The following is a 68,002-nucleotide window of genomic DNA, read 5'->3' on the forward strand; positions in this document are numbered from 1 at the left end:
CCAGATCCAGCAGCAGTTCCAGGAAGACAAGGAGCTGGCCCAGAAGTTGCAGGAGGAGGAAGAGCAGGAGCAGACGCGCATCGTGAGTGTCCACCCCTGCCCCCATCAGGGAGCGATGCCAGGGCAAGCTTAAAAACTCAAACAGGAAGCATCGTCTTAAATTCAGGACCATCTCCTGCCAAGAGGAGCAGAAAAGGGAAGGAGAGACAGGGGTGGCCCTGGGCCCCACAACTCTCTTGGGGAGACCCCGTTCTGCTTCTTGATGGGTCATTTGCAGAAAGGGACAACTCGCCACAGCCAGCCTGCCACGGGACAACTCAGCCATGATGAGTTGGCCAAGATGAGTTGGCCATGAGTTGGCCAAGATGAGTTGGTCGAGGTGAGTTGGCCATGGTAAGCTGGCTCCACCGAGTTGTAGACCCTTCATTTGTGCTGTACCAAGACTAATTTGCTGGGGAGGGGGACGTCTCGCCGGACCCCTGGCCCAACGGTTTCTTCCTTCTGTAGAGAGCCAGGAGGAACCAGGAGCAAGACGATGACTATAGGGCAGCTCAAGTAGCCCAGGATGAGGTGAGTAGCTGTCAAGTTGATTGAAGTCTCTGTCTGAACTCATCCTGGTCATTTGCACCCTTTTAGAGAGCCATTGAGGCCACCTGGAGGTTTGTCTGTGTCCTCAGGACCACCTGAGAGGTGCAGATGGGTGTGGAGCCTTCTTGGAACTGCTGAGAGGAAGAAGGCCTCAATGGCTCTCTGAAAGGATTCAAATGATCAGCATAAATCCTTCCCTTCCCCACCATCTGGTCAGAGCCGAAGAAGCTTCTTGGAGGAGAAGCAAAACCTCTTCAACGAAAAACAAGGAAGTCCAGTTGCCTCTTGAAAAAAGCACCCTTGGGACAAGACAAACTCACCATCCTTCCCTGTATTTGAAGAGGGCTCCCACGGCTCTCTTCTCTCAAGGCTGAGGGGTCCCCAAGAGGTCATCTGGACACCCTTCCACTTTCTCTAAACCCTTCTTGAAGGAGCCGTTGGTTGCCCTTCCCTCTGCCCTGCTCACCCAAAACAAACCACCTGGGGTCATTTAGATGAGATGGGCAGTGGAGAAATTTAACAAATAATTATAAAAAATTAAATAATTTTGCCTCCCGACAGCTTTTCCCAGGGAAATGTCCCATAAATTCTTTCTCCTACTAGGAAATTGCACGCTATCTGCAAGACAAGGAACTGCAGACCCACTGGGGCTCCCCAAGCCACGAAAGGCAGCTGGCTCAGCCCCCCAGGCGTCCCGAGGGACAAGGCGACTGCAGCCCAGAGGTGAGAAGCTGCATCTCCTTGTGGGGCACACGCTCCATCAACCTCTGCTATCCTTAACAGGGACCTTGGAGGTCTTCTAGTCCAGCCCCCCTGCTCAGGCAGGAAGCCCTATACCATTTCGGACCAATGGCTGTCCAGTCCCTTTTTGAAAACCTCCCTAGTGAGCCTTTCTCTTGCCTGGTTTCCAGAAGGACGTGTGGCCTAGTGGCAGGAGTCCCCCCCTGCTGAGAATCCGGGCCCAGGAGAGTACAGACGTGATGATGACAGCGGCCTCCGTGGAGAAGAAGTCAGTGTTGCGTCCAATTGCCCAGTTTCTTTAATCGCACAGTTGTGAAATTAATGTTGAAGGTCAAGGCTCAGTGGTTAGAGCGCAGGATTGAAGGCTGACTCTGCCCACGGCCAGGAGCTCGATCCTGACTGGCTCCAGCCTTGACTCAGCCTTCCGTCCGTCCGAGGTCGGTAAAATGAGGACCCAGATTGTTGGGGGGGGGACAATATGCTGACTCTGTCAACCGCTTAAAGAGGGCTGTAAAGTGTTGCATCCAATTCTTGGAATGCAATGTCACTGAACAACTAGAGAATATTTTTTTTTTAAAAAAAGGGTCTTTATAATTCTTGGTTGTTGTTTTTTTTTACTTAGGCCACAGTTTTGCCGAAATATTGCTGAAGTTTTGGATCCAACTTTTCAAGCCACTAAAACGGGAACGCCTTCCGATGTGACGGATCTGGGCTCCAAAGGTAATAACAGAACAAGAACCATCGTTTTCATATTTTAATCTAAGAGCAGGTCCCCTTGAACTTAGTTAGATTCCCAAATAAACATAGCTAGGGATTGTCTGGAGTTCTTGCTGGTTCATAAAAAAAGTGAAAGTGTAGCTTTGGTGCATGGATGTGGCAGAGTTTTGATCTGCACGCACCCAGGAAGCAGTCTCTGATTCACACTCTGATTGCGCTTCAGATGAAAAAGGATATTCCAGAGTTAGGTTTTTGGGTGGGGTTTCCACCTCTCAGAAAATTCTGTGAAACGGTAACCCCCATCTGATTGTCATAGGGATATCTCTCACACTGAGTATTGTGTTTCTGAGTAAGGAATAGAATATAGAATATAGAATATAGAATAGAATAGGAATACAAATAGAAATAGAATGCAGAATGAAAGGGAAGAGAAGAAAAAAGGGAAGAAGAGATAAGGAGAGAAGAGAGCTGGAAGGGGACCTTGGAGGTCTTCTAGTCCAACCCCCTGCTCAAGCAGGGGACCCTCTAACAGAGGGCTTCCGTAGCAGAACCAAGATCAGGCCTATCCCTGCCTGGAAAATAACTTCCAGAAGAATAATCTTCTTTTCCATTTAGGGGAAGGAGAGATGCCCGTGCAGTTATAACCTTCCCTTTTCTTCCCTCCCTGCAGCCCCCAGCCCAGCACCCCTGGCCCAGATGGACAGTCCCTTCAACTACCCGCAGGGGGTGGCAGCCCCTGTCTTCGTCTCCCCCACCAAACGACAGCCAGACAAGGCGGGCTGCCCAAAATCCGGCAACAAAAAGGAAGGCTGCCGACAGCAGTGAGGCTCCCTTCTCCTCCATCCTCTCTCTGGCGGCCCTGCCCAGCTTTTCCTCCCAACTTTTTCCAATTTGCCAGATTTACACCTAAGCTCTCAACGGGGCTGTGTGCTGAGTTCCAATCTCCTTCCTCTTATTTCAACCTTAACTTCTCACTTTAAGTTAAAAACAAACCAATATCCGAGTCTCCGATACGAAAATGGACTTTGCAAAGAGGGAGGTTATAATCTCAGCCGCCGAAACAAACCCACGTTGGGGATTCACATCAATAGTACAGGCAGTCCTCGACTTAACGGCAGTTCATTTAGCGACCGTTCAGCGTTGACAACAGCGCTGAAACAAAAGCGACCTAGGACCATTTTTCACAGTTAATGGCCGTCGCAGCATCCCCACGGTCACGGGATCAAAATTCGGACGCTTGGAAATGGACTCCTATTTACGACGGTCACAGGGGTCACCTGGGGTCAGGCAATCCCTTTTTGTGACCGTCTGACAAGCAAAGTCAACGGGGGAAGCCAGATTCACTTAGTAATTTAACAACTTGTGGCAAGAAAGGTCGTAACGTGGGGCCAAACCCGCTTAACAACATAAATTTGAGGCTCAATTTTGGTGGTCGTAAGTTGAGGACTGCCTGTACTGGGCTTACTGGGAGAGCAGCCAGTAGTTGCATTTCACTTGGGAGGAAACGTTGCTGATTCAACGGGTTTCTATTAAGACAGCACTGAAGGAGCAGATTGTTGTGTCGTTTCTTCTTGTTGTTTCTCAATTTTAGTGATTCGGGATGGGTTCACAAGCTAAAGGGGAAAAAAACAACAGTGGCAAATTGGTATACATATTTAAAACAATGAACCAAACGCATAAAAATGTGGGAAAGTACCAACCTACAACTCATGGACTAATACAACAGTCTTTAAGAGCTGGAAGGGACCTTGGAGGTCTTCTAGTCCAGCCCCCTTGCTCAAGCAGAGTTGGAACTGGGTACTTTAGATATATTCGGGGGGGGGGCAAGGCCAGGGGGGGCCGGAGTATTTTGGATTTTAAAAATAAAAGAGTCATTATATCTGCTGACAGGTTTCAAGACCCTCCCCCGTCCTCCGTCTGCTCGGAAGCCCCCCCCTTTTCAAAAACTCCGTTAATGCATATTTTGCTTGAAATTTCAGCCTGCTTGGAATCGAGTTGCAATTACAAGATCGAATTCTGAGAAGACCAGCGTTGAAAACAAGACAGACGGAGCTGGGAAATGCCGGCAAAAAGTCATTTCTTGAAATTGTACCTCAAACCAAAATTGTCTTTGACTAAAAAAAAACCACAAAAAAACCGGACACCTTGCTAAAGGATCTTTCTTAAAAACGTGCGACGGGCAATTCAAAGAGTCAATCCAAAACTAGAGTCACAGGGCAGATCGACGCTTATTTGCCAGCCCGCTGAGCCCTATACAGGCAGTCCTCGCCTTTACGACCGCAACCAAACTCAAGATTTCTGTCAGGTTTTCACTGTGGGTTTTCTCAGAATTGGGAGTCATAACTGCAACTCGATTCCAAGCAGTCTAAAACGCCAAGAAAGAAAACGCATTAACGGTGTTTTTGCAGGGGGGGGGCTTCCAAGCAGACAGAGGAGGAGGAGGGATCTTGGAACCTGTCAGCAGATATAATGACTGTCTCTTTTATTTTTAAAATCCAAAATACTCCCCCACCCCTGGCCTTGGCCCCCTAATATATCTAAAGTCCTCGCTTCCTTTGTGTTCTCCACGATGTGTTTGTGGCTGTTTTTAATCCTGCAGAATGGGGATGCTCCCTCGGTCCCCCCCCCCTCCAGTTAAGGAACAGCCCTGTATTTTTGTATTCGTTGTGGATTCTCCTTCCAGAAGTGTTGAACTGCCCTCCAGATAAAGTGTTAAAAAAAAACAACCACAGATGGGGCTCAGCCACCTGCATCAAAGCCAAGAGAGGGTTACACAACACAAAACTGAGCGTGCCTCACCTTCGTTTTTGTCCACTGTTGTCCAGCAAAATTGTTTCTCGGAGGACAATTTAAAGCAAAAATCAAAACTTTGTGCCTGAAGGACAGTTTTGCAAACTGAATCCCAGGGTCAGTGGGAGGAAAAAATACTGGATTACGTCTCCCAGGTCCTATCAAACCACAATTGCTCTCAGCTGTTTATGAAAATAAAGGGGACTTTTTTTCAATTTTGCACTTGGGTTTATAGAAGACGCCTCCTTTTTAATCAGGGTTCACCAAACACAGCCATTTGAAAGCACCTTTTTTTTGTCCCCCCCCCCAAATCATTTTCAAAACAGTAACCTTTTTGAACTCGAGAAGTTCAAAGCACAGCTGGGCTGGGTGATGTATAAATATAGAAATGTCGTTGAAGATGCCTGTCTTTACACCACAACCGGTGGTGGGCTGCCGTACGCACAAACCACGCAGGATCAAAGCGTGGCTGGCCAAAGACGATCAAGGGTTTGGGGCGAAGACGAAAGGCAGCCAACGCAACCCAACTCAAGACGTTTCCACCCGGCGTCACCAGCAAAATTCATTCACGTAAACGAACGGCCGCAATATGAGTCATTTTAAAACTGAATCAAACGAAAAGAATCAGCAGCTGGGAGGAAGGACGTTCGTATGTGGGAAAGCGATGACTAATTATGAAAAACCGAGTTTCGTACTTAAGACTACCGATAGGCCATCGAAAAGGGGTTGGAAGCCGCAAACCGCCCCCTGGGAAGGCTGACAAAACTAGCTTTGAATGTTAAACCTTCCGGAGGTTGTTCTGGACAAACCACTTGGAAATGATGGATGTCAGTCTCCAGAAGGCCACCGTGTTCTCAAGAATTTCCAGCCTTCCTTTGCCATTTAACCTAACAATATTGCAGCACTTTCCTTCAATGCCATGATTTTATTTTCGTATGGGGATTTGGCCCCCGGGGCCCTTTTCCCATTGCCTTCCAGCCATCCACACCGCAAATCATTCTAACAGTATTGTGTTGTTTTTTTAAGTTCAAACCGAGGGCCATCAGGGCAATATTCCAGCTCCATTTAGACAAACGGATAAACCTGATTTAAAAAGGGACAATCGTGGTTCTTCAATTGCTGAAAGGACGTCTTCTGAATGTGGCAAGAATGTTTTTCAAAAGCAGAGGTGCTCGAATGCTTCGGGGCCTTTGGGGGTCTTCCTCGGATCAAGGAAGCGCCTTATATAGCTGGGGAACTGCATTTTTCCAAAAGGACCCCCTTGAGACTGGAAACCACTTCACAGCTTCCTCCTCCTCCTCCTCCTCCTTCTTCTTCCTCGGGGTACCGGTAGCTGCAGTCATCTACTTCCTGGGCCAGCTGCCCCTGTAAAGCTACGGAACAGAAGAAGTTCAGCCGTTTGCCTGAAATGGTATAGGGTTTCCTGCCTGAGCAGGGGGTTGGACTAGATGACCTCCCAGATCCCTTCCAACTTATTATTATTATAAGTGGGAGAACTGAGGCACAAAACGGATGCTCAGGCATGCCAGGCGCTTCAAAACCTGGCAATGGGGCAACTAGGCACGGTCAACTCACCATGGCCAACTCTGCACGGTCAACTCACTGCGGGACAATTCAATTGAATTCTTTAAAAGTTTTTTTAAAAAAAATCTTTTAATTTTTTGCCATTCACATTTCATTTTGTCCCTCCTCTGGCAGCCTTTAATGATTCCACTATTGCTTAGATATTAATGTAACTCTTGTCCTGTGGCGAGCTGGCCGTGGCGAGCTGGCGTAGACCCTTAAGAGGTAGTACCATATTTCCCCGAAAATAAGGCCGGGTCTTAATTTTTGCTCCAAAAGATTCCTTAGGGCTTATTTTCAGGGGAAATGTGGTACTAAATGCGTCTGTCTGGCTAACAATCTTATTTGGGGCTTATTTTGCAGGTAGGGCTTCTATTACGAGTGTCCTGGGGAAAAAATCATTTCCAGTTAGGTCTTATTTTCGGGGAAATAAGAAGTAGGACAGGAAGAATTAGCAGAGTAATGCTGGCCAAAAGGAGCGGTGAAATGGCCTTACGTTTCAAGAACTTTTTTTGGATCCAGGATCGGAGGAAGAGGTAGGCTAGCACCATGCATAGGGCGAACAGAAGGACGATGATGGCAAAAGCAGAGATGATGAGGACCAGTTGGCTGCGTTCCTCTAAAAGAAAGCAGGGGGGAAAAACACAACATCCTTCAGAAAAATCCTGAGAAAAACAACGAAAAAGTCTCAGACTAGCCAAGCCTTGCAGATCTTTCATCTGATTGCACATCATCTGTGAACGCAACCGAAATAATGTCAGCCTGTTCTCTTTTTTTGCATTTCTCAGTCAGTATAAAAATAAAATTATAGCATTCAGAAGAAAGAGGCATATTCCTACCAGAGGCCAACAACGGGCAGAGTGGAAACTGTGACATTTTCCAGAATTTATTCTGTTTATTTTTAAAAAATGTATCTATGCCTCCCATCTTGCGATGCTTTGGGTGAAGTCCAAAGGAGGCTTTGCAAGGAGAATAAAACTCAGCTGAAAAACTATCTCCTTAGAAAGATGAGCTTTCTGAACTGGTGCCTAAAAATGGGATTAAGGCCCAATGTTGCCAACTTTAAGACTTGTGGACTTCAACTCCCAAAATTCCAGGTCCAAAATTCCAGTTCCCAGAAATCCCCAGCATGGCTGACTAAGGAATTCTGGGAACTGAAGTCCATACATCTTCAAATGACCACGGTTGAGAAACATTGGATTAAACAACACAGTCCTAGGCTGCATTAAGAGAGGGACAGAATCAAGACCACGTGAATTGTTGATACCGCTTTATAAGGCTTTGGTAAGGCCACACTTGGAAAACGGCATCCAGTTTTGGTCACCACAAAATAAAAAAGTTGTTGAAACTCTAGAAAGAGCACAGAGAAGAGCAACAAAGAGGATTAGGGGGCTGGAGGTTAAAACATGTAAAGAACGATTGCAGAAATTGAGTATGTCTAGTTTAATAAAAAAAGAAGGACCAGGGGTGACACGATAGCAGTCTTCCAGTATCTCAGGGGCTGCCCCAAAGGAGAGGGAGTCAAGCTCTTCTCCAAAGCACCCAAAGGCAGGACAAGAAGCAACAGATGGAAACTAACCAAGGAGAAAATCAACCTGGAATTAAGGAGAAATTTCCTGACAGAACAATTAATCAGTGCCTCCAGAAGTACTGCCTGAGCTTGGGGGCTGGACTAGAAGACCTCCAAGGTCCCTTCCAGCTTCTATTCTGCTAAACAGTTAATGAGATACAACGAATGTTCAAACAAGATTTACCTGAAATCTTAGTGGACAAGACTAACAGGGAAGTGAAGGGCTGGGTGGTGGGTTTCGCTGACATGCAAACCACATCTCTCTGTTTGGTCCCGGCTTTCCAAATCTTATCGCCTGGACATCTGGAAGAATTGCCCAAAGGTAGTTAGCTTCATGTTTTATATTTGAGATTTTAAAAAACACACAACAGAATTATTTCAGAAGTACTTACTTTCTCCATGGACGGCATTTGCCCGTAGGTTGATCATTAAAAGTCTTGTCTTGACAGTCCTCACACCCTGGAGAAACACAGGAGGAGGTTTGAGGTCTGGACGAGTCCTTGGCTGGGCCAGGAACACCTGCCTTGGGCTCCATCCCAAATCAGCTTCACAGGTTCATAAATCACACAACCGCACACACACAATGGTTGCTTGTGGCAGGGGGAAAAAATCCCACAATTGCTGACATTCAAGAGACATTCTTGAGTTAGATAGGTTGGTTTTAATTTAATTTAATTTAATAATTTAATTTGTATACCGCCCTTCTCCCGAAGGACTCAGGGCGGTGAACAGGGCTTTCCAGAGGTCCTTGACTTACGACTAAAGTTGAGCCCAAAATTTATGTTGCAAAGCAAGACATTTGTCAAGTGAGCTTTGTCCTGTTTTAAGACCTTTCTCGCCGCAGCCGTTAAGCGAATTACTGCAATTGTGAAGTTAGTCACACGGTCGTTAAGGTCACAAAAAGGGATCACGTGACCACACACACCCCATCATAAGTCCGAGTCAGTTGCCAAGCAGGTCCTAATTTTGATCACACGACCCCGGGGGCGCTGCAGCCGTCATAAGTATGAATCAGTTGCCAAGCACCTGGATTTTGATCACGTGACCATGGGAATGCTGCGACGGTGGTAACCCTGAAAAGCGGATCCTAAGTCGCATTTTTTTCAGAGTTGTTGTAACTTGGAACAGTCCCTAAGCAAACCATCGGTACAGAAAATCATTCCACTTAGTGGCCACCTTACCTGTGGGAGTCCTTTCCTGTCCAAGGGCACACTTACACGCCTGGCACCTTTCCGCACAAGTGGAACCCTCGGCACACTTTTTCCCACACGAATAACCTTCGGCACAATCACATTTGGCATCTGCAGTTTCGGTGCATTTCTGCTTGTACACCAAAGTTCCTTAAGGGTTAAAATATATATAAAAAATATGTTATATCTGCAGAGAAAGCAGATATAGGAGGGGGTGGGTGACGTGATAGCCGTGTTTTAATATTTAAGGGGCTGCCACAAAGAAGAGGAGGGGTCCACCTGTTCTCCAAAGCACCAGAAAGCCAGACAAGGAATAACGGATGGACACTAACCAAGCAGAGAAGCAACCTGGAACTAAGGAGAAACTTCCTGACAGTGAGGACAATTAACCAGGCCAGGGGAACAGTTTGCCTCCAGAAGTTCTGGCTGCTCCATCACTGGAGGATTTTAAGAAGAGACTGGTCAACCGCTTGTCTGAATGGATGGCATATCGTTTCCTGCCTGAGCAGGGGGCTGGACTAGAAGACCTCCAGTTCTCTTATTCCATTATTCTGTCCCCACGAGGGGTCCCTCCACACAACCAAGCCACTCTGACTCAAGGGCCTGAAAGCGGAGGGAGGGAAGCCTCCCGGGTCTACCTCCCCCCTCCCCTTCCAACCCCCCCCCTTTCCCCAGGCTGACCCTCCTCCGGGGAGCTCCGGACCCCGCGTGGTCTACTTACTGTCGCAGACCCTGCATTGCTGGCAAGACTTGCCTGGCCCCGGGCTGAAGGTCCCTAAAAGCGGGGAGAAGGACGAGTCAGCGTGTCTCGCCTCCCCGTGGGAAACGGGCCGGGGCCGTTCCCACGAAGCGGGGCATATATCATCAGCGGCCCGGGAGTTGGGGGGGGGGCTCACCGTTCGGGCAGGAGACCCTGCACAAAACCTGGATGCGGAGCAGCGGCTGCAGCAACAGCAGCGCCCAGAGGAGCCGCTCCATCGGGTCCGAAGCGCGCGCGTTTGCGGGTGGGTGGGCGCTCCGTGGGGCTTTCCTCCTCGGCCTCCCGGGCTGGCTTCTGGCGCCCCTCGGGGCCAGGCGGCGACTGAACCCGCGGGGCGGGGCGTGGCCCCACCTACCCCATGCCCGGGGGGGCGGGGGGGAGGCAACGAGCTGCAAACCAGCCGTTGAATTGTGGCGTTTCGGGGCGGGGGGGAAGGGGAGGGGGGTGTGCTTTCCGTGGTTTGCAGAGGTCAGCGGAGTAACAGAGTTGGAAGGGCGCTTGGAGGTCTTCTAGTCCAGCCCCTTGCTCAAGCAGATCAATCAACCCTGGACCATTTCAGACAAAGGGCTGTCCAGTCTCTTCTCAAAAACCTCCAGTGACGGAGCACCCACAGCTTCTGCAGGCAAGCAGTTCCACTGGTTGATTGTTCCTGCTGTTAGGAAGTTTCTCCTTATTCTGACTGATTTTCCTTTATCAATTTTATAAATTACTCCAGATAGCAAAGATAGTTAACCCTCCTTCTATTTTCCCCCACAGCCCAGGCAGGTCAGCTTAGCTAATGTCAGAGAGGGGCTGACCCCAAGTTGCCCAGCCAGCTTTCATACCTACAATGAGACTAGAACTCACCGCCTCCAGGTGACTTCTCCAAAGTGATAAGGTGGGACTTGAACTCAGCGTCTCCTGGTGAGTGGCCCAAATCACGCAGCTCGCTTTTGTGCCTAAGGTGGGACTAGAACTCACAGCCACCACAAACTGGATGGTAGTTTTATCATAATAAGAAAAGGAACATTTAAAGGGGCATATTAAGAAGGTCATGACATGTATAAGAGAAGTATTATCGCTTCTGGACATCCTTATCAGCAGAGGTACAAATGGCAGATACCACAACCCACGTTGTGTATTGGAAAGCAACTCTCGCTAACCACTAACCGACTCTGCCATCAAAGCAACAACCCACAAGAGCAGCTACGCAAGAACCTTCTTCAGATTAGCACAGTTTCACCGCAGCGATCCAGAATTCCCCCAAACCAAAGGGCAATCACAATCTCTCTTGCTTGAGTTGGGGGTGGGGTGGGGGTGGACTAGATGACCTTGCCACAGTCACTTGTTTGAAATGGTCTAGTGTCTCCTGCTTGAGCAGAGGGTTGGACTAGAAGACCTCCAAGCTCCCTTCCGGATCTGTTCTGACTGATTGATGGAAATGATCCGATTCTAGGGTCTTCTGCTTGAGCGGGGGGGGGGGCTGGACCACGCCCCCGCGGAAAAGCCGGCCGCGCGAACTCCACGTGCTCCATCTCCGGCGGGGGAGTGGCCAGATCCGTGACGTTCTTCGCAGCCTCGCAAAACTCCTCCCCTTACCCCCCCCGGCATACCCCCCCTAAAGCAAAGGGGGAAGCCCCCCCCTGCGGAATACGTCATCGTCAGCCCCGGATGGCGAAGTGGTGGTGGCGGGGAAGCCCCTCTGGTTGAAGCTGCGGCAGGGAAGCCCCCGCCACGACCCTCGCCCCTCCCCGCGGCAGGACATTCAGACGCTCTTCCAAAAGTCTCTGGAGATCCTCCGTCATCCAGGTCCTGGTGGTCCCCAAGATGCCTTTTTTTCAAGCGGATTTTCTCGGTTTCCTTTGAAGACGTTTCGCTTCTCATGCAAGGAGCTTCTTCAGTTCTGACCGACTGGTGGAGGATGGAAGGCTTTGCGTTCCCTACAGACAGCTGGTCATTTGCACTCTTTTAGGGGACGCAGACCAACCTCCCAGCGGCCTCTTGTGAAATGGGGGTAAATCTCACTTAACACGTTTCTGACTTGACAACCTAAATTTTGAGCTTCACCGTAGTCGTAAAGTCGGGGACTCTTCTGCCTCTGGGATGCTTTCAGCTGCAGGATGTGCTCCGTTTGGGCCTGAAAAATGCCTACGGGATAGGATAGAGTTACCCGCAAACTTCCGAAAACTACATTTCCTACAATTCATTCCAGTTCACTTCCGGGTTCCACAACCTTGGCCACTTCTGGTTTATGAGGACTTCAAGTCCCAGAATCCTCAGCCCGGCCCAGCAATTTTGGGAAATGAAGTCCACAAACGGTGGGCTGCCGATGCGCTGATCCTGGGCACCGCGGCGCGCTCTGCCTTTCCCAAGCTGAGCAGCCCCCTCTACCTTTGGGATCCACGCCCGCTCACCCCGCCACCCCACCCCACCCCACCCCACCCCACCCTCCAGCATTGCGGGGGGGGAGGGGAGAGCCGTGCATCAACCCCCCCAATTTGCAAGTTGCATTTCCCAAGGGGTGCAATGCTCCCAGCTGAAACGCGCGAGCTCCCCTTTTACGCACGGGAGAGAACCCGCGCGCCATGCCCTGCAGGCTCTGGGGAAGGGGGGTCGCGCGCCCCTTCCCTGCCCCCCCCCAGGAAGCCACCTCCTCCTCCTCCCTTCCGGCACCGCCCCCCCCCGAGGCGCCGCCCCCACCCCCACCCCCGTGACGCAGCACCAGCCCGGCGGAGCGGAGCGCACCCCGAACGGAGCCGTAACCGTGTCTGATCGTAAGATCAGCCCTTTCCCTGGCCGGGGTCTCCCCAACGGGTCCCTCCTTCCGTCCCTCCCCCCTTTCCGGGCCGGGGTCTCCCCAACGGGTCCGCCCAACTCGCAGCCCCGGGACGAAGCCTGGCCAGCTTTGCGCGCGGACGAAGGGCGGCTGGCCGATCTCTTCTCCCGGGAGAGGGGCTTCAGCTCCCGGGCGGCATGGGACCCGGCGGGAGGGTCGTTGCCCAAAGCCCCCCCACCCCCCGCTTCTCAACGCGCTTTGCCCCTTGCAGAATCACCGCCGCTGCTTCCCCATGGGCTCCAAACGAGCGCTGGTGATTTTGGCCAAGGGGGCCGAAGAAATGGAAACGGTCATCCCGACGGATCTGATGCGGAGGGCAGGAGTAAGTCCGTGTGGAGAACTGACACCCTCCACCCCTAAAAAAGGCCTTTGTCTGCCACCACCTCCCAACCCAGCCATGGCCCCCCCTCCTCCCAAGGCAACTAAAATACATAATTCCCCTTTCTCCTCCTATTATGCCCCCACATACCATTGTTGAAAATCCGTCAATGTAGAGAACAGAGTAGTCTCTACTCCAGGGGTCTTCAAACGTGGCCCTTTTATGACTTGTGGACTTCAACTCCCAGTGTGCCTGGATGAGGAATGCTGGGAGTTGAAGTCCACAAGTCATAAAAGGGCCACGTTTGAAGACCCCCTGCTCTATTCTATTCCGATTGATTGGTCCACCCGTCTTAAAGCGTGCAAGGCTAAGAAAGCCTTTGCAGCTTTGATGCTGTCTTCATTCGGTGTATTTGTACCCACCGAAGCGCTACCGTTTTCTTGCCAGATTTCTGTCACGATAGCGGGCCTGTCTGGAAAGAACCCGGTGCAGTGTAGCCGTGACGTGGTGATTTGTCCCGATACGAGTTTGGAAGAGGCGCAGAAAAAGGTTTGTGCCCCACTTTTTGGCCTCCTCTTTTCAACTTGCCATTAAGAGTTGAGGAGGTGTTGCTTTTAAAAGCATTCAGATGGAGAAATGAAACTTTGTTGAGTCTCCTGAATGCCGTTGAGGGCCTGAGCCGCTTCCAAGGACACCAAAGCAGGTGCCGAAGAAAAGCAGCCGGTTCCCATAACAGGTTTACAGTGACTATGTGAAAGGGGGGGAGGGGCGTTGAGCAAAGAGACTATTGTTTAACTCTTTGATCTGGTGTCTGGGAACCCCGGAGTGAATTCTAGTTTGAGAGTCCTCTACTGTATTTCCTCGAAAATAAAATCTAACTGGAAAATAATCTGTAGCTTGATTCTTCAGGACGCTCGTTAATATAAGCCCTACCCGAAAAATAAGCTCTGGTTAAGACTGTCAGCTAGACAGACACATTTAGTACCTCCGTTGCAACACACAACAGACATAATGAGTTATAAAATAATATTTATATATAATTAAACATATTGAAATTATTTATTTGAATAAAGGTAGATTTGCTGTATGTGGGGGAAAAGAATAAGGCATCAGCTGAAAATAAGCCTTAATGCACCTTTTGGAGCAAAATTTAATATAAATTATGTAATATAACTTAATATAAATATAACTAATATAAAAAAATAATATATATATTAAGGCCCGGTTTTAATTTCGGGGAAATATGGTATGCCGTGTATTCAACAGTTAAGATTTCTGGAAACGGAATGAGCCTGTGGTTTATTTGGTTTCTCGGACTGGATGTTGGCAGGGGGGTGTGTCTTTGGGACATCCTCACTTTTCATTTTTTAGAGTGGTGTTTCTCAGTTGTGGCTGTTAAGTCGAGGACTCTGTGTAACTGACCTTCTTCTCATTTTATCAGGGGCCCTATGATGTGGTGGTCCTGCCTGGGGGAAACCTTGGAGCTCAGAACTTATCAGAGGTAAAAAATATCAGAGTTGATTTTCTGCCATTATTATTATTATTATTATTATTATTATTATTATTATTATTATTATTATTATTATTATTATTATTATTATTATTATTATTATTATTATTATTATTATTATTATTATTAATGATCCCCTCTCTTTGTTCTATTCTTGCAGTCTCCCCTTGTGAAAGAGATCTTGAAGGATCAGGACAGCCGCAAAGGCCTCATCGCAGCCATTTGTGCAGGTAAGTTCCTAGCTCCGCCTTTGAGGAAGGGTGGGCTAGCCCAGCCCCGCCACACCTGAGAGCCCCCATTGGAGAACTCGGATTTGGGGCCTTTCCTAATGGGCTGCAATGACTGGGACTGGTTCTGCAGGTTTGCAATAAAATAGTAAGAATCCGGAAGCTGCAAATAAAATTGTTAAGAATCCAGAAGCTGCAAATAAAATTCTAACCCTCCAGAAGCTGCAAATAAAATTCTAAGAATAATGATAAATTAGTCACACGGTTGTTAAATGAATCTGGCTTCCCCGTTGACTTTGCTTGTCGGAAGGTCGCAAAAGGGGATCGCGTGACCCCGGGACACTGCGACCGTCGTAAGTATGAGTCAGTTCAGTTGCCAAGCGTCTGAATGAATAAGCCAGCTGGTGCTCCTTTTGCACTGGCGCTGGCGGTGACACGAGTGAAATCGCCACTCGCTTTCCTTCCGTTGACCCGCAGGCCCCACGGCGCTCCTTGCACATGGAATTGGCTTTGGCAGCAAAGTGACCACCCACCCTTTGGCGAAAGAGAAGATGATGAACGGGGGTGCGTATCCACCCACTTTCTCATGGGGAGGGAGTGGAGCATGGGTCTTGGGTCAGCAGCAGATGTTTTGTTATTTGCCAGAACATAATCTAGATCAGGGGTCCCCAGGCCAGGGCCCACAACCTTGAATCCTTCGGAACCGGGCCACCAAACTGGCAGGCAAGGGCACGTGTTAATTCTTGGATCCGGAGTGGATCTGGACTTTGCATAATTTTGTTCTGCTTTTGAAGGGCTTGGGTGCCAATTTGTCAGCTGGAGTAATTCTCTTCCTCCTTTAAGATCACTACAACTACTCGGAGAATCGGGTGGAGAAAGACGGGCACATCATGACCAGTCGGGGGCCTGGCACCAGTTTCGAATTTGGCCTTGCCATCGTGGAAACGCTGCTGGGCAGGGAAGTGGCCGCCCAGACGAAGGCGCCTCTTGTCCTGAAGGACTAGTCACTCGCCTGCTTCGTCTTTACGACCTTTTTCTTGAAGGCGGCCCGCTGAAGGAACCAAGCAGGGCTGCCAATGTCACTTGGCAAACTTAATTCTTGCAATAAAGAGGATACGTGTTAAACTGAGTTGTCTCATGGCTGGGAATCATTAAAACAAACAAAAAATCCTCACCCCATCAATGCAGGAAGAAATTGTTACTTATGTATAACAATGTAGAAAGAAATTGTTATACACACACACACACACACACAAAAACCTTGGGCAAGGAAAAAAAGCCAGCAGAGGAGCAAACTAGAAACACCAGCGAGTAAACACAGATAGTCCCTAAGGGAGCTGCCAATGCCAGAAAAATGCCTCTATTCCATTGCTATCCACTAAAATTACTAAGAGATGTACTAATCTAAGGTTGATAAAAGTGAATGTTATTGGAAGAAGAGAAAATCAAGGAAGGCTTACTATGTGGAGTATGGAATTATAGAAATTAATTGCTACTGATTGTAAATATAAAACCAGACGGCATGCTGTTTACCAAATATTAATGATGATTATGTTTAAAATATATATATATTAAAAACTTGGAGGGAAGCTTTGCCCTCACTCTTTGCAGTGGGGGGACGACCCCATTGGGCAGGATTTGGTTCCCTCTCCCCGGCTTTGCCAGTTCTAATGCCCAAAAGCGTCTACTAGGGGGCAGCATTTGCTGCCAACTTCACAAACCCAACTTTTCCTCCATTGACTTCGCTTGCTGGACACCGGCTGGCTGGGAAGCTGATCACGTGACCCGTCAATGCCGCAACCATCACAACCTCACACCACTTGCCAAAACATCTGAATTCTGACCATGTGACCTGCAGGGATACTGCACTGCGACGGTCATAAGGATGAGGACCGTTCGTCGCTTTTTTCTGTTGTCACTTCAAATAGTCCCTAAACGGAACGGTGTTGATGTCCACAACTGCCTGCGCCAGCGACAAAACGTGCACAAAAGTCTGTAGACACACCAGCTGCAAACTTCTCTCAAGACTGCTAGCAACGGCCATACAGGGAGTCCTCGACTTAGTGGCCACAGCTGACCTCACATTTCCATTGTTAACTGCGACCTTTCTTGCTACGGTTGCTAAGTGAAACACTGCAGTCCTTAGTCACATGGTCGTTAAGTGAAACCGGCTTCCCTATTGACTTTACTTGTCCAAGGGGGAATCACGTGATCTTGGGACACAACGACCGTCGTAAAAAAAAGAGTCCGTTGCCCGCCCAGTGTCTAAATTTTGAGCAGGGACGCTGCAACGGCCGTTAAGTGTAAAACAATGGCCCCAAGTCCCTTTTTTTAAGTGCTGTTGTAACTTTGAACCGTCACTAAGTGAATTGTTAAGTCGAGGACTATATGAGCCTGGGATATGCCTGGACTTACAACAACTTGTAACTGGGGAGCCTTGAAAAGCATCTGAAAATTGCAACGTACAACGTACTGCAGCACGGCAGCTAATTAAGAGAAGGCATAAAGTTGTAAAATGTTTGCGTCGAAAGATTTGGATTTGCGTTTGCCTCCCTGGCATGCTTTACGGTGTTATTTTCAAAATTTTAATTTAATTTTTAATTTTAACTCTCAAGGACAGCCTCCCCCTTCGAGCACCCATTTATACCAAGTCTGTGTGCTTTGATTCCAGCAAAACATTCTGGTATTTTAGTGCAGGGACACATATACACCCTACCATATAATCAGAATTAACCAGGCCCATGTAAGAGTTTATTAGCTAGCCATTTCATGACGCAAGCCTTGCAGAATGACTTTAAACAGGTTCTTTAAACATGCAAATTATGAGGCATGGCAAAAGGTTTGCAAACCAAAATCTATTCTGATTGAAATGGTCTAGACTACGTGACCTCCAGGGCCCCTTCCAGCTCTGATTAATTAAACGGCACCCTGAGGTCCTATGGTCATCAGAAATACGTCCCCAAAAGCAAAATCAATAGGGGAAGAAGGATTTGCTTAACTGGGCGACTCGCTTAACAACCGTGGCATAAAATATCGCAAAGTTGTGCACGAGCTGTGCCTCGCTTAGCAACAAAAAAACTTGTCGCCGTAGCTCAGGGACTACCTGGGTTAATCGTCCCAACTAGCAACTGCCTGTTTTCTAATCCCTGCCTGCAACTTGTGTAGCCAGAAACTTCCCAGCGTGGCAGACTGCCCAATTTTGATAGGCACATCGTATGATGTGATTGACCAATGTGGAGTGAGCAGAAACACACACCCTACCACGAAGCCGGGTGACAAAATTCTATTTGGCAACACAGTTTGGCTTCCAGTCTGAGGAGCAGAGAGTGGAGCTATGTTAAGAGCAGGGAGGGGACGCTGGCTAATCAATAAATGTGGGAGCTGCTCTGTTACCATAAATAAGTATGTCGTAACTTTAATTAAATCCAAGACGTGACAATATATCCAAAACACAATTCCTGATACACAATTCCTCAATACTGTACATCCTCTACATAGGTTTTCAGTGCATTTTTTGTGTTATTAACGTTGCCTTCATTTCGTTTGCCCTAGAACGGTCAGCTTGCCTAAAATGTCAGGGGGGGAAAAAGAAAAATGTTCCCATTTTAGCGGTTCGGTAAGTGTAAACAATGGGGTTGTGTTAATCCAAAGGCCACGGACAGACCTTGGTCGGGAGAGCACCTTCTCGCCTTCTGCTTATTTAATAAAGTGTGCGTGTGAGTGTGTGAAAACGAACAAGTCATCCATGGAACGAGGCCCTCCATGGATTGGAAATTAGTCTCAAAGGCCCAGGGACCAAGCAGGTTTCGTTCCCAAGATTCGGGACCCACAACGGGGTCCCCTACACAATTGGTCCCCTTTTCAAACATAGAGGCTTAGTTGGAACGCAATTTTTAGTTTGCATCTGGGTCACACAATGCCCTCTCCGGCTGCAGAAACACAGAGTCATGGATCTAGAGCAGGGGTGTCAAACTTGCAACGTCACGTGACGTGTCGTGACGTGTTGCGACTTTTTTTTGCCATTGCCAGCAATGGGGTGAGTGCCGTTTTCCTATGATGCATCTGGCCCGTGGGCCGGCAGTTTGACACCCCTGATCTAGAGCACGGATCCCCAGTCCCCGGCCTGGGGGCCTGTTTAAAACTGGGCCGCATCAGTGGCGGGCGGGCGGGTGCCTGCACACACGCGGCTTTAATTGCATGAGTGACGGGCGCTTGTGCGCGCAGCTTCACTTGCACGAACAGCGAGCGCTCGGCTCAGGCACAAAGGTCCATTTGCGCAAGCCCAAATAAAGTTAGTGTGCACTCAACCCCCCCAAAAATCCCCTCTCCAGCCGGGCCAGCAAACTAGGAAGGTTGGGGGCTGCATATGTAGAGAAATCAAATACATTTTTCTGGCAGCTCACGATGAAGATGGCTGCCGAAGAAGGAACAAGCCAAGAGACAGGAAAATGGGTGGCCAACTCTGCCCGGGGCCGTGTTTTTTCTCCCTGGAGGGAACTTCAGCCTGGGAGAGCTCCATCACCCCTCCCAAGCAGAGAACAGAACATCCCAGGACAGAAATAATTTAAAAGGCTACCGACACCCCCAAGTGGGGAAAAAAATCTATTAACACCCGCAAAAATACTGAATTTGCTTTCTTCTAGGCTTTCAGCCAAAGCCAGCGGTCTCCTTAGCAAGAGTACAATTCCGTCGCTCTACTTAGGTGAGTTTCTACGTCTGTGGATATATTGCTCTAGAACAGGGGTCGCCAGCCCACTAGGGGTTCTAATCCGAGCGGCAGGGCGAGCGTACGCACGCAGCTCCATTCGTGCAAGTGGCAGACACGGTGTACCTGCCACCGCTCGGACAAATGGAGCTGTGCGTGCACACGCGGAACCAATCCCCTCTTCCTCGCCACGCTCCGGGCCGCAAAGTGGGAAAGCTTGGAGACTCCTGCTCTAGAATATTCAATAACTGGCCAACTTCAGTTGTGTAGGCTTGTTCTCCTCCAAGTTTTGTCCTGCCTGGGCAAATGGGTGTCGGCAAGTTGAAGCAGGATGTTGCTACCGTTGCCATCTGTCCATTGGCATCTCTGCCTCCCCTTTACGTCCAGGTAAGCTTTTGCACAAGTCCCTCGGAGAAGAGTTGCCATTCTCAGATTCAAATATCTTTCCAACGCTCGCTGCTGTGCTCTAACCATTGGTCCCTACGGGGAAACCATGCAGGCCAAGTGTTTGCGTTTGACTAGTCCTCCCAAGTCAGCCTTGACCAGCGTGGCGGGTCCGTGGGCTGCCCGCTGCCCTTCCTCTGGCCTCAAGCTGCCCTCTTCGGCTTCCCGGAAAAACATCTCGTATTTGTCCAAATAGGGGGGTCTCTCCGGCAAGAGGTAATAGTGGGTGGAGCTGACTTTCTTGCCGTTTTCGATGATGGGCAGGATACAGGGCACCTTGTGCGCAGAGCCTTCGCTGTTCTGCCTCTGGAGAGCTTTGCTGCTGACGTACTTCGGATCCGGGGCAAAACTCTGCGTCGGAGGCATGACCCCGTGGAGGTACGCCGGCAACGTTTTGGGACTCGGTGTTCGGGAATGGCTCCAGGACAAAGGTTCTCGCGGAGGGATCTTGGGCGGCTTCTCCTCCTCGTTGTAAGCACTGGTGGTCACTTCGGCCGACCACCTCCGATAATCGGGCTTGAGTGGCCGGGGTGGCAGGGGCGCTCTGGGAGGAACCTCGGGCTTATCGTCATCGGAGCTGGGAGAGCAGCGGCAGACGTGGCTGGAGACCCTGACCGACGGCTTGTGGAAGGAGCCAGCCGGGCCGGAATGAGAACGACGCAACCGCCGGTGGGACTGTTGTGGAGGCGGCGGGGGAGGACAGGCGTTCTCCGGGCTGCTGCCTCGTTGAGGCTTCCCCTCTGCCGGACCGTCAAAGTAGGCATAGTTAATCTGCCCACAGCCCCGGAAGCTTCGCCTCCCCTGGGCCGAAAGCTTAAAAGCAGGGCTGGCGCCGTTCTCCAGCAAGAAATCGGTGTCCGAACAGGTCAGGAACTCGACCTCCCGGTCCACCTCGTCGTGCAGGAAGCCTTCGGTTCTGGGCAGAGGAGGCAGGGGTCGGGCGCTTCGCTCCAGAGAAGGCAGGGGCAGGGAGAGGAACGGTCCACTCTTCCCCGGAATGCGAGAAGGCGCCTCCTCAGGGTTGCGGTTCACGGTCAGAGAAAGTCCACCAAAGCCAGAAGCGAGACCGTCTTCGGAGGCGGAAGGGACAGGAGGGCGAAGGAGAGGAGGGCTGGCTCTCCAGTTGCAGCTCGGACCACAATCTGGATCGGGACCGGAGACCTGGCCTAGGAGGAAAGGAACTTTGGAATAAATACATGCATTTTGGATCACTGGAAAGCCTGAGGACTCCGCAGAAAACGTTCCCTTTTCTGTCGAGTGAAGACCGCCCACCTTTCTGGCTTTGTGGACCGGCCGGGGGTGGGGGTGGTTCTGCACAAGTGCCGGACAAGCGTCTGCAGCTCCATTTGTGCGAGCAGTGGGCGCGCTCACCCGTTGCTTGCGTGGAACCCGTCTCCTGCCCTCCCAACCGGTCCGCAAAGCCAGAAAGTTCGGAGACCCCTGTGCTAAACAAAAGGAAGCGAAGGCCTTCTGCAGTGAAGATCCTGCCCGGCCTTCAGATGGGAGAAAGCGGAGATAAAACAACCAACTCGGCAACTTTTCGGTGTACCTACCGACGGAGGACACAGGATGCTGTCCTGGGTTCACGTCGCAGGCCATTGCTACCGAGTCCACGCTGAAGAAAGGACTGAAAGAGAAGGGAGGAAGGACACGGGTAAATGAAGCGGTCAGCACGAACCGTCTAACCCCACGTATGCCGAGACCCCTTGCTGGGTGCCGCCTCCCTGCCACGCTGTCCTGCAACTCACTTGGCAAGCTGGCGGTTGTGGCGACGGCAACAGGCCTCCAGGCTTCCATTACGGAGAAAGCCAGGGTTCAAGGAGAGGTTGACCTCCTGGGCTGCAATGCCTGTAGTGGACATGGCCTGTGGTGGGCAACGCTCAGCCGTGTCGGGTTTTCAAAAGGAATCCATGGTTCCCAGCCACCACCTTCACTCCCTGGAGAAAGGAGAAAGAGGGAAGCGTAAGAATTGGCCCAGGGTCAAAGGAGAAGGGTGGAGGGCCCGTTTCTCCAGGCCTGGGCAGCAGCCCCCCTCCGAAAGGAGCCATGACCGATGGAGAGAGGACCTTGGAGGTCTTCTAGTCCAGCCCCCTGCTTGAGCAGGAGACTCTAGACCAATCAATCAATCAATCAATCAATCAATCAATCAAGAACAGAGGTGGCTTCCCCTCTGACTTTGCTTGTCACACGACCCCGGGGCACTGCAACCATCATAAATACGAGCCACTTGCCAAGCATCTGAATTTTGATCACGCGACCACAATGGATGCTGCGACGGTCGTAAGTGTGAAAAACGGTCCTAAGTCCCTTCTTTCAGCGCTGTTAGTTCCGAACGGTCACTAAACAAACCGCTGTCAAGTCGAGGACTACCTGTAGAATGACCATAATTTTCCCTGAGTTTCAGGCTCTTTTTTTGCCCTTTCCCTAATAAAATAAAATAAAATAAACTATCTCCACCCTCTCTACTCCCTCCCAGCCTCAGCTTCCCAAAGGGGAACCTCCATTTAATAATAATAATGAGGAGGAGGAGGAGGAGGAAGGGACCTTGGAGGTCATCTAGTCCAACCCCCTGCTCAGGCAGGAAATCTTGTATCATTTTCTCTCCTGGCATGTGGGAGAAAGCCGGGCTAGGAAAGGAAATGGGTCGTAGCGCCCTTCCTGTCGAGAGAAACACCCCTTGCGCCTAATGACAACTTGAAAGGTGTGTTATTAACGAAAGGAAGTCGAGCCACAATCGAGGGATGGACGGGACTCTCCCGCCAAGGGAGGGGAGGTTGATGTGCGACGCTGAGTCAGCCGGCCCGGGGAAAGACGGACGGGGCACCTGAGCGCGGCAACGTCTGCCTGGACCGGTCCACTCGGGAGCCGGGAGGGAACAGCACCCCCCAGGCAGGAGAAGGAGCGACGGAAGGAGCCTAACCAAGGAGAGAAGCAACCTGCAATTAAGGAGAGATTTGCTGGAACGATTAACCAGTGGAACAGCTTGCCACCAGAAGTTGTGGTGGAAGTTTTTGAGAAGAGATTGGACAGCCATTTGTCTGAGATGGTCTAGGGTCATCTGCTCCAGCGGGATGGGTGGGGGTGGACTAGAAGACCTCCAAGGTGCCCTCCAGCTCTTATTCTGATTGAAATGGTTTAGGCTCTCCTGCTTGACCAGGGGGTTGGACTAGAAGGCCTCTGAGATCCCATCCAGCTCTTATTCTGCCTGTCTCCTGCTAGGCTTTCTTACTAAGCCCACTTAAGACCCCGAAGGAGACACACCACAATTGCTTTCATTACCACTGCTGCAAGCACACAGCACAAACACAACCTCGAATTGGCCGTTCTTTGTTCCAAAGCGAAAGGCCCTAGTTTGCAAACCCCATCCTCTCCCCATGGGGCCTTCCCCACCAGAATCAATCTGGGGCAGGGGGAGGCAATGATGGTGACCCCTCCCACTCCAGGACTCACCGGCAAGCCCACCTCCCCGGGGGTTGTGCCAAGGACTCGGAAGCTACGCAAGATCCCCCCCCCCGGGGAGGGGAGGGGTCTGCAGAGAGAGAGAGAGAGAGAGAGAGAGAGAGAGAGAGAGAGAGAGAGAGAGCCCCCCCCCGCTCTCCTTCAGTAACCTAGTTTTGCCTACTCAGCCACCAACTATCAGGAGTAAATCTCCAGAGGTGGGTGGGGCACATGGCTGCTAACCAAGTCACCCGCCCGGCTGGCTGCTCTTCCCAGTTTAACCACTGGCTGACATCACTTCCTCCGCCTTTACACGCCTGCGACAGGAGGAAGAGGGCTCCCGGCTTGCCCAGCGCCCATCGGAAGCCACTCCCAGGTTACTACAGGTCTCCACCAGAGCCTGGAGGGGAAAAACTCCACACACTGAGGGCAGGTGGGCAAGCCTCTTAAGTCAGCATCCTCCCTCCCTCCTTCCCTTCCTCCCTGGGCAACTGGCCGGATCCACCAGGATGCGGTCATTATTTCGCCCTTCTGGGGATGCCAGGAAATCGGAGTCTGTGCCAAGCGGGCATTCTGATTCCTTGACAAAGCTGTCCATTTGCGGCAGCGGGTATTTTGTTCTTCGTTTTACAAGGGGGCTCCTGCCCACCTTGTTTATGGAGGTTTCCCCCACCTTGAACAGCCTCTCTGCCCAGAGGAGGGGAAACATCCGCAAGAAAACCACCCAGCTCAGAGAGCACCAAGGACCCCACAGTCCTCTTCCTCTTCCTCCTCTCTGCAACCCCCCCTCCCTTCTAGCACTGATGATGTTCCCCAGTTGGGTCATGAAACGTCTGCAAGGAAACAACCAAGCTCGGAGAGCACCAAGGACCCCTCAAAATTAGACTGCAGGTAAAAACCAAACATTTACCAGTTGAAGGCAGGACACCTCATGTTCCCTCCATCTATTAGTCCAGCGAACAACCCTGTGAGGTAGGCTGGACCGAAAGAACAATTGGCTCAATGTCCTCTGCCTTTTCCCAACTCTACTCTGACTCGAGGGTTGCAAAAGACTTTAGACCTCCTTAAAAAATTTGCTCCGCTTTCATTTCTGAGTTAAGATGATTCACCGATCTATGCTGCTAGCCGTTCGCCACTGCACCGAACTGTAAAATATTAAAAATATTTTTTTTGCAGCTGTCAATAAGATAATGAGCTGTGGGTGAGTCAGATATGACTCTTCCTCAGCATCCCCCCCCCAAAAAATGTCCCTTCCATAGTAAAAATACTGGAATTTCAGCGCCAGACGACTAGACTATACAATCACAGGATGTTATGGTCATCGGCCTTTCTACGTGCTCAGCCGGAGGAAGATTTGGTGAAGGGGTCAGGGACTAATCAGAATCAAAACAGAGCTGCAAGGGACCTCGGAGGTCATCTAGTCCAACCCCCTGCTCAAGCAGAGATACTAGACCATTTCAGACAAAGGGCTGTCCAGTCTCTTCTTAAAAACCTCCAGTAACGAAGCACCCACAACTTCTGGTGGCAAGCTGTTCCACTGGTTGATTTTTCAAGAAATTTCCACTCCCTTCTTTGCCATCAAACCAGATTACGGGGAGCTAAGATTGGCTCTGCCAGCCCCCCCCCCTTTTCCCCCAGCGGCAAGCAGCTTGGCCAGACGTAGATATAGGCTTCTTCAAGAAATAAGCTAAATAATCTATCAGCATTAACCCACTTTCTTAATGAGCAATGAAGTTATTTTTTTCCTGCTTTTTCTTCCTTCTTCCCAGCCGCTCTTTTGCCCCCTCACAATTATCGGCGGGCAGAGCCGTAACTCTGCCTGTCAGGCCATCACAGAAGCCCAAGGATGGAAGGGAAAAGTGGATCGCAATTGTGTGGCGTTTGCCTGGCTGATGCACAAAGCAACTCAAGCCCATCTCCACATCCACACCAACGTCAACCAAGAGGGGGTGGGCGCTCCATCCCTGGAGGCTTTTAAGAAGAGACTGGACAGCCACTTGTCTAAAACAGACTATAAGGTCTCCCGCTTGACCAAGGGGCTGGACTAGATGACCTCCAAGGTCCCTTCCAACTCTGTCATTCTGTAATTGTTATCTGTATATATCACTAGATCAGCAAAGGAGATCCACTGCCCCAAATTCTCGAGGCATTCGCTGCTCACCTTTTCCAGCAAAGCCTTCAGCATTATCCGAAGGCTGCTGTGCAAATCTCAGCGTTGCGTCGGAAGTCCAGAATTTGAAAGGATTCCCAAGTTTCTCCCATTGGCTTGTTGGCTTCAGCCTCCAGCAAACAATCAAATCAAGCTTGCACAAAGGACTCACTGAGCCCGTCACAGCTGCCCCCACCTTTCCTCACTTTTCTGCACAAAATTGGACAATTCAATGGCTCAAAACGGCAGAAAGCCACTGATGCATGGCACGAAATTCTGGGCCCTCAGCCATTTTTTGAGCCATTCGGTCCTCTGCATTTGAAATCGGAAGCATTCAAGGAAAACCAGGCCTGTCGCCGAACCTGGTTTTGGAGGAAGCCAAAGAACGGCGGAGAGCTTTTGAGTCAGGGACTGATCAGAGCTGGAAGGGACACCTCGGAGGTCTTCTAGTCCACCCCCTGCTCAAGGTAGGAGACTCTACACCATTCTAGACCAATAACTGTCCAGTCTTTTCTTAAAAATCTCCAGTGACGGAGCATCCACAAATTCTATCTAGAGGCAAGTTGTTCCACTGGTTAATTTTTCTCACTGTTAGGAATTTTCTCCTTAATTCCAGGTTGCTTCTCTCCTTGGTTAGCTTCCATCCCTTGTTTCTTGTCTTGCCTTAGTTGGTTTGAAAAACTCTCTCGTCTTTGGGGCAGTCCCCCAAATACTGGAAGACCGCTATTCTGTCCCCCCCCCAGTCTTTCTTTCCTCTAGACTGGCCATCCCCAATTCCTGCAACCGTTCTTCGTATGTTTTAGTCTCCAGGCCTTTAATCATTGCTCTTCTCTGCACTTTTCCCAAAGTCTCAACACCTTTTTTTATAATGGGCTGACCCAAAACCGGATGCAGGATTCCAGGTGTGGCCTTACTAAGGCTTTATAAAGAGACTAAGAATTAGAGTTTATTGCTAGCAGTCTTCACAAGCCCCATTTCTCCCAGAGGAGCTGGCGGTGGCCTACTCCATCCTATTCCCCTTTATTTGCAGGTCTTTATCTACCTTCCTGAAAGGATTTTGCAGGAAGAAACCAGGTAATTAACACAATGAATATCAACAAACCACAGCCACCAGCAAGCTAAGATTAAGCAGTTCCGGAACAGCCTTTCCAAGGTGCCACGGAAGAGCCTGGAGGAGCGAACACCACCACGCAACCCTAATTCTGAAGGAAGGGACAGCCCTACCTCACCTAACCACCAAATCCAGTTTGAAGACACCGGTGTGTGTTGCTGGCCTGCACACAACCGCCACTCTAGGATGGGATTTTGTTGTGCAGGTGGCCCTCGCCTCACAATTCGTTTAGTGACGGTTTGAAGTTACAACGGCCCTGTAAAAAAGTGACTTAGGACCGTTTTTCACATTTACAACCGTTGCAGCAGCCCCTCCTCCACGGTCACATGATCAAAATTCGGGTGCTTGGCAACTGGCTCGTGTTTATGACGGTCGCAGCATTCCCGGGATCCTGTGATCCCTCTTTTGAGACTTTCTGACTAGCCAAGTCAAGGGGGATGCTGGAAGGGAACCTGGAGGTCTTCTAGTCCAACCCCCTGCTCAAAGGAGGAGACCCTGGACCATTTCAGACAAATGACGGTCCAGTCTCTTCTTCAACACCTCCACAACTTCCGGGAGCAATCAGGCAAACCCCTGAAAAAAATCTCCTTGCGTAACCCCGTAAATTCAGTTGCCAACTGTGGCGGCAATTTGGGGACCCCCCCTAAATATTGCAAGCCGCAGACCATGCTCAGCAACCAACCCCATCCAGGGGTCCCTTCCATGCCTGCCGCCTCCCCCCCACTGGCCTTCCGAAGACCTCCCTCTTGCCACCATTACTGACGGGCGCCTAGCTTGAAGAACAAACGGCCTCCTTCGTGACCCCCGTTTTGTAGACAACTGCACAATCTGTCGCAACTGTGGCTGGCAGGGCTTCCTTGCAGCAGGGCAAACGCACAAATGCAAATGTCCCGTCCTTGGGCAGGCGCCATGAACAGCTGGGCTGCAGGATCAGAGTGGCGAGGCGGGCTTGGTTGCCTGCCTTTCACCTGCCAGACCCCCATCTGTTGACACGATGACTGCTCTGTCCCGGACTGGCATTGCCCATAAGCCACAGCGGGGTCGCTTTAAAGAAAGTGGGGGGGATGCCTCAAAGCAAGGCCCAGGTACCAGATGAAAACATCTGGAACCACAGCGGGCTGAACGATCCTGGCCCAGAGGCTGGCACCAGCGTTTCTAGGACACCAAGTGACACAAACGGCCCAATCATTGTTTGCTCGGGCAAGGCTTGCGGAGGGGCTGGAGCAGCTGGTCCTTCAGGCTTGCAAGCAATCTCCCGAAAGGATCACAGGGCTGGAAGGGATCCTGGAGGTCTTCTAGTCCAACCCCCTGCTCAGGCAGGAGACCCTAACCCTATGTCAGACAAACGGTGGTCCAATCTCTTCTTAAAAGCCTCCAGTGATGGAGCAGCCACAACGTCTGGAGGACAAGCGTGATTCTCCTCACTGTCAGGAAATTCCTCCTTCGTTCCAGGTTGCTTCTCTCCTTGATTACTTTCCACCCGTTGCTTCTTGTCCCCCCTTCAGATGCTTTGGAGAGTAGGTGGACCCCCTCCCTTTTTGGCAGCCCCTCGAATCCTGGAAGACAGCTATCCCTTCGCCCCCTCCCCAGTCCTTCTTTTCTCTAGACCGGCCATACCCCAAAGCCTGCACCCCAAATGACCTTCAGGTCATTGGGCCAAGATGCCTTCCCCCTGAGGGGCAATTTGTCCAGCTTGCTTCCCCCCCTTGCCGGGTTTCCACCCGTCGCTTCTTCTCCAGCTGCTTTGCGGAAGAGGTGGACCCCCTTTGGGGCACCCCCTTAGATCTGCAAGCCGGGCTGCCTCTAGAGAGCCCGGGGAGAAGCCGGAAGCTGTAAGCAAGGGGTGGGGGGCTAGGAAGAGGGTCGCCCCCTTAGCACAGCCCATCCAGGTAAAGGCTTCCTGGCAGCCCCGGGGGGGGGGGTGAGGGAGGGCAGGACAGCCCGGCCAGACCGCCCTGTCCGGGGGGGGGGGGGGAGAGAGGCGGCTCAAGCGCTGCCGAGCTATGAGCTCACCTTCCTGCCCCCGGGCGGTCTCCTAGCAACCGGGCTCGCCCTACCTGTGCTGCAGGTGCAGCGCCGTCGCCTCCCCGCCGCGCTTGCAAGGACGATGACTAAGCCTTGATTCACCAGCCCGATTCGGAGCAGGGAGGTGCAGGGAGCCCCGGATCGTGCAAGCGGGGCCGGAAGAGACCCGGCAGCGGTCCCCAGCCGCCGCGGTCGACCGGAGGGGGACCCGCGGAGACCCCCGACCCAATTCCCACCCGCAGGGAGCCCCGCAGACCCGCAGCAGCATCGGCGGCGCCCTCCCGCCCGCCCCTTCCCCGCCACTCACCTAGAGGGCGCCCGCGAGCCCCGCTTGCACGACCCCCGCCTCTCTCCGCGGCAGCGCCGGCGTCGCTCTGAGCCTCAGCCCTGGCGAGCGGCCTTTTAAAGCAGGGGGCGGGGCCGGCGGGGGGCGGGGCGCCCTTCGCTCGCTCCGCCCTCTTAAAGCGCCCCCCCTCCTCTCTAGAGAGAGTTGGATCCATTATTTTCCCATCGCTTGCAACTGAATCGAGAAGGGTCCCGATTTGGAGAAACGTGGAAAGGATGGACAGAGGGAGAAGTTTCTTAGGTGTCACATCATCATTTTTTTTCTTTCAGATGCCGAACCGGTAGAAAGATGCGGAGCCTCTGCCTTCATTTGATTAAGACACAGAAGCAGGCAGAGAATAGCCGAAGACACGACCCATCCATTTTCATTCCAGGCACATTTTCTCCAACTGTTACCCATTTCGACTGCTTAATTCAGAACCAAAGTGGCGCCTCGACAGAGGCCGTAAATCAGAGACTCCGAATCGAAGGCAGGCCAACCGCACATGGCCAACAGACCGGCATGTTTCATTCCAAGTATGCCCACATGAAATACGGGAGCTGTCCCACCGCGAGCCTCTATTGGAGTCTGTAGGAAGGCGTCAGTTTTGTGATATGTTTTCAAAATATCAGTTAAAAACTCACCGAGTTGCCACGGCTGGACTCGCCGTGGGACGATGCCAACCGTTCCGTTTGATTCTTTAAGATCGTTCAGACCTTATTTTGATTTTTGTCCTTCCTTCGGCATCTGTTGCTTGACCGATTCTATTCTGCCGTTTCTCCGAAATGAGTGGAACTCGTATCCCGCGGTTTTCCCCCCCGTGGTGAATTGTCCCGTGGTGAGGTGGTGAGGTGGCCATGTCAAGTTGGTTATGGTGAGTTGTCATGGCTGTGATGAGAGTTGTCGTGGCTGTAGAGAGTCGTCATGGGTGAGTTGGCTATGGCGAGTTCTGGCGGTGGCAAATTGTCTGCAACAAGTTGTCGTAGACCGAATGGATCTCTCCCTGTCCGGATCAGCAGACCAAAGTCAGATCACCCCGTTGCTGGCAACTTTGCTCACCTGAGAAAGATATGGAGACTGAGAAAGACTCGGGATCTTCCTCGGCTGCCCGGAAAACATTGAGATTCCCTGCCAAACTCTTTGCTCTTTTGGCTGCCACACAGTGGGCCTCCCCCCGCCCCCCCCGTCCCTTGCTTGAATTCACCGTCAGCCTTTAACAATATCTCCCACTTCGCTGGGCGCTTTTAATGGGTCCAAAAATCCCTCTGAAGGCTTCCTTGGTGCATACTGATGTGGACAGAAGAGAAGCTAGCTTTAAACCCAGGATAATGGTTCTTTGGCTCGGTCTAATCCCCTGGGCCTCTCTCGGCCTTGCGTGGTTTGCTCTGCTGGGGCTTGCAGGATTATCATCGAAGCAGGATTCAAATAGGTGAACAGCCGGTTCTCTGCCTGGATGCCGCTTCCGGAAGTCCGTTTCTGGGCCTGGGCGAGAAAAAATTAGTTACTGGTTCTGCCGAAGCGCTACGAACTGGGTGAATCCCACCACTGCTATCTTCGGTGATGTTTTTGGACATTTTTTTGAAATAGAGCAGGGGTCTTCAAACTTGGGCCTTTGATGACTTGTGGACTTCAATTCCCAGAATTCCTCAGCCAGCGTGCACGCTGGCTGAGGAATTCTGGGAGTTGAAGTCCACAAGTCATCAAAGGGCCAAATTTGAAGACCCCTGAAATGGAACGTGTATTTTGTGCAACTATTTCGGTAGAGAGAGATATTTTTCAGCCAGCAGATGGCAGCGTTTATAAGCCTGCGGTTGCATCAACAGTATACCTGTAGTCCCCAACTTCTCGGCTTTGCTTAACAACCGTGTGGCTGATTTGGCAGCTGCCATGTTTCCCTTAACCACTGCGGCAAGAAAAGCCATAAATGGGGGGCCAAACTCACTTAACACATGTCTCGCTTAACGACAGAAATATTGGGCTCAAACATGGTCATAAGTTGAGAACAGGGGGTATTCAAGCTCCTTCACACCCAGAGGATCACGTCTGGTTTAATGAAAAAAAAAGGACTCAGGGTGGTATGATAGCACTGTTCCAATATTTGAGGGGCTGCCCCAAAGAAAAGGGGGTCCCACCTACTCTCCAAAGCACCCGAAGGCAGGACAAGAAGCAACGGATGGAAACTCATCAAGGAGAAAAGCAACATGGAACTAAGGAGAAACTTCCTGACAGTGAGGACAATTAACCAGTGGAACAGCTGGCCTCCAGAAATTGTGGATGCTCCAACACTGGAGTTTTTTAAGAAGAGACTGGACAGCATAGTATAGAGTTTCCTGCCTGAGCAAGGGGTTGGACTAGAAGACCTCCAAGGTCCAGTACAACTCTCTTATTCTGTTCTATTATCCTGTGGCTTTCTCCACAAGGTTGGGGCTACGGGAAAGGAACCCCGTCTACTTTAGTGGAGGTGCATTATGGTTATTCCTCCCCCCCCCCAGGTCACCAACTGCAGGACTTTTCCATCTGTTTTCAGACCTTGAACAGCTTGTTCCACACAGCTCTGTGCCAGGGTGCCGAATGTGGACTTAGCAAAGGAAAAAAATCCAGATATTTGTCATAGCTTAATTGCAAACACAACCTATGACCCATTGACACCCCACACCCCACCCCGAAATTGCACTGCTGATGACAGATATCAGGGAATTGACTCAATTTAAAGATACACGGAAAAACAACAAAAAGGTTAACCGGAATGTTCTTTGCTTCTTTCCAAGAATACTGACTCTCTGTAATATTATCTGCTTTGGCCCGATGGCAGGATTGAAAGGAGCAGTGGGACAAAGTTGTTTACTAGGTAGATAAATAAACTGATGTTATTGGCAGAGCAGTGTTCTCTTTCCTCACCTCAAATCAATTATCAGGAAGTCTTATTGAACTTCAAGGACTGCTCAAAATTCCCTTCCTCCAATCACCAATGTAACTTTGAATGGTCAATGAATAGATAGATCTGTCTCTCATCTATCTATCATCTATCTATCTATCTATCTATCTATCTATCTATCTATCTATCTATCATCTATTTGTCATCTGTCTATCATCTGTCTATCATCTATCAATCATCTATCATCTATATCTGTCATTATCAATCATCTATCTATTGTCTATCATCTGTCTATCATCTATCAATCATCAATCTATCTATGAATCTATCTATGAATTTATCTATCTATCTATCTATCTATCAGAGAGAGAGAGAGAGAGAGAGAGAGAGGGAGAGAGAGAGAAGTGGGGAGGAACTTGAATCACTCAAATGCAATACTAGGAAAGCCAAATGAATCACTTCCTATCCGGCAGTAGATTTAATCATGCGTGGGAGCACATGGCTGCAATTTTCTAGCCAGCAAATTCTTTGCAAAACAGCCAAGAACATTTGTTACATAAGCCTGCCCAGACCAGCACCCAGTGTTCATTTTACACTGAGTATTTTTTTGGCAGCCTCTCGGCCTTCCGTTTACAGATTCGTTCCTCGTTCACACAACCACTCTTTGGGAAGATGCTGATCCGTGGCACACACAGGAAGTCTTCGGCATCGGGGAAACGCTCCTGCTGGAAAGGAGTCCAGGACAATTCAGGACGGCCAACTCGCCATGGACAACTTAATAATAATAATAATAATAATAATAAAGTTGGGAGGGACCTTGGAGGTCATCTAGTCCAACCCCCTGCTCAGGCAGGAAACCCTAGACCAATTCAGACAAAGGGCTGTCCAGTCTCTTCTTAAAAGCTTCCAGTGTTGGAGCATCCACTACTTCTGGTGGCAAGGAGTTCCACTGGTTAATTGTTCTCACTGTCAGGAAGTTTCTCCTTAGTTCCAGGTTGCTTCTCTCCTTAATGAGTTTCCATCTGTTGCTTCTTGTCCTGCCTTCAGGCGCTTTGGAGAATAGCTTGACTTCCTCTTCTTTGGGGCAGCCCTTGAACTTGTTGCGGGACGAATTGCAGCAGGACAAAGGCTACCCCAATTTCGAAGAAAGGGTGACATAGAATCATTAAAGGAAGGATGCGAACGGAGGGGCCGAAGGAACCCCGAAGGACCAAAAAAAATAAAATAATATTTTATTTATTTTAAATAATGAAATAGAACGGTTAAATCGTCCCGCGGCCGCAGGGAATTAGCTGCTCCTCGCCACAGCCAAGTTACACGCCACGGGAAAATTCGCAGGAGGCCAATTTGACAATTTTATTTTCATTATTTCAAATAATTGAAAGCATTCTATTTTTTTCGCCATTCATGTTTCATTTTACTCCCTCGTTTTGCATCCTTCCTTTAAAAGTTCTATTTCACCGATTTCTTCGGCGTAAGACGGAGCATAACTCACAAAAATGATTAACAGATTGCTAGACTCATTATCCTCGAATACGTCTGTGTAAAAATTCACAGAAAGCGGAAATAAGAAATACGGAAATAAGAAGAACTGGTATTTTTAAGGAGAGAAAAACAGTGAAGTGTGGGCTGTTATTTATTTCTTACTGCAGATCTGAGCGTAGGTTTAACGAAGGGATCAAATGCTTTGATTCCTTCATGAAAACCTATGCTCAAATTTGCTGCAAAAAATAAACCTCAGCCAAAATTTATTGTTTCGCGAGAAGACCCTTCCTTCTGTAAAACTTTCGATTTTCGCACCCTGACATGCAAGGAGATCCCCCCCCCCAGTTCAGCTACTGTTGCTCAAAGACAGTAGTAGCCTATCCAGGAACGTCATTGTTATTATCCAGAGACATGCCAAACAAACGAACTGCACAAAGGATTTGCCTGCGGAATAAAATTAATATTTTGATTATTATTTTTTTTAATCATCTTTATTGGGCCGGTGCCAAGTTGTGGGTGGCTTGAAGGCAAGTGGAGACTTGAATCCTGCTGGCTGCTTCTTTTCCCTTCATTAAACTGGAATCCCAGTTTTTTTTTTCTTTTTTCCCCCAGCTGTCCTAGAAATTATACAGGAAGTCCTTGCTTTACAACCGTTTTGTTTAGTGACCGTTCAAAGTTACGATGGCGCCGAAAAAAAGGGACTTAAGGACCATTTTTCACACTTAATGCCCATTGCAGCATCCCGGCGCTCATATGGATCCAAATTCAGACACTTGGCAACTGACTCATATTTACGACGGTCGCAGTGTCCCGGGGTCACGTGATCCCCTTTTGCAACCATCTGACTAGCAAATGTTAGTCAGGTTTTTAAGAAGAGACTGGACAGCCACTTGTCTGAAATAGTATAGGGTTTCCTGCCTGAGTGGGGGGGGTGGACTAGATGACCTCCAAGGTCCCTTCCAATTCTATTTCTATTTACTTCTGGTTCTACTTCTTCCTCTAATTCAATTCAATTCAATTCAATTCAATTCTATTCTATTCTATTCTATTCTATTCTATTCTATTCTATTCTATTCTATTCTATTCTATTCTATTCTATTCTATTATTCTATTCCATTCCATTCCATTCCATTCCATTCCATTCCATTCCATTCTATTCTATTCTATTCTATTCTATTCTATTGTTGGTTGGTCAAAATGGTCTATTGTCTCCTGTTTGAGCAGGGGGGTGGACTAGAAGACCTCTGAGGTCCCCTCCAGCTCTATTCTGATTGATTGATTGATTGATATGGTCTAGGGTCTCCTGCCTGGGCAGGGGGGTGGACTAGAAGACCTCCAAGGTCCCTCCCAGCTCTATTCTGATTGATTGCTTGAAACTCCAAGCCTTTCTGCTGCTGGTTTAGGACGGATCTTTCCTCCTTCTCCATATAAGGGACTTCCTGCTTCTGGTTCAGCCTCCCAGCACATTAACTCCCCCCACCCCCATGACGCAGGTCTCCCATCCATTTCCCCCCCCCCTTTCCCTGCAGCCCCTAAGCCAGGGTGGGGCTGAACGGAGCCAGGGGCCACGGCTCCTTAATTTTAACAAGGTTTATTTTAGACTCAGAATCTTGGTGTTCCCTGCCAAAGTTCCCTGCTGGCTGCTGCGTTGAGTCACATCCCAACAGCCATTCTTTTAGCTCTGATGCCACTTGTGTGAATGTCAGTTCGCTTCTGAGTCACTCGAAGATTTGTAGGGTTAGGTTGCAAGAAGCGGCAGGAGAAGGAAATGCCTCTTTCTCTTCCCATTTTTTTGGCTCCCCTTTCGCCAGACCAACGGACTTGGAGCAGGTGGTGCTGACGGAACAAAGCTCTCCGCTCTTGCGGCCCGCTCTGAAATTTGCAAAAGCATTAAGACGGGGACATCTTCAAAGCGTTTCGAGAGAGTGGACCGTGATAGCACCCTTAATTTTGCTGTGAGCAGTTTTATATCCAAATCTGTTTCTTATTTTTTATACTGTTCCCATCTTCCCTTAAAACGTGAACAGAAACCACCATGGACTGAGAATCTGTCTCCACTAGATGAATGGAATGGAATGGAATGGAATGGAATGGAATGGAATGGAATAGAATAGAATAGAATAGAATAGAATAGAATAGAATAGAATAGAATAGAATAGAATAGAATAGAATAGAATAGAATAGAATTATGGGATAGAATAGAATAGAATAGAATAGAATAGAATAGAATAGAATAGAATAGAATAGAATAGAATAGAATAGAATAGAATAAGAAATAGAGAATAGAATAGAAAGGAATAGAATGGAATGGAATGGAATGGAATGGAATGGAATAGAATAGAATAGAATAGAATAGAATAGAATAGAATAGAACAGAACAGAATAGAACAGAACAGAATAGAATAGAATAGAATAGGAATAGTTGACCAACGGCAGATGCAATTTGTCATCTCTAAGCCATCACTTAGAGAGCCCCACATAAATATGATGAAACATTCCTGGGAGGAGGAGGAGGAGGAGGAGCAGCAGCAGCAGCAGCAGCATTCACACACACAACTTTGTTTAGATTTTAGCTTTCACGTGGCTGAGGATCTAAATCAAATTAAACACGTTTGTTTGCCGAATGATTCAGAGTCTGCAAATTACGCCTGAGCTAATCAGTAATCGAGTTAGTTTTATTGACAAAGATGGCGCTTGCTCAATGGCGAAGTCCCACGTAGAACAATCTGGGTGATAGGGCTGGTAAAACCTTATCTAAAGTAAACCTGGACTTTCAAAATAAGAACGAGGACAGAAGCCAAGTTACCCAAATTGTGGCCACGCTCGCCTTCAAGGGCCGCTCCACCCCGATGGGTTTTGCAGTAGTCCAGTCGAGGTTGCTCACGAAGGAACGAGTGGGGAAATTAGAGGGGAAAGGACAGGGCAGAATGACAGAATGACAGAGCTGGAGGGGACCTTGGGGGTCTTCTAGTCCAACCCCTTCCTCAAGCAGCAGACATAATTTGAAAATGCAACTCAGGCTTGACCCTCCAAGATTCTGTTCCTACAATCCTATCCTATAATTTTTTTTATATTTCATTTCGTTTCAGCGTAGCATAACCTGGTTTCATCCACATTATAGGAATCAGAAAAACTTAATTCTTTGGTTTATTCATCAAGGGAAAAATCAGGAGCAACGGGCCGATCCTTTGCTATTTGCTGCCACCTAGTGGTAGAAAGCACAAATGGTTGACCCACAGCTGGAAAGCAGGATCCTCGAGTTACGACGACAACTGAGGCCAACAGTTATGTTGTTAAGTGAGACATTCGTGAAGTGAGTTTTGACTTACAACAGTTTATTTAGTCAATTTAGGTTGTAAAATGGCGGAAAACCTATTTTACCACTGCCTGGCTTAGCCAGCTAAATTTTGGGGTCATAACCTGGGATATACAAGCAGTCCTTGACTTACAACCACAAATGAGCCTGAAATTTCTGTTGCTAAGTGAGACTCGCTAAGCGAGTTTTGACCCGTTTTACGACCTACGTTCCTAAGTGAATCACTTCCCTTGTTAAATTAGTCATGCGATTGTTAAGTGAATCTGGCTTCCCCCATGGACTTTGGTTGTCGCGAAAGGGGGATCACATGACCCCGAGACAGCCGTCATAAGTATGAGTCGGTTGCCAAGGGTCTGAATTTCGATCACTTGGATGCTGCAACGGTCGCATCTGTGGAAAAAAAAACAGTCCTAAGTCTCTTTTATCAGTGATGTAACTTCGGACAGTCACTAAGCGGACCGTTGTAAGTTGAGGACTGGCTGGGACCTCCAACAGACGTAGCAGGGTAGAATAACATCAGCACTGTGGGAGCGTGTCGCTTTCTGGAGTGTAATTTCTGCCAGCGTTAGGAACCATGACTAGACTGCTGCAAAGCCATACATGTCCTTGAAGGTCACTAAGCGAATTGTTGTAAGTCAAGGATTCCCTGCATTAACTGATTGTAGCCAGTGGTGGGATTCAGGCTGAGTTCAGAGAACCGGCTGAATGCACACTGCTTCCAGAAGTCCGTTCTAGACCTCGGAGGCAGGCCTAGAACGGCCCCCCCAAAAGTGCGTGGATGCCACTTCCGGAAGTCCGTTCTAGGCCTCGGAGGCCCAGGCCTGCATCCAGGCAGAGAACCGGTTGTTCGGGTATTTGAATCCCACCACTGGTTGTAGCCCTGGGACTTTCAAGTTGATGCCAGGAGTGTTTGGGTGTCTCATAAACCGCGGATGAAGTCGGCCGTCTTCTCCAGTATCTCCATCCCCGCAGGAAACTGGACGAATTTCATGTAGCAGGTATTGATGATCCCGTGGAAGCCTTGCTCCGCGTGGAACCAGGTGACCTTCACCCCGTTCTCCTCCAGCCGCTTCTTGTACAACAGAGAGTCGTCCCGAAGCACGTCGTACTCGCAACTCACAATAAAAGTCTCCGGGTACCGTCTCAAGATAGCATCCTCGACAAAAAGCGATGAAAAGTTGGTCTGGAGGAGATCCGGCACTTCGCTGTGGACCTCCGGCTTGAACGGACCCAACGGGCGTCTCTCATACTTGCGGCGTTTAAATCTCTCCGGGAGGTTGTCCAGACTGAGCCACTTTGCGTATTTCTGCCGAAAGGCATCCGGCACGTGACAACCCTTCAGGAGATCGTTGGTCAGTGAGGAATCTTTCAAGAAGAATTTCAGTCCGTAGTACACCACGCTGTCCCGGAACAAGATGGGAATCGCTGCGTTCTGCTGGTACGATGGGAGGTTGAAGTCCAGCGCTTGGAGTCCGGGGTAGATGAGCACCTGAGCGCGAAGCTTGGGGAGATCCGGGCGTCCGAGAAGGACTTGCAAGACTACGGTGGCGAAGTTGCCTCCCGCGCTGTCCCCTCCGATGACGATCTGGGAAGGGTCCACGCCGTGCTCCTCAGCGTGTTTCAGGAAGTGCACGGTGGCGGCCAAACAGTCCTCCCACTGAGTGGGGAACAGGTGCTCCGGCGAGAGGCGGTAGCTGCAAAGTCACCAGACAAAGAATTACTGGCCAAATAATTGGCAGGTGAGGGTCAAACTGGGGTGGGTGGGCCCTTGGTGGTCCCTGACTTTGGCGGTTTTACCTGCAGATGTTGTATGGAGAGAGCAAACCTCACCCCCTTCTAGCACTGAAGATGTTCCCTAGTTGGGTCATGAAACGTCTGCAAGGAAACCACCCAGCTCAGAGAGCATCAAGGACCCCACAGTCCTCCTCCTCCTCCTCCTCCTCCTCCTCCTCCTCCCCCCACAAACTCAGTTCCCTTCTAGCACTGATGATCCACATTTCCTCTTGAGACACGAGCACGTAGGTTTACACGGGATGAGCATGGCGTGTCACTCACCCAACCACAACCACCACGGCTTCGCTCTCCTTGGCAATTTTACTGGTGATGTCTTGGTAGTAACCTGGGAGGGGGGAGGGAATCAAGATTAATACAGAGGTAACAATCAAAGCCTTTGAACTGCACTGATACGGAAGTCCCTCTGTCGACTTTGCCAGACACGGGAAGGAAAGGGAATTACGATGTGTAGTTTTGACGTGTAATTGCTGCAGAGGAAAATGGAGAGGCATTTCTTTAAATGGGCTTTCTTTGTTTTCTGCACATTCGTTTCTTTTCCTTCCTTCCTCCCTTCCTTCCTTCCCTCCCTCATAATTTCTCCTTTGTAATTATCCCCCATAATTTTTCTCATTCTCTGCCTAGATGTGTCCAGATGGCTGCTGAGGGCGTGGGAGGTTTTCAGCTGCGCTTTTGTTTATTGACTGATCAAACTTCCTAAGCCACTAGTCCTCAGGCTGGGTCACTTACGGATGCTCCCGATCATGCCAGCTCCTCCATGGTAGAAAACAAACCCTTTTCTGAGGCCAGCCCAGGAGGTTTTGGGGTAATAAACCCGGACCGGGATCTCATCAAAGACAAAATCTTTGGCGGAAACTCCTGGATGCATCTTAGATTTCTTGAAGGAAATCAGCAATCGGATGAAAACGACTTGTCTGCACAGGCGCAAAACTTCCAGGGTCTTTCCCTGTTTTCAAAAAAAAAGAAAGGAAAGAAGAAAGAAAGAAAGAAAGAAAGAAAGAAAGAAAGAAAGAAAGAAAGAAAGAAAGAAAGAAAGAAGGAAGGAAGGAAGGAAGGAAGGAAGGAAGGAAGGAAGGAAGGAAGGAAGGAAGGAAGGAAGGAAGGAAGAAAGAAAGAAAGAAAGAAAGAAAGAAAGAAAGAAAGAAAGAAAGAAAGAAAGAAAGAAAGAAAGAAAGAAAAGAGGAAAAAGGTCAGGAAGAATTTTGGGGAGACTTTTTTCCGTTTGTGTTCATCAGACTTAAGTCACCAGTTGAAAACCTGGTGTATTTGGTTAGTGTCAATACGGGCAGCCCTCAAGTTACGACCATAATTTATGTTGCCAAGCGAGACAATTTGTTAAGTGAATTTTGCTTCCCTTGCCACCGTTGTTAAGTGAATCGCAGAAGTTCTCAAGTTAGTCACACGGCTGTCAGAAAGTCGCAAAAGGGGATCGCGTGACCCCTCCCCCTCTGGGATATTGCGACCGTCATAAATACGAGTCAGTTCCCGAGCGTCTGAATTCAGATCACGTGACCCCGGGGATGCTGCAACAGTTTGTAACTGCCTAACAATTTCCGTACCGATAAACCTATCCGATGAGCAAGAAAAAAAAAATCGAAGTTTCATTATTATTATTTTCTTCCGTCGCAAGCGCAAACTTCGGAAGCTCAGTGTAAACTTGTAAACCGCGACAGACCTACCAGGGTGAAGAGCATCACGATCCCCACGTGAAGGAGACGCAACTTAAGCGGTTGGCGAAAGCCGGACGGGATCTTGGTCCACCTGAAATCGTAATAAATGCTCCAGGACGCCAGCAAAAAAATTGCCAGCCCTAAGGCAGCAACTCCGCCATAGAGAACGGTGGAAATATATCCCATTTTGAGGGGACGGGATATGGTCCAAGCCAAGACTTAGACCACAACTCAAGATGATGGAACTTCTCCAGAGGTTCTCCAGGCGATGGCCTTCCTTCTGAAGCTGTGGACTTGTTTGTGTTGCGATTCCGGGCTACTGTGCACACCTCCACATGCAGACATCTCAGTCCATGGGATAATTACGACTGGGAAGGCGGTTTTCAACAATGTTCATTGGAATGTGGAAGTCACCCAGATGCCTACTTTGGTTGTAGGCCAGAAGATCGGGAGTCCTCCCCCCCCCGCCCCCCATGACTCAAAACTTCTCGGGAGGGTGCAACTGTATCACAACGTGCTCTGTGGGAGGCTGTGGAGGAAGGCAAGATTGGGGACCCACCCAATCTTTCTACCAGCCTCTGTGGGCTTCACAGGTTGTCCTCTTTCTGCCAATAAAAGCCCAGAGGGACAGCCTCAAGATCACCGGAAGTGATAGCACCGCTTTATAGGGCACTCGTCAGCCCAGACTTGGAATATTGCGTCCAGCTCTGGACAAGCACAACGCAAAAAAGTTGAGATCCTAGAAAGTGCGCGGAGAAGAGCAACAAAGATGTTCTGGAGGGTAAACTGAACAATGAACAGCTAAGGGAAGACCTCCAAGGTCCCTTCCAGCTCTGATTGATTGATTGATTGATCAATCAATCGAAATGGTTGAGGATCTCCTGTTTGAGCCAGAGGTTGGACTAGAAGACCTCCAAGGTCCCAACTCTATTCTGATTGATTGATTGATTGATTGAAATGGTTCTCCTGTTTAAACAGGGGGTTGGACTAGGACCTCTGGGGTCTCTTGCTCCCCTAGGATTCTACTTGTAGTTGATACATTTTTCCCCCTGCTTGTGGCTGTATATTTCCATTTTTGACCATTTTTCTCCCTAAGGATGGTTTATATTTTGATAACGAGTGTTTTCCAGCGAGTGTTTTTATACCAGGGTTTTTTTTTAATGGTTATCCGCCCGCCCAGAGTCACTTCTGCTTAGATAGGCAGATAGATAAATTAGATTAGCAAATAAATAAATACTCGCCACCGTTGTTAATGTTATCAGAGCATTCCTTTGCAAATCAGAAGGGCGGATAGATTTATTTGCCCAGCCTGTTCAGGGCACGAAAAACTTTGGGAACATTTTTTTGTCTCCGAAATTGAGTGGTGGAGAGAAGTGGGCATACAGCTAGTCCTCGAACTTACGACAACAATTTCTGTCGTTAAGTGAGACACTGGTTCAGTGAATTTTCCCCATTTTCTTGCCTCAGTTGTTGAGTAAATCACTGCAGCTCATTAGTTAGTAACCCAGCTGTTAAATGAATCTGGCTTCTTCCTCTCTCCCTTTGCTTGACAGAAGGTCGCAAAAGGGGATCGCGTGTCACACCCCCCCCAGAGATGCTGCGTCCGTCATAAATACGAGTCAGTTGCCCAAGCAACCGAATGTCAATCCGGGCATGCAAAAATGATCATGTAAGTGTGCAAGGGTGGGGGGGGAGTCCCTTTTTTTCAGTGCCATTCATTGTAACTTTGAACGGCCACTAAACAAAGCGTTGTAAAATAAAATAAACGATAAAGTAATAAAACAATTTTTTTTTTAAAAAAGTATAAAACAAAATAAATAATCAAATAAATGCAAATGACATAAATATAAATAAAATAAAACCTTTGCCTCTGCTAAAAAAGGCCCTTGCTGTTTTCCTTTTCAAATTCCAGGTGAGCAGGTTCCCTTATCTACCTGTTTTGGATCCCGTTCAAGATGCTAGTCCTGCATTTTTTAAGGCTTAGCATCTTCCCTCCTATCTGATAACTCTGCGCCAAGTGGTGATTTCTGGATGCGAACAGGATATCCGAGCCTGTCCTCCCAACGCCCGGCTGGTTCTGCTGCACACCTATTTCCTTCTGACGGAGGCGGTAAGCTCGAGGATAAAAAAGGAGGAAGGGGAAAAAATAATGGATTTGGCCGGCAATTTTCCTAACTCTTACAAGGTTGCTTAGAACGAGAGCCAGGCTGCACCGCCCCCCCCTGCCCACCCAACACAGAGGCCTCTATCACTAACCAGGGTGCAATAGACGGGCGTCGTTATACAGGCCATCCTTGACTTACAACTGTTCGTTTAGCGACTCTTCGAAGTTACAAGTTGCACTGAAAAAAAAGCACTTTTTAGGACCGTTTTTCACCCTTACGACCGTCGCAGCGTCTCCCGTGGTCCCAGGATCAAAATTCATATGCTTAGCAAACTGACTGATAGTTATGATGGTTGAGACCTTCTGAGAAGCAAAATCAAGGGGGAAACTGGATTCGCTTAATGACCGTGTCACTAACTGAACAACTGCAGTGATTCGCTTAACAACGAATATCTCTCTCTCTCTCTCTCTCTCTCTCTCTCTCTCTCTCTCTCTCATAATAAATGTTGAAGCAAATGTGATATTTATTCATTTAATTTATACAGCTGCCCACCTTTGCAAACAAGTGACGAACTGTCTGATTCGGTCATTTCCCTTTGCTGGCTAAGCCACTGGCTGCCACTAGATGGCACCCAAGGATTGTAAAATCAGGAAAAATCTGGTTAGTTCTGTATAACTTCCTAGGAGTTGCAGCCAGACAGGCAGGCAGGGAGGGAAGAACAGAAAGAGAAAAAGAGAAAGAGGGAGGGAGGGAAGAACAGAAAGAGAGGGAAGGAGGAAGGGAAGAACAGAGGAAAAAAAGAAAGAGGGAGGGAGGGAGGGAGGGAGGAACAGAGAGAAAAAGAGGGAGGGAGGGAGGGAGGGAGGGAGGAAGGAAAGAAACACATGGAGCTGAAAGTACAGTTTCCCAATCACCATGTGTGTATGTATGTACTTATTTATATATGAAAGTTATGGGATTAAAAAAATAACCTTACAATATTAAATGTTAAAAAGTCATTCCCCCCCTTCCCCTTTTATGCTTGGATATTGCCAAAGTTGCAAAAGTGAAAGCAACAGAAAACAAGGCAGACCAAAATAGGCTTGGAAAAATCTGGCCAAAGTTAATCATTCATCTTTTAAACCTTGACCTTAAAAAGCAATAAAAATTAACCCCACCCGGTTGAGTTGCTGTCTTGTCTAAGTCTTGACTGTTCTTCCAGCGTGAGTTTTGCTCCAGCGTGGTTCACCAAAAAATAAAAGATACTTTTCTGGATTTCTTTGAATGCAGATAATATTATATTGCGTTTCTTACCTACCTATATTTCAGCACATAGGGGTCTTTTGTTTTGTTTTTGGGAATAGTGCAAGCTGATTAATTTTAGTAAGCAGCGTTTATAACGCGGGTAGCCCTTCAGTTATGGCCACGAAGGAGCCCAAAATTTCTAGCGCTGAAGTGAGACACCTGCTAAGTGAATTTTGCCCCATTTTACAACTTTTATTTATTTATTTATTTATTAATTTAATTTATATACCGCCCTTCTCTCAAGAGACTCAGGGCGGTTAACAGGGCAATACATAAAAACAGATACAAAAAAATTAAAATTATTAAAAACATAATTAAACAGTGCCCATAATAATACAAATTTAAAATTAAAATCATAGTAACAATCCCACCCCGTCCCATCAGGCCAGGCCCGCTTCCTTAAAGAGATGGGTTTTAAGGTCGCGCCGGAAGGAGCGGAGATCGGGCGCCATCCGGAGCTCTACCGGAAGATGGTTCCATAAATCCGGTGCACCCACAGAGAACGCTCTCCCCCTGGGGGTCACCAGTCGGCATTCTTTGACTGGCGGCACCCTGAGGAGGCCCTCTCTGTGGGAGCGTACTGGGCGGAGGGAAGATGACGCCGGCTGCAGGTGCTCCCCAAGGTATTCTGGACCCATGCCATGGAGGGCTTTGTAGGTCATTACCAACACCTTGAACCTCACCCGGAAGACAACTGGCAACCAATGCAGCTCGCCATGGTTTTTAAATGAATTGCGGAAGTTCTTAAGCGAACCGGCTTCCCCATGGCCTCTGCTTGGCAGAAGGTTGCAAAATAGGATCACGCTATCCCGGGACACTGTGACTGTCGTAAATATGAGTCAGTTGCCCAGATCAGGTGACTGCAGGGATGCTGCAAAAGGCATCAAGTGTGAAAAATGGTCCTAACTCCCTTTTTTCTTGTAACTTCGGACGGTCACTTAACAAACTGTTGTAAGTTTGTAGTAAGGAATGCTCCAACACTGGAAGTTTTTAAGAAGAGGCTGGACAACTCTTTGTCTGAAACTGTACAGGGTTTCCTGCCTGAGCAGGGGGTTGGACTAGATGACCTCCAAGGTCCCTTCCAACTTTTCATCATCATCATCATCATCATCATCATCATCATCATCATTATTATTATTATTATTATTATTATTATTATTATTAAAAAATAAGTCACAGACTAGCAGTATCCCCCCTTCACATAAAAGCCTTTGGTCAGTTCGTTTGCTAAATCTCCACATTGTAACGTCGCACAATCTCATTTATAAATAAATTGTCCACTTCAGGAAAAGATTTGATAATAAATCTTCCATTGGAAAAAACTGAAGATATTTCTCTCCCCTATTTGTGTTATTTTTGAGCACAACCTGCTGGGATAAGCGTGTTGATGCGGTTAATTTTTCTTGCTCGGAGAAGAGTTGGGAAAAAAATATATACATGGCATGGTTTTACATGGCACCACTCACAACAGGGAGAGAATTGAAAACCTTGCAGGCAGGGCTGGCTGCAAAGATTGGCTTTATTTAAAAGGCCAGTTTTAAAGGAGGGGCAGGCGCAGGAAAAGTTGCCCTCAACAAACAGAGATAAGAGTGGGGTTAAAACATGCCTCCCTTCACCCAGAGGAGATAAGGCTGTGTGTGTGTGTGGTTTCCAAAAGTCTTTATTCTGCATTTCCTGCTTGGACCAGCCATAAGGAGGGAAATTTTGGGATTGCGCAGCTGAAAAAGGCACTTGGAAATATGTTCTAAGAGTGACACACCGTCCCCTGGAACCTGGTTTAATCAGCCTCCAACGTGGCTTGTTTGGGTTCGCTTTCAAGCTGCGGGCCTTAAAATCCACGGCAGGGAGGTTTTCACAGAATAACAGAGCAGGAAGGGACCCTGGAGGTCTTCTAGTCCAGCCCCTTGCTCAGGCAGGAGACCCTATCCTATTTCAATCAATCAATCAATCAAAAGGTATATAAGTCTAATAAAATAAATAGATAGATAGATGATAGGCAGATAGATAGATAGATAGATAGATAGATAGATAGATAGATAGATAGATAGATAGATAGATAGATAGATAGATAGATAGATAGATAGATAGACTGGAAGGGACCTTGGAGCTCATCTAGTCCAGCCCCCTGTTCAAGCAGGAGACCCTACGGGTTGGTTGTTCAGTTTTGCTGGGCCCTGCCATGGTTCCGCCTGCTCACCTTTGCAATTCTGGCAATCCAGGTGAGGGGTGCGAATGCGAGCGAGGGGTGTGTTCACCCGTTCACAAGAGGCTAGGTCTGTGGTGCAAGAGCCCCACGCGAAGACATCCCAAGGGGCCCTTCGGGCACATCAGAGGGAGGCGGGGGGGGGGGATTGGCCGAGGGGTGGGCGAGAGGGGAGGGGCCGGGCCGGGGTGGGCGCCCGCTTGCAAGAGCCGGCGCGGCTGGCCAAGGAGGGGCGGGGACATCTGGGGGGCGGCGCTGCAGGGGAGGAGGGCGAGCCCACCCACCCCCGCGGGGCCGGGGAGGGAGGGGCGGGCCAGGGGGCGGAGCTTGCCCTCCCCTCCCCCCGGGCGCCGCTGCTGTCACTCCGCGCTGCTTTATAAAACCTGCTCCGCGCAGCCCTGCCAGAGCTCGATCCGGAGTGAAGCCCGATCCGCAGCGCCAGCCCAGCCGATCCCCCCCACCCCACCCCACCCCGCCTAATTCCTCCGGGGCTGTCCCGGGACAATCGCGGGGACCCTCTTGGCCCGAAGTCGGGGAGGGGGCTCCAGAACCAGCAACGACCCCCGCCCGCCTTTGGACCCTCCTGCAAAACCAGCCCGCTGGGGGGGGCACACTTGGCCGGCGGGGTCTCCGGGAGGGGGATCTAGTTGTGCGGGGGCTCCCGGGGGTCTCGCCGGGGCTGCCCAGGATGGGGTGGGGGCGCCTGGGCGCGGCGCTGCTGCTGCTGCTCGGCCAGATGTTGCTCCAGACGGCCAGGGCGCTCCTGGGCCGCCTCCTGCCGGCCAAGCCCCGCGACCTGGCCGCCGACTGCGTGCTGATCACCGGCGGGGGACGAGGCATCGGGCGCGCCCTGGCTCGCGAGTTCGCCCGGCGCGGCGCCCGCAAGGTGAGCCGGGGGGGGAGAAGGGGAGGGCTCCGCGGGACCCCCGAGACCCCCCGGCCCCTCCCCAAGGAAGCCTTTGGGGTCCCGCAAGATCCACCCCGTTCCCGGGGCATAAAAAGTTGCCTGGAGCCTTCCCGGTGCCCGGTTCGAATCCGGACGCCGCAAACGCGCCCTCCGAACAAGTGAGGTTCCTGACGCCGAGGACAATTAAGCAGCGGGACGGCTTGCCTCCGGGAATTGTGGGGGCTCCAACACTGGAGCTTCTTAAGAAGAGACTGGAGAGCCACTGGTTTGGAATGGTGTAGGGTCTCCCGCTTGAGCAAAGGTTGGACTAGAAGACCTCCAGGGTCCCTTCCGGCTCTGTTATTCTGTTAAAACCATCCTGCCGTGGATTTTAAGGCCTGCAGCTTGACAGTGAACCCAAACAAGCCGAGTTGGAGGCTGATTAAACCAGGATCCAGGGAACGGTGTGTCACGTATTCCCAAGGCTGCCTTTTAAGCTGCACAATTCCCCTTTGGAGGGGGGGCTCCTTTGCACCCCAAAAGAGCAGTCGGCGAATGGGGTTTTGGGTGTGTGTGGGGGTGCAGCTGTATGACCGTTTTGGTCCGTTTGTGGGGTTCGGGTTAGTTGCTGGCGAGGCTCCCAGCAAAGAAGGGAGGGGGGAAGAATGGCAGTCAAGTCTCTACTTGAGCAAGGAAAGCATTTAGTTGTGGGTGTGTGGGTGTGCAGGCGTGCGTGCCTGGGGAGGGGGCGTGTGTAAATCTCATACCTTTACACATCAGAGAGATGCCTTAAGAGAAGATTCTTGTTTCGGCTTGCAGCAAAGATTTGTGGCCAGTTTACGGAGATCTTGGTTTGCGTGTGTGTGTGTCTTTTTGTTTAACCTATGGAAAATAACTTCAACCTTTGATCCTTTGAAGTCTGATCGCGCAGAGCCGGATTGAGTCATGTGGCTAAAACCCAGGTAATTCCTTGGCTTACGGCCCACGCCGGAGCCCAGATTTTCTGTGGTTGAGGGAGGCGTGTGTGAAATGAGCTTTGCCCCGTTTTTCGACCTTTCCTGCCACCGTTGTTAGGGGAGTCCCTGCGGTTGTTAGGTTAGGAAGCCGGTTGTTAAAATGAATTTAGCTTCCCCCTTGACTTTTTTGGTCAGCAGGTTGCAAAAAGGGATCTTTTTTAAAAAATCTCCAGTGTTGGAGCACCCACAACTTCTGGAGGGAAGCTGTTCCTTCCACCCATCCCTCCCCCCCCTCCGTACCTCCTCTTGCAGATTATCCTCTGGGGCCGGACGGAGAAGTGCCTGCAGGAAGCCACGCAGGAGATTGGAGCCATGGGCGCTGAGTGCCACTATTTCGTCTGTGACGTGGCCAATCGGGAAGAGGTTTACCAGCAAGCCAAGGCCGTCCGGGAAAAGGTCAGTTGGGGTCACTGTTGCCCAGGCAAAAAGGATTGGGTCGTTAAATGGAGAATTACACGGACAGCTCTGGTTTTATGGCCTCCCTCCCACCCTTCCCATCACATCCTTCCTTCCTTCCCATCCATCCCATCTCCTCCCTTCCATCACATCCTTCCTTCCCATCCATCCATCCATTCGTCACATCCTTCCTTCCCTCCCATCCATCACCTTCCCTTCCCTCCCTCCTTCCTTCTCTTCCATCCCATCCCATCCCTCCTTTCCATGCTTCTTTTCGTCTCTCCAGGTGGGAGATGTCACCATCCTAGTGAACAATGCAGCGGTGGTCCACGGCAAGACCCTCATGGACAGTGATGACCACGCCCTGCTGAAATCGCAACACATCAACACCCTGGGGCAGTTCTGGGTATGGACAGCCCTCTTCCCTTCCGGGACAGGCTGGCTATGGAACGGGCCCCGCCAGCAGGGGGGCAGGCAGGCAGGATGGGACCAGCTCCCCTGCACGAGGAAGCAGCCCCCCCCCCAAGTAAAGCCAGTGGGCACATCAAATTCATCCCAATGTCCCCCCATTACAGGGAGTCCTCAACTTAACAATTGTTCGTTTAGGGACCGTTTGTTTTCACATGACCGTTGCAACATCATCCCCGGGGTCACGTGAACAAAATTAAGACGCTGGGCAAACAATTCGCATTTATGACAGCTGCCATGTCCCGGCGTCACATGATCAGAATTCAGACACCTGACTCATATCTATGACTGCTGGAGGGTCCCGGGGGTGTCTCTGTGTGTGTGTCATGCAATCTCCTTTTGCGACCTGCTGACAAACAAAATCCAAGGGGGAAGCCAGATTCACTTAACAACCGGGTTGCACACTTAACAACTGCAGCGTTTCCCTTAACAACTGGGGCAGGAATGGTCATAAAACAAGGCAAAACCCAACCCAACGACGGTCTTGCGTTGCTAACTGAACCGCCGCAGTCGTTAGCAATGAAAAATGGTGCAGAAACTCGCCTCGCCACTGCCTCGCTCACCCGACCACAATTTGGGGGTCGTAAGCCTAGGACTGCCCGTAATACATTCAGAGCAGCGTCGGCTATTTGGAACGTGGCCCAAAGGCCACCAATTTCAGCAGGAGAAGACCCTGAAACGGATGCCCAGCACCAAAGGGGGTGGGACCGTGGACGCTGTAGGAGAGACGGATGGGAAGGGGGGGGGTCTTGCCCAAAAGACTGGCTGGCCTGCTGCCCCTTTGCCTGCCCTGTGCCCCCCGTGCCAGCTCCGTTTCGCCCTCTTAGACCACCAAGGCCTTCCTGCCACGGATGCTGGAGCTGCAGCGAGGACACATCGTTTGCCTCAACTCCGTCCTCGCCTTATCGGCCATTCCTGGCGCCGTGGATTACTGCACCTCCAAAGCGTCTTCCTTTGCCTTCATGGAGAGTTTGACCCTGGGTCTTCTGGACTGTCCAGGGGTCAGCGCCACCACGGTCCTGCCCTTCCACACCAGCACGGAGATGTTTCAAGGCATGCGGATCAGGTGGGCGCTGGTGGAACTTGACGCCATTCCCCCTCGCGGAAGGCCATTTTTTCCCCCCAACTTGGGTCAACTGTGACTTGCGGGGAAAAAGACGAGAGCTCGGTTGCATCACTCTCGCCTTCCGAAGACGGGTTGAGCATGTTTTGTGAAAGCTAATCCAAATTGCAGGATGCTTGGAAGTCAGCCTTGCAGGCCTCCTTGTGAGGTGGTTGCTTTGGTTTCTCCTCCAGGTTTCCCAATCTTTTTCCTCCACTAAAGCCGGAGATGGTGGCCCGAAGAACGGTAGACGCTGTTCAGCGGAACCAAGCCTTCCTCCTGTTGCCGTGGACGATGCACATCCTAATTCTGCTGAAAAGGTATTCCTTCACTCAGGCACCCCGACTCTTCCGAGGAGGTGTTGAATTTGGAACCCCTCTTTTCTCATCTTCCTTCCTTCCTTCCTTCCTTCCTTCCTTCCTTCCTTCCTTCCCTCCCTCCCTCCCTCCCTCCCTCCCTCCCTCCAAAAATCCAAGAGCAGGGCAACCTCCGTCTTGACCTTTTCACACCCCCTCCCAGACCTACTTCATGGGGGATTCCTGCACCAAACAGACGCTTGGCCTTCCCTCCCAGTCCTAACATGCTTGCACTTCTGGCTGGGGGTCTTCTTCTGCTCATCCAGGCCCTTCCAGGAAAGGGGTGGGTGGGCCAAGAAGCCCGGTCCCCTTGCTACCGAAAGAGGGAAGGCAGCCAAGTTCCTGAAAGCGGCTGGCTGCCTGCCAGGCAAGACCTACCACCCCATTCCTTGCCGCGTCTCAAAGCTGCCAAAAGTCTGATCCTCATCTAAAGCAGGGGTGGGAAGGAGAAGTGAAGGCCCCCCCCCCGCTAGCTTTACCCAAGCAATTGCTGAGGAAGGCTGGCTCCTAACTGGAGCTTCCGGAGAACCACTTTCGCCAAAGCAGGTGGTCCTTCCAAGCTGATCCAGCCCTTCCCCGAGACTCCTTGAATTTCCCACCTGGTAGTTCTGTGGAGAGTCTCCATCAGTCCAGGTCATGGTTGCCCCACAGGTACTTTTTCTCCCCCCCCCCCAAAAGGCAACTGGCTTTTCTTGTCCCCCGCCCCCGAATATATTTTGCTTCCCATCTGAGAAGCTTCTGAAGAACTTCTTCTGAAGCTTCTGAGAACGGAAGAAGCGAAAATGTTTTCAAGGGGGAAAAACAAGCGACCGAGAGCGTCCAGTTGACTTTTTGGAAAACCATCTTTGAGTATCTCGGTTGTCCATGCCTGCAGATTGTAAGAAGAACCATATTTCTCCAGTTTTTAAGTTCTTCCAAGATGCCAAACCTCATCTCTTCTTTTTTTTTTTTTCCTGCCAGCATCTTCCCACAAGCGGCGCTGGAAGAAATCCACAGGTTTTCCGGGACCTACCACTGTATGAACACTTTTAAAGGACGGACCTAAACACTCAGGGCCATCAGAACCTTGGTCTCCTTCCAGAGATGGGTCTCCTCTTCTCCTGGGTTGCAGTGAGGTCTCCGAAGGATGGACCAGCCCACCTACCACGGAAGGCCGAACAAACCAGAACCCACCAGAGCAACGTTCTTAGGACTCCAAGGCTCCATCGTTTTAGCTTGTGAGAAATTTAGAGCTGCCCCACAGATGGAGGCATCTCGAGAGGGTTTCCATCATCTCCTTTCTGAGTCTCCTGGATGACCGAGGAGGCCTGTTTTGGCTTCCACCACGCCATTTCCAGGCAAGAAGATGGCTCCTGAGGTCCTTCTTTGGAAAGAGAAGGAGTTTGGGTTGTCCTTGGCTGGCCCATCTTCACAGGAGGCATAAAGGCCTATTGTAGAGTTTCCATTTATTGGGATCTCCCAGGAAAGCTGCATCTCGCCCCCCACGCTCCCATTGAAGGGCGATGCGCTTTACGTGAACTTCAGATGGGAGGTTCCATTTCTGGCTGGTGTCTCTGCTGCTGGAGGGACCCAACCTACGTTGACAAGACCCGCAGACACCCACATCCTTCGCCTACACAACTGTAGGAGCTGCAAGGTGGATGGATGCTTGACCTCAATGAAGACCTCCTGGGCTATTGGTGGATGGATGCTTGACCTCGATGAAGACCTCCTGAGCTATTGGTGGATGGACGCTTGACCTCGATGGAGACCTCCTGGACTATTGGGCCTGACTGAGGCAGGGAGCAGCGAGTGGGGGCCAAAGCCACAGGAGGGGAAAACCAGGCTGTCTCCTGCCTTGCGCGGCAGAGGGGGGGGGGGTCAGACTAGAAGATTTCCAAGGTCCCACGCGGCCCTAGGATTCTGTAATTTGCAGGGAGCCCATAAATCCAGGAAATATTTCTGGGGGACTCTTGATTTTTTTGGCTCTGGGGTTCATTATGAACAGCAGACCGGCTGCTGGTGCTTGCGTGTACATGTGCCTAAACATGGTCAAAGTACGGGCAGTCCTCAATTTACGATCCCCAAATAGTGAGTAGGGTCTCCTGCCCGAGCAGGGGGTTGGACTAGAACAGTCAGTGGACTGTTACCGGGCTGGCTGCGGCATGCCAGCCACCGGTCCGCACAAACAAACAAAGCTCCATCCGCGAGATGCAGGCAGCACAGAAAACCACTTGCCTCTTCAGTCCGCGAAAGGTCGGAACCGGTCCCTGGTGCCCAAAAGGTTGGGGGCCTCTGGACTAGAAGACCTCCGAGGTCCCTTCCAGCTCTGTCATTCTCTTTCCCCCTCCTGGGGTCGCCTTCTGCCTCTCCGGGGTCTGGCCTCTTCCCCCCACCCCCCCTTCCTCCATTTTGCACTATCCCTACTTTGAGTCCAGGCTGGGCTCGGCGCCCGCCTCTAGCCCACGTCAGCCGGAGCGCTGAGTTCAGAGCAGGGTTAGCCAAACAGCCGATAAATTAAGCCGGAGGGAAGAGGCGGCTGGGTTGAACTTTTCACCCGGGCGGGCTAACCTGTTCCTCCCCAGGGTCAGATACAGGTGGGCAGCCCTGGAGAGCCACCGTCTCAAGGAGGGGGGAGGGACTCGAGTCAAAGCAAGAGCACGAAGCCAAGAAGGAGCAACGCTCTGCTGGTTCCGAGGATTATGGTCTCGGAGGTGACTTCCACGGCTTTGCTGACTCTAGCAGGTGGACAGCCGTGCCAATAACCAAGCCCCAAATTCCTCTTCTTGAAGCGGAAAGTTGAAGCAAATTTCTCTAAGCGAAGTTTCATCAAATTCCTCTTCTTTAAGAGAAAAATGGGTTTGGCCCCTTTCTTGTTAAGGGAATTGCTGCGGTCGGTGAGTGAGTGAGTAGCCCGGTTGTTAAGTGAATCTTGACTCCTGATGGTCAGGAGGTCACCAAAGAGGATCCGTGTGGACCCCGGGGAATCTGTGACCGTTGTAACTATGAGTCGGTGGCCAAGCTTCCGAATTTTGATCGCATGATTGTGCCACGGTCGCCAAGTGTGAAAAACAGTCCTAAGTCACGTTTTGCAGGGCCGTTGTAAAACTTTGCATGGTCACAATTGAGACCTCGGCGCTCTCTGAGCTTGTGTTTTTTTTTTGCGGAGGTTGCGTTACCCAACTAGGGACCATCATCAGTGCTGGAAGGAAAGTGCGGACTGCTCTCTTCGTATACTCGTGGCTTGCCGTATATTAAATGAGAGGAAACTTCCCTTCTGGCACTGATGATGTTACCTAGTTTGGTCACGAAACGTCTGCAAGAAAACTCCCAAGCTCAGAGAGCACCAAGGACCCCACAGCCACCCTTCTAACATCTACACAACACATCAGAAAAAGGGAAATATTCCTCCTGCCTTCACTCTTTCCAAGAGAGGATTTCAGCCTGATTTTTCATTTTTCTCTTCTTCTCCTTCTTAGCTCGCTCACTCTCTTTCCCGCCTGACAGAAAGGAAGAAAGAAAAAGACACAGGACTCCCAAATGGGGGGGGGGGGGAAGGAATGGGAGTGGAGGGGGGGCAGGGAAAACCCAGGGCTCAGCAAATCCATTGTGTTGTGCTGACAGGGAGAAACTGTTACTACACGCTTCAGCTGCCAAGTCCCCTGTGCCACTCAATCCATCACGGTAGGTCACAGGCCGGTGAAATGCAGCCCGGATGGCTATTTTTGGCTAACCGAGACGGTGAGATAAACGGGGCATGAACCAGCCCCCCAGCAGGGGGGGAAAGACCCCTCGTACCCTCATTAAAGTGTCAATCAAAGAGAGTAATGGGCGAGGGGAAGGCCGCGGCATCGCTTGCTCCCGCTGGCTGGCGTTTCCCAGGCCCAGCAGCTGGAAACCCGGGGGCATGTCTGGGGGGGGAGGTGCATGGAGTGGTGGGGAAAGGTCAAATTAAAGGCCGGGAGGCTGAGACTTAGGAAGAACAGTTGCCGGAACTAGCAGTATTCCAGCATTTGAGGGGTGCCAAAAAGGAGAGGTCAACTTATCTTCCAAAGCCCCAGGAAGCAAGACAATTAACAAGGGATGGAAACTAAGCAAGGAGCACCCACAACTCCTGGTGGCAAGCTGTTCCACTGGTTGTTTTCACTGCTAGGAAGTTTCTCCTTAATTCTACACTGCTTCTCTCCTTGGTTAGTTTCCATCCATTAGAAAATCGGTTGACACAACCGCCCCCCCAATCTTTGTGGCAGCCCCTCAAATATTGCAACATGTCACCCCAGTCCTTCTTTTCATTAAACTGGACATACCCAATTCCTGCAACCGTTCATTGTACGCTTTGTCCTTCAAATTCCCCCAATCATCTTTGTGGCTCTTCTCTGCGCTCTTTCCAAAGTCTCAAGATTGCTGTTTTTTTTATATCGTGGTAACCGAAACTGGATGCCGTACTCCAAGGGTGGCCTTACCAAGGCGTTGTGAAGTGGTATCACCACTTCACGTCATCTCGATTCTGTCCCTCTGTTAATGCCGCCTAGGACCATGTTGGGTTTTTCGGCAACTGCCGCACATGGCCGGCTCCTATTTAAGCGATTATCCACTAGGACTAGGTAAAAGTGTTGTGCTTTGGGGAAGGGGTGTGTGTGGGAAATAGGGAAAAGGGAGGTATTTTAAGCTTCGAGCCTTGGTTACACTCCGCTCGCTCGCTCGCTTAGCCGTGAGGTGGGGGTGCCAATGTCCACACGGATCTCACAGCAAGGAATCGTATTTTGCAGAAATACGGCGAGGTTCGCCCTTTGCTTGTGGCCTTCTCTTATCCCAGGGCTGCCAAAAGTGCATTTTCCCCCCCAACTCCTCCCTCCCGATCACTCTTTTTTTGGCTCTCCAAATGAATTCTCTGGCAGGTATGCAAATCCGAGGCGTGCCGTCTTGTTCTGTGCTTTCCGATGCTTGTGACAAGAGGCTGCAAAGTGCCATGAAAAAGGAGGGGAAAATGGAAGGTCAAGGCTTTTTTTTAGGCAAGGGAGGGGGGGGGCGGGCAAAATAGCTGGCTGGCTTTGGCCGGTCACTTCTGCTCAGCCCAAGACAATCAATCGGAATAAGAGCTGGAAGGGACCTTGGAGGTCTTCTAGTCCAGCCCCCCACCCCACCCCCGCTCGAGCAGGAGAACCTGGACCATTCCAGACAAGTGGCTGTCCAGTCTCTTCAGGGATGCAACCTTCAGGGATGCAGCTCCCGCGACTGCTGTGGAAATAACCGCAAGATTCCAGGAGCAGCCACGTGGTTTTTTTTCTTTTTTTTTAATTAATCCTCAGGGCCAGACTGCAGGTTTTTGCAATATTACATTTATCCACCGGCATTCTCTCTCCTTCGGTCTCCTTAAAACTCCCCTTCCCACATCCGGATGCCAGAAAAGCAAAACTTAGCCTGGTCCTGGGCAGGACTGAGTCGGTTCACCCTCCGTCGCTCAGTGAAGTCAGGGCCCCCCCTGCCATGTCCTGAGATGCCCAAATTCTGGCCAGGCTGCCCAAGGGGGAGGGAGGCTAAGGGTCTCCCCCCCCCGCCCTATCTTCTTTGTGGCTTCCAGGGAAAGGAAGAGGGAAAAAGTGCCCTTTCCCCAAATGCTCAAGATCAGTGCAACGTAACTTCTCCTATCATTTCTTTACACGAAAAAGACTTTTATACAACCTCGCCAGTGTGTACGGTACCTGTATCAATAGATACATCCACACATCATCCACACAAGTATGTATATATATATATATATATATATACACACACACAAATGGTTAAGAAAATCCCAGGTTTTTTTCCCCCCTAATGGATCTCCACTGTTGGTGACTCCGAGCGTCCCACAGCACAAGATTGGTTTTTTTTCCTGCAGACTTTTTTTTAGCTTCTCTGCTTCACCCAACGCTTTCCTATTCCTACACCCTGGGGAGGGGGCCAGATTTTCTGACTGAGCCGAGGGAGAGTGGTGGTGGTGTGTGTGTGTGTCCCCACATTTTCTCTGGGTCAGGAATCCAATTCTAACTGTTCCTGGTGTTCGCTGGACCGGAGCATCAGCTGCTGTTCGTAGAAAAGGCTCTTTGCATAGTTGATTTCTTGACAGAGACGGACGGCCACGTCCTCCGCTGATACGTGCACCTGGGGGAGAGGAAGAAAACGACCAGGGCTGCTGTTAAAATAATTAATAAAATTAAAATTAAAAAAGTCCTCACCATCAGCTCGCTGGCTGAGAATTTCAGGTCATCCTGGACAACCCAGAAAGACAAATCCGGTCCCGATTGCAGGTGTTAACGTCAAGGAGGGGATCAATTTGCAACTTGCAACTGTTCGTTTAGTGGTGGCTCGGAGTCACAGCGCTCCCCCGCGGTCCCGTGATCAAAATTCAGACGCTGGGCAACTGACTCATATTTATGACAGTCGCAGTGTCCCGGGGTCATGTGATCCCTTTTGTGACCTTCTGACAAGCAAAGTTAACAACGATGGGAAGGTTTGTGAAATGGGGCAAAACTCGTATTCTATTCTATTCTATTCTATTCTATTCTATTCTATTCTATTCTATTCTATTCTATTCTATTCTATTCTATTCTATTCTATTCTATTCTATTCTATTCTATTCTATTCTATTCTGTTTCGTTCCATCCTGTCTCGCTTAGCAACGGAAACTTCAGGCTCAGTGATGGCCTAAGTTGAGGCCTACCTTTCAATAAGAGTTTTCCAACACCTCCAGTGGGCTCCTCTCCCAAGCCAAGTTATTTCACTCAGAGCCCCCTCCTCCCCTACCTTCCGTGGCCAATAAAGGAAAGTCTCCGAGCGGCCGCTCACCATGGGCTTCTGATGCGACGGGCCGGGCATCGCCACGCCGCTGGTGGAGTTGACGGCCTTCTTGGTCAGCTGGACGTAGACCTGTCCGTGGTCCCTGGAGATAAGGCAGTGGTAGAGGTCATCGTACTTGACCTCCAGGAAGATGGCCTCCCGGTCCATGGCATCCCCGCTCTTGAGGAAATAAACCGCTTTGGAAGAGATGATCACGCAGTAGCGGTCCACGTTCTCCACCGCGATGAAGCTGGGGGGAAGGAGAGAAGGAGGGCTCAGGGCTCATCCTGGGCCTACATTTCCCAGAATTCTGTGCGCCGGCAGCTGGTCAAGCTGAGAATTCTTTACACCTTTCGTCAGTCACCTGGCCCCGGGGCGCTGCAACCGCCACCAGTACGAGTCAGTCGCCAAAGCGTCTGAATTTGGATCGCGTGACCGCGGGGACGCCGCCACGGTCGTTAAACGAGAAAATGGGTCCTAGGTCGCCTTTGTCTAGGGCCGTTGTAACTTTAAACGGTCCCTAAGTGAACTATTGTTAAGTCAAGGATTACTTGCAGACTCTCCCCGCCCGGACCCCATCCCTAACTCCTGCTCTTGTGATTTGATTTTTTTTCTCCCCCCCCCCCCTTTTTTTCTTTTTTTTAAAAAAGTCCTAATGATCTGCATATTTTTCTCCGGAGTTAAATCTCTAAAGGAAAAAAAAAGTTTTGTGTTTTTTTTTCTCCCCCCCCCAAAAAAATATCTTGCTCTCCCATACTAAGTGATTCCACATTGTTTTCCCTAGCTAGGCTCCCCGTTTCACTTCTGAAAAACATCGCTGATTAATTCAATTACTTTCTGATGTGTGTGTCTGTGTGTATGCAACCCAGCTAATTGCAAATCCAGAAATCTCAGAGAATGCAACCGCCACCCCCAAAAGCAGAAAATAAAAATCAAAGGTGGTTTGTTTGTTTGTTTTTTAAAAAAAGGAGAAGCGACTACACTGACGGGGAATTTACGGCCCCGATGCCCCCAAAAGCCCTGACTGCGTCCCGCAAAAGTCACACTGATCACGCCACAGCGAGGCTCCCCAAGGAGGAGGGGAGCAAGGATTGTGTCCCCTGCAAGGGGAACCACCTACCCGGTGTACTTACAACTCATCCTGAATGTTGTCCGTCACCTTGAAGAGGGTCTCCTGGCCCTGCGCCTGGCTCTCCGAGTAGCGGGGCAGCAGGCCTTGTGGCCCCCGGCAACACCGCGGCCTCCGTATCCGCTCAGCCTGGGTCCTGTCAATCACACAGAGGAACAATTCACTTTGTGACCGAAGCTATACCAGGAGCGGGAAAAAGCAACCGAGGACCGTTTTTTGCACTTACGACCACTACAACATTCCCCGTGGTCACGGGGCAAAATTCAGAGGCTTGGGCAACCGACCTATATTTACGACGGTGGCAGCATTCCCGTGTGTGTGTGTCACGTGATCCCCCCACTCCCGACGGTGGAAAAGCCCAGCGAGCGAATGTCTCACGGGGCGACCTAAATTTTGGTGGGTTTCCTCCTGGCTGTAAATCGAGGACTAGGTGTCCGATGGCAGCAGAAGAATAGAACACGGAAGGGTGGCAGAAGGCTTGACAGCTTCCCGGGAACATCTAGGGCACAGCAAAGGGGGGGGGGAGGTGTTGTGCCAGGCCCGGGTGCCAATACCAGGTTGCCCATATTTGCAGAGAGATGCAAAGGAGGAATTGCCTCTGACTAGCACACAACTCTTTTTGTGTGTTTTGTTCTGTTCTCTGGCACGGCCTGTCGTCTGGCTCCCCACCAGCTTGGCTGGTTCCCCCCCCACCCGTGTTCCCCCCCCTCCACGGTTCACCCAGAGTAGCATCCAACTCTCCCAGCGCAACGTGTTCACTTCCTTCCAGAGTGGAAATCACAGTTCCAAAGCCAAAAGCCAACGGACAGATGCATCACAAGCCAGGGAGGGAGGGAGGAAACCCGCCAAGCAGGCAGAACTTGAACTCGGGATACGGCCAAGGGGAAAACACACCACCACCCAGCCCTCTCCTTTCAGGCTAGGCCAGTTTGCAGGCACGTACAGAGGTGAAAACTTAAAACACTTACACCCAAAAAAACAAGGGGAAAAAAACGTGCTCTTCTTCCGAATTGAAGGCCACATTCAAGAATTTGCCTGTCATCCTGGGCTTACATCCGTTCGTTTAGCGACCGTTCAAAGTTATGACGGCACAGGAAAAAAGGGAATAAGGACCTTTTTTTCACATCCACAACCTTTGATGCGTCCCCCCCCCCCCCAATCCTGTAATCAAAATTCAGACTCTTGGCAAAGGAGTCATTGAACGAGACGGTATGGTAACTTAAAATAAACAACAGTGGAGTTATCCACAAATGTTGCAAAAACAGCAACGTGGAAGGAATTTTTAGATAAATTCTCCCAAATAAATGGGATTACTGGACTAATAAATAACATACAGGTAGAATTGCCAACCCAATCATACTGTAACTATCCTAGTTTGCATGGCTATCTGTCTAACATGGTTTAAATGTTGGTTAAGATGCTTTTTTCCATTTCCCCTGACAGTCCTGGATGCTGTAAACAATTAACTGCGAGCCATCGGCTTCTGGCAACTGAGTCTTATTTGAGCTGGGTGAGAAAATAAACATTCCACAGTTCTTCAATATTAGGACGATTTAAACTCCAGCTTGTCTGGCTGCCTCAAGCTGCCTTCTGCAAATAAAGAGCACTTGGGGTGTGTGTCTGTGTGTGTGTGTGTGTCTGTGCGTCCACACGCACACAACATATAAAAAGCTGAAAATGCAAAAACATTTAAAGAGAAGCCAATTAAATGCACGGTGACTTGTTTGCATCTAGGTTTTATTAAACCCAGCTCCCCATTCATTGACAAGACAAAGCTTGGGGTTGTTTTTTTTTAAAAAAATGGAGGGTCAAAATAAAAAATGCAGAGATGGGGAGGGGAGGAACAGCTTGAACAGAAAACTACTGTTCCAAGACAGCCTCGGAGGTTTTTCTCCGAGAAAAGCGAAACAGACCCCAAAAGTCCACTTCGTTGACTGTTATTTTGAGGTTGGTGGCGTTCGCTGAAGCTTGCCAAAAGGCAGGAAAATTCTGCTTTTCAGCCAGGCAGTTTCGGATTGCTGGAGCAACGTTAAATGTTGGCTCGGGAGCCTCGACTATATTTTACAAGCACAATGGAGGCGAAGGAGGCCAGCCGTCCCAATGTGCAACTGAGAAGCCTCAGTAACGCAACTGAGGTTCACACAAAGAAACATCCTACCTTTCTTAAGATGGCCAAGCCGAAATTATTTGGCAGGGATGGTGGTGAACGTAGCGTGAATGTGTGTGTGGGGGGGTCTTAAATTACACATTGCATCACAGAATTGGTCTCTTTTTCCTTTTTAAAAAAATTTTAAGAAACTTCCCTTTCTAACCAAGTCCTCGACTTACGATCACAATTTACGTTGCTGAGCAAGAAATTTATGGAGGGAATTTTGCCCCGTTTTACGACTCTTTTTTTTTTTTTAAGCAAATCACTGCTGCAAAGCGACCTCAATTTTGGACTTCAAATTGTGGTCGTTCAAGTCGAGGACCGCCTGTATTTATGGCTGCTGGCAGACAAGCAACTTTTCTCTGCTCGTGGTTTCCAAAGCAATTGTGTCTGAGATCCGGGAGTAAAAATTAGAAAAAAAAATATGTCATTGTGATATCGCATGACAAACTCTTGGGAGCCAAGTCTGCAGACTGGTCCAGTTTTTCTCCAGCTGACTGGGTTCGTGAGACAAGCTTGCGGTGTCTTTATCCCCCCCCCCCCCACTTTTCTCTCAACTTTCCAACTTTTAATATTCTAGTACACAGGGACTATTTCCGTTGATTTATGCTCTCGCCAACAATTTTAGAGGCGTGTTATGTTTTGATTTAATCCCTCTTTTTTGTTGTTTTTGTTTAACAAAGGACAGCAAATTCGAAATAAACGAGGAGCAGGTTTTCACACACAATATACGGCATTTTTTTAAAAAAAGGATTACCTGGGCTGGTCTTTGCAGTAGCAACACACCAAAAAATTAACATGCAAAAAATAAGAGTGTGACTGTTAATCACAGCTAGTGTGTGTGTGTGTGTGTGTTTGAGAGAGAAAGAGAAAGAAAGAGAGGGAGAGAGGGAGAGAGGGAGAGAGGGAGAGAGGAGAGAGAGAGAGAGAGAGAGAGAGAGAGAGAGAGAGAGAGAGAGAGAGAGAGAGAGAGAGAGAGAGAGAGAGAGAGAGAGAGAGAGAGAGAGGGTTATTTTTGACTCGGCCCAGACAAAACCTGTCTTTCTGGTAAGAAATGTGAATGCTCTGTTGCAAACTAACCAGAGAAAATAGCTATTTTGAAGAATTTTTGAGGGAGGGGGAGGCTGAAAAAACAGCCAACCAAATCCCCTACAGGGCATCTTTAACTGGATGCAAACACAACCTGTGCAGCTACATTTTTCACGAAGCATCCTCCGTTGTTTTGTGTGTTTTTTTTTTAAAAAAAGATCGAACAGGTCACGACTTTCACAATCTTCCTAAATAGACTTAAAGGCAGGCCGGCACAGTTGCAGGTTGTCCTCGACTTACGACTGCAGTGGAGCCCAATGTTGACATTGCTAACCATCGGTTAAATGAGACATTGGCTAAGCCAGACTTGCCCTGTTTCATGTGCCATTTGTGAAGTTGCATCACGGCGGGTGTTGAATTAAGTCACGCGGTTGTTAAAAGCGAAGCCGGCTTGTCACAAAAGGGGATCACGCGGCCCACTGCGAGCGTCGTTAAGTGTGAGCTGCTGCCAATTTGGATCACGTGACCACGGGGAACGCTGCAACGTGCCGCAAGGGTCAGAAAGCATCGTAAGTAAAGTCCCTCCCCCCCCCCCCCGCTGTTTGACCTTGAATAGCCACTAAATGAGCTGTTGAGGACGGAGGACCTGTGCTGTATAAATCACCGATGAATTGCTGATGTCAGAAGATCGCCAAGTGAGACACCCCCCCACCCCACCCCCGGGACACTGTGGCCGTCGTAAATACGAGCCGGTTGCCAAAGGTCCAAATTTTGATCTCGTGACCACGACAGTCCTTCAGTGCGAGAAACGGCGCTAACCCCCATTTTCTCAAGGCTGTTGTAGGCTTGAACGGTTGCAAGTAAAAGGATCCTCTAGCCCATGCCCCACTGCTGCTGGGGGAAGTGGAGAAGGGAGGGTGCCAGCCATCAATGCCCCCTATTGTTCCCCCCTCCACCCCGTCCTCCCGGCTGCCCTTTGCGGCCGAAACTCGGAAGTGAAGCCCTAATTGCGGGTTCACATTTTTTGAATGGGGAAGGAAAGGGATCCGTTACGTGCTGCGCGAGAGGGTTAATTCGGAGAGCCTCGGCTCGCATTAAACTTTTGCCCTCTGGATATGTACTCGTTGGCGGCCGTACAAAACCCCGAGTAGCATTACACACGCCTTAACGCTGTAGTTCAACTGTCGGTCAAACCCGGGGCCTGGCTTTCCGCCAGACCGCAATCAATGGGACGCAACCTTCCTTCCCCATTGCCCCCCCCCCATCCCTCAGCCAAGTTCGGATCGGCCCTCTTTTTCTGTGCTGGAGGGGAAGGGGGGGGGCTAAATTTACACGCCTCGAGCTTCTCAGGCTAGCTTGGGACCCCCACGTGTGTGTCTCTGTGTTTGTGCATGTGTGATGGTGGGGGGGGGGCTTGCCTTGGGGCTGCAAAGGAGACGTGCTTTGCAAGAGCTGCGAAGGGGCTCAAACGGAGAGAGTTCAGGGGGAGGGCAGGACAGGCCAAGGGTGAATCCGTTCCGGAGAGCTCTGGGCTGCCAGGCGGTGGGGGGCACTCCCTCCCCCCCCCCCCGGCCAGCAGGGGGACCCTCAGGTCAGTGCAGGGGCTGGGGGCCGCGCTCTGGCCAGCAACGGCCAAAAAGCAATTGTCCTAGGCAGGTGTTATGGGAGGGGGGGGGGGAAATGTACTTCCTTCTGCCAACAGGCAAGAAGCTCGCAAAGGCCTACGTGGAGTCCTCGGCTTACGACCGCAAATGGAAAGCTGTGAAAGCCGGATGGGTGACCCATCGCTTACTCTCTCCCGTCCACGACATCTCCAAGGAAGAAGGGAAAAAACAACAACTTTCTATCGGTAAGACTGGAGGTTTTGAAAGAAGTGACTGGAAAACCCGTTCGTCTAGAATGGCATAGGGTCAGCCTCCTGCTTGGGCAGGGGGTCGGACTAGATGACCTCCAAGGTCCCTTCCAACTCTGTTTGTTATTCTGTCCTCTGAAGCCGGCAGTCTACAGTAAGGTGCCCTGAGTTCCCCTGTTTGTCTGAAGCTTCAACCCTTCTCCCTCCCTCCCTCCTCCCCCTTCCAAGCCAAAGACACAAACACACACACACACACACACACACACAGAGAGAGAGAGAGAGAGAGAGAGAGAGAGAGAGAGAGAGAGAGAGAGAGAGAGAGAGAGAGAGAGAGAGAGAGAGAGAGAAATGTACTGCAAATGTCTTTTCCTTGTGTTGGCTGAACTCTGAGTACTCCCTTGCACTCCTGAGCCCAAAATAATCCATTTCTCATTCTGGTGTCACTTTATGTAAGACTCTTAAAAAGAATGAAAGAAAACTTTCTTTCTTTCTTTCTCTCTCTTTCCCCTCCCTTTGAATAGTTGTGACTCATTCTAGCCTTCTGGAGGCAGTTTTATTGACACTCAAGTGGTTTTTCAGGAGGACCTAATTAGGTGGAAATCTAGAGCAGGGGAAAAAAAGTGGAGGAATCAAACCCTTTAAGCCTTAAATCATTTTATTGGCTTGTTTGTTTGTTGATTTCTGGGCCATGCGTGACTGGGCCTTTTTTTTACACCCAGAGATCCAATTCTTGCTCTAGCAAATCTATTTTATTCAGCGAACAGCAACGTTGCGTTAGCCGGGAGACCGCAGTGCTAATGCAAAGAAATGCTGAGGCGATGATAATAATAATAATAATAACAACAACAATCAGTCAGAATAGAGCTGGAAGGGACCTCGGAGGTCATCTAGTCCAACCCCCTGCTCAAGCAGGAGACCCTTAGACCAATCACTGACCCAGCTCATTACTGTCGTAACTCGGGACAGTTGTTAAGGTCAGTCGTGGGACGACCCAATTTTACCACCTGCTTTGCAGTGGCCGTTAAGTCAATCGTTGCAGCCGGTCGTTAAGCGAACACCGACACTTCGTCGTCGGTCTCCTGGCAGTTTCCAAAAGAACATTTCAAGTCCCAAAGAGGCTGCTGCAGCACACACCTTGTGTGCCAACGTGGGTGTGTAAACGCTCATTCCTAGCTCGTTTATTTATTTATTTATTCCCTTCTGTGACGGTTTTGTGCGCTTAAGAGGAAGCGGGCGAAGGGGAACGTGGAAAGCCAAAGGATGAAAGCTGGGTAGGAGAAGGAGGGGAGTGGTAGGGACGGGAGACAAACTCACACTGACACCCCCACCCCGCCCGCCTGCCCGCCTTAAGCAGGTAATCAGTGCATCATTGTTAGCAATACGCTTCTGGGTTCAAGTGGAGTTCAGCCAAACAATCCTCATTGTAGCACAACCTGGCTTTCATCCCCGGCTTTCCAGGATGTGGTCTTGGGAAACCGTTTCAGTGGGGTTGGGCTGCCCCTGCGGGCACCAGACACACCCCCTCCCCACCTTTCCCACTGAAGATGACGACGACGAAGAAGAAGGCGGCTATAGTTGGAATAGCCACATTAAAAACAGATGTGGAGACTCTAGAAAGAGTGCAGAGAAAAGCAACGAAGATCACTCAATCGGAATACAGCTGGAAGGGAACTTGGAGGCCTTCTAGTCCAACCCCCTGCTCAAAAAGGGGGGTCTGAATTTTGATCACGGGACCGTGGGGACGTTGCGACGGTCCTAAGTGTGAAAAGCCCCTTTTTTCAGTGCTGCTGTAACTCTGAACGGTCCCTTGACGACTTGTCGTAAGTCGAGGACGTATGATGACACCCGACGAAAGACGGGAGCCAACTCAACCCGTTTCACTCACCTGGGGCCAGTCAGCGTGGCTGTCTCTCGGACGGCTTGGGCAGTCTCCGAGGCAAAGTCCAGCGCACCGGCCACCGGCTTCGTTAAGGTCCCGACAAGTCCCTTTCCCAGACCGGATATGAAGCCGCTCATTCCGCCTTCGTTCTTCACCCCTTCGACCGTCGAGGTGATCACGCTGGTCAACCCACCGATGATGCCTGTCGGGGGGGGGGGAAAGGAGACAGGTATTTATGAGGGCTGGAACAAAAGGTTTTGGGACAAAACACCCGCCAAGAGTGGAACACAAAGGTCGCCAAAGTGTCACTCGTGGAGAGAGAGAAGGTGGACGCTGATTACCGTGAGCCAGGCCTTGGATGCCGGCCACCAGGTGTTCACCGCTGGTGGCTGCGTGGTATCGGATATATTCCCGCTCCGTCTGATGCCGGTTATCCATCGTCTTTCCCAGACCGTCAGACAAAGTTCCGGTAAACTGCCATGAAGGGGGGGGGGGAGAGAAAAAAAAAAGAAGACATCTATTAATTTGCCCAGAACGTAACTAGCCTACGCAGCTATATAATTATATCCCAAGTACAGGAAATCCTGTACATTTAAGATCAGATAACCTTCATTGTCGCCTTTCTGGCACACATCAAAATGAAATTCCAATGCCTGCTCTCTGTGTAAAGAATAGAGAGAGAGGCACATATATGTATACTGTATATATACACAAATATACATATACATGTCTATCTATCTATATCTATCTCTGTATCATCATCTAATCTATCTATCTATCTATCTATCTATCTATCTATCTATCTATCTATCTATCTATCTATCTATCTATCATCTCTCTCTTTCTCCATCTATCCATCCATCCTCGGCTCACAGAGCACTCTTTTTCCCCCAATTGATCTGGGGATCATCTGGCTCCCTAGGGCGGATTAGCTAGAGAAGGACCCAGAATTCAGTTTAAAACCTTAAAAACACGAAACGAAAGCCAGACAGGGGCGGGCTACTGGCCAAGGGAAGATTTGTTGAGCAGCTGCCTTTTCGTGGCCTGCCAAAAGTGGCACATGGCTGGTGGCAGAAGGCCTGACGCCCTCTGGCTGAGAAAGAGGTGGGACAAAAGCTTAGGAAAGGCCGTCTCTGTTAGTAGCCCCAATTCAGGGCTTGCCAACTCCCCACGGAAGATCTGGAAGCTCCCCGAGCCCCCAGGTCAGAGGAGCATTTATTCAGACCCTCCCAGCCATCCCGGGTCTCTCCATACCCTCAGGGTCTCTGCTTGATTTCTGACAGGTCATCAGGCTTAAGTTGGATTCTCTGCGCTACTCTTGAAGCTTGATGGGGATTTTTTTAAACAAACAAACAAACTCGGAGGAAGGACTGTGGGCTCCTTGGCGCTCTCTCAGCCTGGTGGCTTCCTTGCAGACCTTTCGTGACCCAAACCAGGGAACATCATCAGCACTAAACACGCTCAGTTGTAAGTCGAGGACGGTGGGGGTCCAGCCGGGCTCTCCATGAACTCCCCATGAAGTGGAGGATCCGGGCTGTTGCCCCCCACCCCTCCGCGGGGCCTGATGGGAGGGGGCTGCCCCTGAGGAGCAGCTCCGGTGAAGCTGCCCAGTGGGGGCCCGCAGGCAACCGTGTTGTGTTACAGGCCTGAATGTGAGAGATCCCGGCAGGAGCTGCCGGCTGTTTTCCCTGCGTGTGCGCGCGCAAACACACACACACACACACATACACACAGAGCTGTCAAAAGTCCACGGAGTGAACTTGAAATGACCCCACTCGCTGGCGGTGTTCACTGCTGGGGCAAGTGAGGCTTTATTAAGCCACACGGATCATTTGGGAAGGGGGAAGCAAAGCCAGGCAGGCGGGGGGGGGCTCCCCAGACCGCCTCCCCCCGGACCAATTGCAATGCACCCGACTCCTTAATGCAGCATCTTTGCTCCCGTCAGGTACCACCGGTGTGTCACCCGCCCCATCGCTGCCCTCAGCTTCCCAAGCCATCATTAAGCTGGCTTTAAGCTCCCTTTGGGGAAAGAGAGAGGCCCAGCAGGCCGAGTGCTAGTCATGCGTGGGGAGGGGGGGCAGGTGGAAAGTTTTCCTTTGACGAGTGGCTCTTCCCAGCGCAATTGCTTTTTCCAAGGAATTTCCCCGCACAATGTGGCCCAAATAAGTCGGGCATCCCACTAAAAAAAAAAAAAAAATAACACCTTGGCAAAATATTTCCCATCTCGAGCCAGGGGGCTGCAGGCAGACCCTTCCAATCCCAGTTTTTAAAATTAATTTCATTATAGGTGCTCCGATTCGTCATGAGGTCACGCTTGGTGCTTTTTTAATATACGCATGTAGGCAAGTAGCCTGCAATTGGCTATTTTTCTCGCCCTATGGCTATAATAAAGTGCTTTTTTAAAATTCAGGTCGTTGCCTTGTGCCTCACTCTGCATTTGTGGGGCGTTCCTCCCCGCCTCCCCCCCCCATGTTGAAAAGTTTGCTTTGGGGAAAGGGGGTGGTGTGTTCAGGAAGAGCTGCCAAGGATTTGCACTTATGAATGCTTGTTTGTCGTAGGGCACAGAACATCCAGGCAAGAGGCAAAAAAACAACAACAACTTGTTTCCCTCGCCAGGGTTCAAAGTCAGCATTGATGGAGATTTACAACGGGGAGGGAGGGCTTCACGGAGGCAAACCCAGGGCAACTCTTCACCTACACACACACACACACAGCCACGGGCAAGAGTTACACAACCCACCCTCATAATCCATGACCTTTGTTGGGGCTGCTGTGTGATTGGAAGCACAACAACACCACCTCCTGCCAGCCACAAGGAGAGAAAAGGGGAAGAAAAAAAATACGCTCTCGTGTGGCCAAACCCACACCAGGAAGGCGAGAACTTGAATAAACGAGTGGAGCAAAACACCGGTGGTCCTCGACTTACGACCACAGGTGAAGCTGTCGCTCAGCGAGATAGCTGGGAGGGGATTTTTGCCTCCTATTTGCCACCTTTCTGTTAAGGGAGCCCCTGAGGGCGTTAAGCTAAGGACACGGGGAGGGGGGGGGAGACACATTTGTTCGATGTCTTTTGCCCCACTCCCGTGGTTTAAGTGAGCCACTGCAGTTATTCATTTATTTTATTTTATTTTATTTATTTTATTTTTTATTTTAATTCAATTTCTATCCCGCCCTTCTCCGAAGACTCAGGGCGGCTTACAAGCTTAGCAGTAGCCTTCATTCTATGTAT

General features: G+C 50.0%; 7 protein-coding genes across 9 annotated transcripts in view; 3 read left to right on the forward strand and 4 right to left on the reverse strand.

Annotated features, from left to right (window-relative positions):
* Positions 1-3,834, forward strand: part of LOC308675784 (uncharacterized protein) — a 15,721-nt gene extending 11,887 nt beyond the window's left edge. For all 3 annotated transcript variants that reach the window (XM_081341320.1, XM_081341318.1, XM_081341319.1), the window contains 6 exons: positions 1-82; positions 508-570; positions 1,192-1,311; positions 1,500-1,597; positions 1,952-2,049; positions 2,717-3,834. The exon at positions 1-82 is cut by the window's left edge and continues 46 nt beyond it. In XM_081341320.1, coding sequence (XP_081197446.1) covers positions 1-82; positions 508-570; positions 1,192-1,311; positions 1,500-1,597; positions 1,952-2,049; positions 2,717-2,871 — 616 coding nt within the window. In that variant the 3' untranslated portion in view covers positions 2,872-3,834. The remainder of the gene's footprint in view (positions 83-507; positions 571-1,191; positions 1,312-1,499; positions 1,598-1,951; positions 2,050-2,716) is intronic.
* A 1,305-nt stretch (positions 3,835-5,139) lies between these two features.
* Positions 5,140-9,378, reverse strand: LOC308675661 (uncharacterized protein). The gene is made up of 5 exons (XM_081341126.1): positions 9,151-9,378; positions 8,362-8,428; positions 8,154-8,272; positions 6,896-7,018; positions 5,140-6,209 (listed from the first exon to the last, which is right to left on the reverse strand). The coding sequence occupies exons 3-5, from the start codon at positions 8,215-8,217 to the stop codon at positions 6,058-6,060; spliced, it is 339 nt and encodes a 112-aa protein (XP_081197252.1). The 5' UTR covers positions 8,218-8,272; positions 8,362-8,428; positions 9,151-9,378; the 3' UTR covers positions 5,140-6,057.
* Positions 9,379-12,528: 3,150 nt separating this feature from the next.
* Positions 12,529-15,919, forward strand: PARK7 (Parkinsonism associated deglycase). Its single transcript, XM_081341179.1, has 7 exons — positions 12,529-12,672; positions 12,946-13,056; positions 13,501-13,602; positions 14,495-14,554; positions 14,724-14,793; positions 15,268-15,354; positions 15,634-15,919. Exons 2-7 carry the CDS (start codon positions 12,967-12,969, stop codon positions 15,792-15,794), a joined length of 570 nt encoding a protein of 189 aa, XP_081197305.1. The 5' UTR covers positions 12,529-12,672; positions 12,946-12,966; the 3' UTR covers positions 15,795-15,919.
* A 2,273-nt stretch (positions 15,920-18,192) lies between these two features.
* On the reverse strand, positions 18,193-29,026 carry ERRFI1 (ERBB receptor feedback inhibitor 1). The gene is made up of 4 exons (XM_081341592.1): positions 28,970-29,026; positions 21,688-21,876; positions 21,493-21,566; positions 18,193-21,105 (listed from the first exon to the last, which is right to left on the reverse strand). Exons 2-4 carry the CDS (start codon positions 21,798-21,800, stop codon positions 19,976-19,978), a joined length of 1,317 nt encoding a protein of 438 aa, XP_081197718.1. The 5' UTR covers positions 21,801-21,876; positions 28,970-29,026; the 3' UTR covers positions 18,193-19,975.
* An 8,556-nt stretch (positions 29,027-37,582) lies between these two features.
* On the reverse strand, positions 37,583-40,318 carry LOC308675941 (arylacetamide deacetylase-like 3; the record flags this gene model as incomplete). Its single annotated transcript, XM_081341608.1, has 4 exons — positions 40,134-40,318; positions 39,184-39,400; positions 38,719-38,782; positions 37,583-38,357 (listed from the first exon to the last, which is right to left on the reverse strand). Exons 1-4 carry the CDS (start codon positions 40,308-40,310, stop codon positions 37,583-37,585), a joined length of 1,233 nt encoding a protein of 410 aa, XP_081197734.1. The 5' UTR covers positions 40,311-40,318.
* A 6,030-nt stretch (positions 40,319-46,348) lies between these two features.
* Positions 46,349-51,693, forward strand: DHRS3 (dehydrogenase/reductase 3). Its single transcript, XM_081341625.1, has 6 exons — positions 46,349-46,602; positions 47,871-48,014; positions 48,301-48,420; positions 49,310-49,548; positions 49,779-49,904; positions 50,901-51,693. The coding sequence occupies exons 1-6, from the start codon at positions 46,405-46,407 to the stop codon at positions 50,983-50,985; spliced, it is 912 nt and encodes a 303-aa protein (XP_081197751.1). The 5' UTR covers positions 46,349-46,404; the 3' UTR covers positions 50,986-51,693.
* A 3,543-nt stretch (positions 51,694-55,236) lies between these two features.
* The window catches only part of VPS13D (vacuolar protein sorting 13 homolog D), a 55,299-nt gene continuing 42,533 nt past the window's right edge, over positions 55,237-68,002 (reverse strand). Inside the window, exons 67-71 of the mRNA XM_081341347.1 lie at positions 65,115-65,247; positions 64,780-64,975; positions 57,869-58,000; positions 56,745-56,985; positions 55,237-56,060 (exon numbers count right to left, since the gene is read on the reverse strand). Of these exons, the coding sequence (XP_081197473.1) occupies positions 55,929-56,060; positions 56,745-56,985; positions 57,869-58,000; positions 64,780-64,975; positions 65,115-65,247 (834 nt within the window). The 3' untranslated portion in view covers positions 55,237-55,928. The remainder of the gene's footprint in view (positions 56,061-56,744; positions 56,986-57,868; positions 58,001-64,779; positions 64,976-65,114; positions 65,248-68,002) is intronic.

The sequence above is a fragment of the Vipera berus genome, assembly GCF_964194415.1.
Source record: "Vipera berus genome assembly, chromosome: 17".
Taxonomy (NCBI): domain Eukaryota; kingdom Metazoa; phylum Chordata; class Lepidosauria; order Squamata; family Viperidae; genus Vipera; species Vipera berus.

Bases quoted from the DNA above. Each gene is read 5' to 3' on its own strand.
- LOC308675661 (XM_081341126.1), bottom strand. From the start codon at position 8,217: ATGTCAGCGAAACCCACCACCCAGCCCTTCACTTCCCTGTTAGTCTTG. The intron at 7,019-8,153 runs GTAAATCTTGTT...GCTTTCTTTTAG, and splicing joins CTTGTCCACTAAGATTTCAG to AGGAACGCAGCCAACTGGTC. The intron at 6,210-6,895 runs GTAAGGCCATTT...TCTGTTCCGTAG, and splicing joins CCAAAAAAAGTTCTTGAAAC to CTTTACAGGGGCAGCTGGCC.
- PARK7 (XM_081341179.1), top strand. From the start codon at position 12,967: ATGGGCTCCAAACGAGCGCTGGTGATTTTGGCCAAGGGGGCCGAAGAA. The intron at 13,057-13,500 runs GTAAGTCCGTGT...TTTTCTTGCCAG, and splicing joins ATCTGATGCGGAGGGCAGGA to ATTTCTGTCACGATAGCGGG. The intron at 15,355-15,633 runs GTGCGTATCCAC...TCCTCCTTTAAG, and splicing joins AGAGAAGATGATGAACGGGG to ATCACTACAACTACTCGGAG.
- ERRFI1 (XM_081341592.1), bottom strand. From the start codon at position 21,800: ATGTCCACTACAGGCATTGCAGCCCAGGAGGTCAACCTCTCCTTGAAC. The intron at 21,567-21,687 runs GTGAGTTGCAGG...CTTCTCTTTCAG, and splicing joins CACAACCGCCAGCTTGCCAA to TCCTTTCTTCAGCGTGGACT. The intron at 21,106-21,492 runs GTAGGTACACCG...CTTTCCTCCTAG, and splicing joins GCATCCTGTGTCCTCCGTCG to GCCAGGTCTCCGGTCCCGAT.
- DHRS3 (XM_081341625.1), top strand. From the start codon at position 46,405: ATGGGGTGGGGGCGCCTGGGCGCGGCGCTGCTGCTGCTGCTCGGCCAG. The intron at 46,603-47,870 runs GTGAGCCGGGGG...CTCCTCTTGCAG, and splicing joins CCCGGCGCGGCGCCCGCAAG to ATTATCCTCTGGGGCCGGAC. The intron at 48,015-48,300 runs GTCAGTTGGGGT...TCGTCTCTCCAG, and splicing joins CCAAGGCCGTCCGGGAAAAG to GTGGGAGATGTCACCATCCT.